At 46.3% G+C, this 61,674-nt stretch overlaps 1 long non-coding RNA gene across 4 annotated transcripts; it reads right to left on the bottom strand.

Annotated features, from left to right (window-relative positions):
- Positions 1 to 43,034: 43,034 nt before the first annotated feature.
- On the bottom strand, positions 43,035 to 49,468 carry LOC121142802. 4 transcript variants are annotated; one of them, XR_005879912.1, is made up of 4 exons: positions 49,252 to 49,468; positions 48,673 to 48,803; positions 47,005 to 47,136; positions 43,035 to 44,879 (listed from the first exon to the last, which is right to left on the bottom strand). It is a non-coding gene; the product is annotated as an uncharacterized LOC121142802 (long non-coding RNA). The 4 variants fall into 4 exon arrangements; XR_005879910.1 differs by lacking the exon at positions 49,252 to 49,468 and having other exon boundaries at positions 43,035 to 43,405; positions 43,529 to 44,879; positions 48,673 to 48,910; XR_005879911.1 differs by lacking the exon at positions 49,252 to 49,468 and having other exon boundaries at positions 43,035 to 43,824; positions 44,745 to 44,879; positions 48,673 to 48,910.
- Between the last annotated feature and the right edge of the window lie 12,206 nt (positions 49,469 to 61,674).

Genomic DNA, 61,674 nt, shown 5'->3' with positions numbered 1-61,674 from the left:
AAATGAATTAAGTAAATATCAGAACAGTAGCAATGAGAAGAAGGGAGGAATCGTAGCTATCTTGGTTGGTCTCCTTTCCTCTACTCTGATCTTAGGTCTTCGTGTATTTTTAATTGATTTATTTGACATTTTAAAAGATTAAAGTACAGTTTCCCTGAGGACTTTCCACGCCTTGGTGCAGACTTGGGGTCCCCCTAGATGTTTCTCACTGTCTCTCTCCTTTCACTTCTGGTCTACCTCCTCTGCCTTGTGTCACCTGCTGACCCTCAGAAACATTTCTACCAGGGACCCCCCTCGTCCACACCAGGCTGGGACACAGGTAGCAATTTTTGCTATCATTCCTGTCCTCCATTCCAGTCCCTCCAGGCTTGTTCTTAGTCCTGCAGAGTCCCTCATTCCCCCTTGCCTCCATTCTCTGTGATTCCTCACCTTGGTGTCAACCTCAGAGACACTCTAGCTCCTTCCCAATGCCCCTCTAAGTCATGTGGGCTGACCCACAGAAACACTGTTGGGACCCCACAACCATTGCACTTGCTTAGGATCCAAAGCAGTCAGCTGGAACCAAGGAACAGAACACCCACCCAACAAAGATAAAGCCAGATATCTGCACCAAGAAATACTTCAAACGTCATAACCCCAGATGGCTATATTCCAATGCAAAAAACCAAACGTGAACACCAAAGACAACATGCCTCCTCCATAAGCCAGTCATCCTATTAAAATGGGCCCTGGAGCTCAGGGCTACCAAGCTGCCTTCATGATAATGAAGATGACAATGATGATAGTGATAATGAAAATGACCATGGTGCTTCAGGAGATTATTTTGTACCATAATATATACTTGTTTGTCATACTGTTGATTCTAAAAGTGTTTGAATAAATACGGGGAAAACGCAAGATGAATGGCAATTGTGGATATGCTCACACACCTTAAAGAGGTTATGAGTAAGTGCATTAAAGACTGTAAAAACACAGTGAATGAAATAATGAAAGTAGTTCGAGACATGAAAGTAGAGTTTAACAAAGAAACAGAATTACTAAAGAAAATACAAACTGAAAAAAAACTGTAAATGAAAAACTTAGGATGTTAAACAAAAACTTCAGAGGCAACAGATTAAAAACATGGGGAAGAGAATCTTAGGTCTTAGAGATAGGTAGAAGAGAAAGAAGGTAATGATGCACATCTTTAATCCCAGCTTAGGGAGGCACAGGCATGCAGATCTCTGTGAGTTCAAGGCTAGCCTGGTCTACAGAGCTAGTTCCAGTACTGCTAGGACTGTTAACAGTTATACAGAGAAAACCTGTCTTGGGAGAGAGAGAGAATGTAGAAGAAATGGATAGCTCAACCAAAAAAAAAATGATAAATCTAAAAGCAAATAAAATAAATAAATAAATCCAGGCACAAAACATCCAAGAAATCTGGGACACCAATAAAGCAATCAGGTATAGTTACTTTAACATCTGACAAAATAGACTTTGAACCAAAATCCAGCAAGAGGATATTTCCGTGCTAAACATTTATACATCAAACACCAGGGCACCCAAGTTAAAAACAACAAAACCTATGACAACAGCTAGAATCAAATACTGACTCTCACACAGTGACAGTGGGTAGTGGTTTCAATAAGAATGGCCCCCAGAGGCTCATATAGTTGAATACTTAGCCAGCAGGGGTGTGTAGAATTCTTGGAGACAAGATTAGAAGGATTAGGGGGTGTGGCCTTGGAGGAGGAAGTGTGTCTCTATGGTCAGGCTTTGAGGTTTCAGGCCCAGCCTCACATTTTTTCCTGCTGCCTACAGATCTGGATGTAAAACTCTCAGCTCCTTCTCCAGCAGTGTCTGCCTGCACGCTGCCATGCTCCCCACCATGACAGTGGACTAAACCCTGAACCACCATAAGCCAGCCCCAAGTAAATGTTTTCTTTTGTAAGAGTTGCTGTGGTCATGGTGTCTCTTCACCGCAATAGAACACTGACAGAGGAGTAGTGAGAGACTTCAAAAATCCCACTCTTGCCATAAAGAGGCCATGCAGACAAAGCTAAACAGAGAATGCCTGAAGCCAAATAACATCACAAATCAAATGGCTCTAGCAGATATCTGCAGAACATTCCACCAAAACAAGAAAGAATAGTTTCTTCTGAGCAACACACAAAGCTTTCTCCAAAACTGACCACATATTAGAATGCCAAGCAAGTCCCAATACACACAAGAAAATTGAGATAACAGCCTATATCCTATCTGACCACCGTGGATATCAACAACAACAGAAACAGCAGAAAATATGCAAACTCATTGAAACTGAACAATCCACTCCCGAATGAAAATTGAGTCAAGACATAAATTAATAAGGAAATTAAAAACTTTTAGAATGAATGAAAATGAAAACACAAGACACCCAAACCTATGGGACACACAATGAAGATCTAAGGGGAAAGTTCATAGTACTGAGTGCCTATATTACAAAGTTGGAAAGATTCTGTATTTGTAAATTAATGATGCACTTGAAAGCTCTATAAAAACAAGAAGAAATAACACCCCAAAAGGGAAGATGGGAGGAAATAATGGAAATCAGCAAAGTAGAAACAAACAAAAAACGTAACAGTCAATGAAACAAAGACTTGGTTCTTTGAGAAAAATCAGTGAGATTGACTTATACAAATTACTCAAAGATACAAAGAAAAGATCCAGATGATGATGATGATGATGATTTAGGTTTGGGGGAGCAGTTTTGAGACATGGTTTCTCTGTGTAGCTTTGTAGGCCAAGCTGGCCTTGAACTCACAGAGATCCGCCTGTTTCTGCCTCCTGAGTACTGGGATTAAAGTCATGTGCCACCACCTCCCAGTTTATTATTTGTTTTGGGATTTTTTTGTTTTGAGACAGGGTTTTTCTGTGTAGCCCTGGCTGTCCTGGAACTTACTCTGTAGACTAGGATGACCTCAAACTCAGAGATCCACCTATTTCTGCCTCCTGAGTGCTGGGATTAAAGGCATGTGCCACCACCACCCAACAAGATTCAATTATTAAAGATGAAAAGGAGGACATTACAATAGACATTGAGAAAATTCAGAGAATTATAAGGACATACTTTAAAAATCTATATTCCGCCCAACTGGAAAGTGGAAAGAAATGGATGAATCTCTTGGTTTATATAACTCACCAAGGTGAAACAATCAATTTAAACAGCTTCATAAACCCCAGTGAAATAGATGAGGGTTAGTGTTAGGGCTACAATTAGGGTTAGTGCCAGGCTTAGGGTTAGGACTACAGGAAGGTTTAACATTCATATTAGATTAGGACACTTCTAGGAGAGGGTTGGGATTAGTGCTTGTCAGTATTAGGGTTAGGGCTTGGGCTAGGGTTACAGCTGGGATTACAGTTTGGGCTGGGGCAAGTCTTAGCTTTAGGACAACAGTTAATTGAAGGACTAGTTAAGGGTTAATGTTACAGTTAGGGTTAGGGTTAAGATTAGAGAAAAGATGATGGTTATGGCTAGGTTTAGGATTAGTTATATGGCTAAGTTTAAGGCTATTTTATTATGCCAAATTTGTGAGACTCCAAAAAAGACCATCAAGGAGCCAACTCACTGATGCAAACGCATAAGGTTTAATGTTACAAGCCTTAGCAGGGACCCTGTCCAGCAAACTGGCACAGCAGCTGCAGGAAATGGGTGCCTGGCCTCATTTGCAAGGGGTTTTTAAAGGAAAAAACCGCAAGCAGGGTGGTATGTGCCTTGGCTGTTCAGGATTGGGTAAGAGTAGGTGACCTTTGAATTCATTGACATGGTGGCTAGGGAAATTTCAAAATTGTTACTAACAGTTGCCCACAAGGACAGGTGTGATGAGAAAATGTTATTTACTAAAATTAGTCATTGCCTGACCACCTGGAGGGGATCACTTTGTCTGGGGTGGGCACAGTTTGGGTGCTCTTTGGAATTGTTTATGGTTCCTTGTCTGGAATTGAATCAGCCTTGTGCCACGCAGGGAATTTCTCAAGGTGACTTTTTCTGAGTTAACTCCATCCTCTCCAGTTTATCTTGCTCTTAAACTTTTTAGGCCTGTGTTGTGTTTGGGTTATGGTGTTAGGACAGGGAAAATATTAGGATTAGGCATAGTGTTAGGATTATTATTAAGTATAGGGTTAGGATTAGGTTAGAACTGGGATTAGGGTTAGGGTAGGGTGAGGGTCAGGTTTTGGGTAGATCTAGATTTTAGGTTATGGGTATGTCTTGGATTATTGCTTAGGTTCTATTTAATTGTAGGGTTAGGCTTAGGGTATGTCTGGAATTATGGTTAGGGGTTGGCTTGGTTAGCTTTCAGGTTAAAGTTTGGATTATAGTTAGGTTTAAGACTAGGTTTGGGTTCCAATAAGTGTTATATATTTGCCCAGAGTTAGGGCTGGTGTGAGGGCTGGTGCTAGGCCTAGTGTTAGAGGAGGGAGGGAGGGTTCTGTGAGGGTTCTGATTAAGATCAGGTCTAGGGTTAGGGTTAGTGCTATTGTTAGCTTTAAGGTTAGTGTTAATGACTTAGGGCTAGGTTTTTGTGCTGGATTGAGTCAGGATTTTCCTGTGACAAGTTATTATGGTAGTGATAGGTTTATAGTTTGACTTAAGGCTATGGCAATGTTTGAGTTAGTGTTGGAATGGGCTAGTGTTAGCAGTGCTCAGATTAGCATTAATTTGGGCTGCAGTTAAATGTGTTAGTGTGGTTAGCGTTAGTGTTAAGTGCAGAGCTAGGATAGGGTTAGAGTGATGACCAGGACTACTTTAGGACTTGGAGTAGGTCTACAGCTAGTTATTTTAGGGCTAAGGTTAGTATTTGGGGTTAACACTGACTTTAGGCATGGGCTGGATCTATTGATATGGTTTTATGTATGGCTAAAGTTTGAATTAGGGTTATGGTTAACTCTGTTTTGAGTAGGGTTGGTGTTGGTGTCAGCATTAGCACTATTGTTCAAATTAGAGTCAGAGTTATAGGTAGGCCTTGGGTTGTTGTTAAGTCTAGATAGGGTCATGGGTAAGATAAGTACTACAGTTAGGGTTAGGGTTAGGGTTAGAGTTTGAGTTAGACCTAGACAGGGTTATGGCTAGGATCCATACTATAGTTAGGGTTGGGGTTAGTACCACAGTTATGTTTAAGTCAACTGCTAGGATTGAGTAGGACTAGGGTTAGTGTTAAGATTAAAACTGATAATATGGCTGGATTGAGGGTGAAGACTTGCAGCTATGACTAGTGTTGGGGACAGATGCAGGGCTAGGGTTTGGTTTGAGTTAAATTTGGCCTATGTTTGGCTTGGGGTTATGGTTAGCACTATAGGTTAAACCTATGATTTATTGCAGGCTTATTATATATTATTATTAATATAGATTGTGGTTCGAGGCAGCACTAGGTTTAGGGTTAGGGATTTGGTTAGGTTTAGAGTTGGTTATAAGATTAAGGTTGGGGTTAGGGTTAGTGCTAAGATGAGTTTTAGGGCTTTGTGAAAGGCTTAATGTTAGGATTCGTGTCAAGGTTATGGTTATGGCTAATATTAGGGTTAGGGCTAGCTTAGGTTAGGTTTAAAGTGAGGGTTATGGCTACTCTTAGGGCTTGGGCTGGGCTTATAATTAGGGTAAGTACAGGATCTTTTTGGTGGAGTTTCTCATCAGGACTCCTGGCTCCCAAAAACTTAATATTAATTATAAATGCTTAGCCTATAGCTTAGCCTTGTTTTTAACCAGCTCTTATAACTTAAACTAGCCCATTTCTATTAATCTGTGTTTTGCCCAGGCTCGTTTACCTCACGTACGCATTTCCCATCTTGCTCGCTCTGTGTCTCATGGCGTCTCCTGGAAGACTCCTCAGACTGCGGCCTTCTTCTTCCCAGCATCCTCCTAGTCTGAGGCTCCCACTCTAGCTCATCCTGCCACTCTAGCTTTAGGCCACTCAGCTCTTATTAATAATGAGAGTGATACATATTTACAGTGTACAAAGCCTGTTCCACAGTAGCAGCTAGTTTTCAGCTGGGTTGTCATAGGTGTTGGTCTCAGGCCATATTTAGGAATAGGTTAGAGTTAAGACTTGTCTAATGTTAGAGTTAGAGGTAGATTTAGTTAGAATCAGTGCTTTGGTTAAGATAATGGCTGGACTCAGGGTTTGTGCAGGTGCCACGCTTAGGGTTTGGGTATGATTAAGGTTAGGATTATTGTAAGAGCTGGGTATGGGGTTAGGTTAGATTTAGGGACAAGACTGGGGTTCTGGTTAGGTTGATGGGAAGCATGAGGCTTAGGCCCAAGGTTATTGTAGTAAGAGATTCCACAGACTTCTTTATTGTGTCTGGCATGGATTCAGAGTGATGGCATCTGGGCTTTGACAGAAGCTCTTGTAAATAGTCAGTGATTGTTATCTGAGGTTTATGCTTTTCCCTGAAGTTTTCACATGGCCTTTGTATAACTTAGTCTCCAGACACACCAGGAAAACCAGAAGTCTCATAAAGCTGAGAACTGCTTAGGTAATGGCTCCTTCAGACACCTCCTAGATCAGATAAGAGGTTTGGGTATGCAGAAACTGACTTGCTAAAAATGCTTCTCATGTAACAAACAATAAAGAGGCTTCTGCAAAGAGGTTCAGAGTTCAGTCCACTAGAGACTGTTGTGCCCTGTTGCTGTCACTATAAGACATCCCACAGTGTCCTTTTCTTCAACTGACTCGTACAATAAAAACACTGACGGGCTATGGTTAGATTATAATTACAATTGCAGCTATGTTTAGAGTTGGGGCTAGTGTCTTGTTGTGGCTATGGTTAAGGGTCTGGACTGGAGGTGAGAATTAGATTTAGGGCTGATGTCAGGGTTAGGGTTAGGGTAGGGTTAGTGTTTGTGTTAGGGATAAGGTTGTAGTAAGGTCTGGAGATTGGGTACAGGTAAATTTAAGATAAGGGATATGGAATTGTTTAGGGCTAAGGCTAGTGACATGATTAGTGTTAAGGTTAGAACTAGTGTGGAGGCTGGGGATTGGGCTAGGGTTACTGCTGGTGCTATGGTTATATTAAGGGCACCCCAGATAGAGGGATGATGTGTCCTTTGGGAGTGCCTGAGCCATCACATCTGCTGTTTCTCTGGAGGTGGGAAATGCCTCTGTCCATTCTGTAAAAGTGCTGAGTTCTTGCTCTCTCGCTCTCTCACTCTCTCGCCCTTTGGCCTCCCTTCGTCTCTCTCTCTCTCCCTGAGCCCCCCCTCCTACTCTCCCCCCCTTAATAAACTCCATGGTTAATTAAAAATAGTGTCAACAAGTTAAAAGATAACAGAGTTTATATCAGTGGATGTAAAATCAACCCGCCATTACTCATCGTTGGTATCCTCAAAGCTGGTGCAGAAGCTGACATATCTGTATGCCCCCCCGTGAAGGTTGGCCTTGGCCCAGGCAGGAGAAGTAAACCCGCAAAATATACTAGTAAATGGGTGGGATCAAAGAAAGACTCTGGATACTGTAAGTTTTCACCTGGCCAGATTGTTTGACACGGTAACAGAGCTCTTCCCCCAGGATCCTGCAGGTGTCTGTAAGACAGCTGGAACAGATTTACATCTTGGTGTCCTAGCAAAGGCTATGGCTTTGTACTAAAGGACATGAGCATCTTTAGAAGACAACCAGAAGAAATTTAAAACTCTGAATCTCCGAAGTTACATCTGAAGCCTGTTTTATCCTGTAGCATGAAGCCTGTCAACGTGGCATACCTGCCTGTACTTTTTTTTTAGCAGGAGGCTTAACTGATGAACTATCAAGAGTTTGCAGCCTTGGTGGGGAGGGAGCTGTTTCAGGGCAGGCAGGTATAACTAGCAAAGAGTGTGAGAAGAATTGCCCTGCAAGAATGCAGGGAAGTGACGGGGTCTTAAACCGGAAGAAGGGAGTCCTGTCCACTCCCATGGCAGAAATTGATGAGGGAACTATGGGGTCCAAGTAAGAGGTTAAAACAGAAGAGGTAGCTCGTATCCGTAGGAAGGCAATGCACTTACCCATACCTGGAGTGTTACCCTAGGCTCAGAGAGGGCCATGGGAATCACCAAGTCTAGGCCACATCAGTCCTCCACCAGGCTGAGGAGATCAAAGGCTGGAGGAGTCTCAGATGCTGGTGTCAGTGAGGCTGAACCTCCGTGGTGTGGCTTAGAGGATGAGCCCACTTGGGGGTATTACGATTCCCAGTGCACAGGCTATTGGCAGATGGGGCATGGCCTCATTGGCGGCCAGGAGTCAGGGGAATACCATGAACAATGGCCTTTCCTCCTGTGGAGTTGACTTAGGCTAAGCTCCAGCAGGATGGAACCTCGTGGACTTCCCTTGTCTCTGCTGTGGAGTTACAGGTGGCCTCAGGCATGGACTTGGAGCACAGACTTCTGTTGCAGCCTAGCTTGTCGGGAAGACTCTGCTGCCTCCACTCGGGCATTGGAACCTTAAAAGTCATCTTCACCAATTCCTGTGTAGAGGTTTTGGGACCCTCCCTGGCCTTTTAAAATTTCTTTCTAATATCTGGTGCTGACTGAGAAATGAAGTGGGTGGCTAGGACTGTGGATCCTGCTGTGGAAGCTAGGTCAAGGCCAGTATACTGAACCATCGTCTCTTGTATCAATGTCAAAGGGTTTATTCTTAGGTTACAAAATCTGGCTGCCAGCAAGATTCCTCCCTGTACATGAATGCAAGGTGCAGCTTTACTATCTCAGTAAACCAGCAAAGCATTCCTGGTGACATGACACATGACAGATGGAGTTATTTCACCTTAAATAACCTGTAGGTGAGGTCTTGAGCATCTTGGGGGAGGAGCTTCGATGGCAGGCTTTCTCAGGGGCAGAGTCTGGAATGCGTGGAGCAGGGCTGGGTGGAGCTTCCCAACAAATAGTGTAAGGCTAAGAGAGCTTAGGGAAAGATTTAGGATTAGGGTTATGGGTTTTCCTAGAAAGTTTAGGTTTCCTAAGTTTAGATTTAAGGTATGGACTAGGGTTATGGTTGTGTCGACTTAGCTTAGGGCTAAATTATGACTAGAATTAGGGTTAAACTTTTACTTACAGTGAGTATTGAAGTTTTATGTACGCTTAAGGCTAGGAAGCACAGTTGGTTAAGTTATGGGCTGAGTCTAGCATAGGATAGGCTTGGATGTGGGTCTAGCTCATGGTAAGGAACATATTTAGGTCTGTAGTAGGGTATGATAATTTTAAAGTTAAGGATTTAAAATTAGTGCTAGGTTTAATGTTAGGGCTAGTGTTAAGTACAGTGTTACAGTTTAAGATTGACAACTATTTAGTGTCAGTGATAGGGCTAGACTGGATTGTTAACTTAAATTAGGTACTGATTTGGGCCTGGGCTAAGTTTAATGGTAAATTTAGGGTTAAGGCTGGAGTTAGTAATAGAGGTGTTTATGGGTTATAGAGTTAAAGTTGGGGCTAGATTTATGTTTAGTACTAGAATTGTGTTTAGGTTTATAGCTAGGATTCTTGATAGAGGGTTAGGGTTAGGGTTAAGGTTAAGGTTAAGGTTAAGGTTAAGGTTAGGGATAGCTTTAGGGTTAAGGTTAAGGTTTGGCTAGGCTAGGTATAGGGTTAAGTCTAGTGTTAAATTTAGGTTTAAGACTGTCAGCCAAGGTTAGGATGATGGTAGAGTTAGGGTTAGCAATCGGGTTGAAGCTAGAATTAGGTTTAGGGTCATTGTTAGTGTTCATGGCAGGATTATTTTTTGGTTTAGATTAATGGTTAAGGTTAGAGGTAGGGCTTGGTTTATGTTGGGGTAAAGATAGAGTTATATATTTTGGCTTGGATTTTAGTTAGGTCTAAGGCTAGAATTATGATTAGTGTTAGGCATAGAGTAGGAATTACCATTGATATTAGATTTAGTGTTAGTGTTGGGGTTCTATTAGGTTTGAGGCTGGTGCTAGGTTTAGGTCTAGAGTTGATGTTAGGGTTAGGTTAGGGTTGGGTCTATTATTAGGATTATGGTTGTGGCTAGGGTTGGGTTAGGGCATGGGTTAGTGGTAGGTTCGGGTTAGATACTTTTGTAGTAGGGTCAGGGTTAGGTATAAGGCTACGTTGTACATCTTGAGTTAGTGGTAAGGTTAGCACTAATGCTGAGGCTAATGCTAGTATAAGGGGCAGTTTAAGAGTTAGGGTTAGTGTTGGATTAGGGTTATGGTTACTGTTGGAGAATATCCTTTTTGTTAGAGTTAGGGTTAATACTTCTGTTAACCTTTGATTTATGACTAAGGTTAGAGTTGGTGTTGGTATATTCTTTGTGGTAGGATTAATATAATGGTTTAATATAATGGTTAGTAGTACTGGGGCTATCCAGAGCAAGTGGGCTACTGGACTCTGGGTTTATTGAGAGAATATGCATTATTGAATAAGTTATTAGAACAATAAAGGATCATTCCTGGCATCAATCTCAGGCCTCCATATGCATGTCTGCACCCATGTGCCCATATCACACAGATATCCAAACACATACTGACATAAAGGATGAGAATATAGTGGTGTCCATTATGGTAGATTCAGGCTGATTACAAGCTTGCATGGTGACTGGAAGTGTAAACAAAAAGTATCTTTAAAAGAATATCCAAGACAGGCACAATGGCACATAGGGAGCCGAGAAATGTCAAGACCTATGGGTTTCATGCCAACCAGGTTACACAGAGCACATCAGAGTAGCCAAGGCTTCACAAAGGGACCATGTGTCACACAAGAGAAAAGATAAAATTAGGACATCAGCAATAAAACAACTGTCCATCCTAGGACCTAAGTGATCCCCCATTTTAAGTCACAGAAGTCAAGGATTGCTACTTATAAATATCTGATGCTGGGATTGAAAAGATGGCTCAGTTGGTAAAATCTTTGTCAAATGGGCATGGGGACCTGAGTCAGATTATAGGTATTAAAAAAAAAGCCGGCATGTAGGTGTTTTTGTTGTTTTGTTTTGTTTTTTATTGTTATTTTGCCATTTTTTTTGGTTTCTTGAGACAGGGTTTCTCTGTATTGCTTTGGAGCCTATCTTGGAACTCGCTCTGTAGACCAGACTGGCCTTGAGTTCACAGAGGTCCACCTGCCTCTGCCTCCCGAGTGCATGCACCACCGACGCTCTGAGCCATTTATAAGTGTCTCTAAAATTTGATTTAGATAGAAATATTAATAAAATATGCTAACTTTGTTAAAGTAGTTAGATGGGCTTTAAGATTTTGTCATTGATGTCCACAAGTGACAGACAGGTGACCACAAGAAAGACTGAGAAGAACTGAGATGCAACTTCATTTCAGTAACAGAGTTCCACTTACACGAGTGCCAATACTCTCCTGATGCCTCTGACAGCTCACTCAACTGACTTTTATTCAGATGTATCTTGGAGTGCTTTTATAAGGGTATCGAAGAAGTAAAGGCAACAATTGGTCAAAATCAATAATGTTGGCCACTTAAATTATATTCACTTAGAATTGTTTTTCAGGCAACTGTGAAAATCAACCAATTCAGACAAAAGCTAAATATCAGTCGTTAACCTTAATGTGAAATGAAAGTTGAATGGTATACACTTGGTGTTGGACTGCCATTCTACCATACAATGAGGAACTAACTGAGTGACCACTTACAGAGACAGGTTACCTGCTTTTCACACTGAGCACACATAGTCTACTGCAACATATAGAATTTGTCAAGTGCAAGGTGAAATTATGTTGCTTGGTTCTAAACCTGCCTTACTTCATTTCAGCCAAATGATAATATTGATAAAAACTAATGTCTGAAACCTCTGGGTGGTGCTAGAGATATGCTAATTAATTTCTAACAATTACTTAACTCTTATAATTCATTGAACATTTGTTCTTTAACAGAATCACCCAAATGTTCCTGTTATCCTGTGGAAGATGTTAGCATTTCTCTGGCAACAGTTTAAGGAGTAAATTCCTTTATCCAAGATCATGGTTTTAATGAACGGATTCTCTTTTGTAAAGTCGTTCTATGGCTTGCATTCTTGGCGTACACATAATATGCTTTGTGTTGGCTTCAGATTATTGTTTGATGTGGCCACCAGCTGCTCCTTATAGAGCGCCAGGGGGCAGAGTGTGCTGGGAAGTACTTCTGCCTGCAGGCTGGGTTGTCCCTGCCCCTAACTGGTGGTTCCTCAGTCTTGACTATTTTGAGTCTGTCAAGTTGGAAGTGATATAATGTATGTATGGAAAGCCCTTGGTCATCTTAGAAAACCTAATCAATGTAAGGTTCCAAAACTGCTATCCGCATAGCTGTATCCTTTTCTTAAAGTCAAGGCAACAGAGAAAACCATTGTCTCATTGTTTGTCTTAAAACCAAACAAACTAGTTTTCTACTTAAAAATAAAATTGCCATTTGAATGGGAACATATCATCTTCATTTTTCCATGTAAGTGGCTTCCAAAAGTCTGTGAATCACAGCTTATCATATTTAACATGTATTAGCTCCGTCTGGGAAACACGAACTTATATCATTTATTATTGAAATGTATGAATGTTCAATTTTACTCTTGTGTGTGCCTCTAACATGCAGGGTGGATCTTCCTACTTCAAATAATCTGATTTAAAAAAAATCCTTTACAGGAATGCTCAGCAGCCTGTGTCTTAGTTGACTCAGACACAGTCCAGTTGGCAACCAAGTATACCATGAAGTCAAGGCAGGGTGGGCTACGTAGAAAGACTCCGCCTCACAAAACAAACATAGTACAAAAGCCAATGGATGACTTCTAGGGGTGGGAAGGCCTGTTTTCCTTAAGGGCATTGCCATTGGTGAGCTCCAGGGGAAGACCACACATTCGTCAATGTATGGGAAGCACTAATGGAACTTGATGGTGGAGAAGTTGGGGGAGAGGGTTAATATGTTCAAAAATCTTTATTCAAAAATTCTCTAAGAACTAATAATAAGAAAAGCTTTTTTTTTCCAAAAAAGTTACAGTAACCAAGGAAATTTGGTACTAGAATAAACAGACGTATAAATTAACGGAGGTAGTCCAGAAAGAAAACATCACATATATGGTCATATAAAGCCCAGTTATCCACCCCATGACCAGCCTATTCTAAAACATAATTCTATTTCAGGAAAAGTATAGTAATTGTTTTCTCATATTGTTGTATTTCTGCCTTCACATAGCCCATGCATCCCACATATAAAAATCACATTATTGCTGAGCTCACAGATGAGCACACTATTTATTTATGTGTCTATTTCTATAGCCACACTGTAAATATTTTCCAGTTGTTGGGAAGATCTGGTATTTCTCAAAAGTATTCAACTCTGTCTGTGTACCAGATAAAAGCAAAAATATGTGTATCTGTGTCAATAAAACTTTATTGCCTAAGTAGGCTGTTAACAAACCTGGCCCTGGTTTGACTCAAACATCTAGTTTGATTCACCATCAGTTTGCCTTTAAGATAAAAATGTAAGATCAGGACAAGATTCTGCAAGATCTGTTTCCTGCAAACCTCTTTCCTTACCACTGAGTCTCTCTCCATATTCTGGTCACAGATTTCTTATCTCCTTTCCAACTGAATAAAAGTTTATTATTGCTATGGCATGTGCCCATTAAAAGGGTGAGATGTTCTTCTAGGTTTCTGCACAGCTTCTTCCCCATAATTCACTCTTTTCAAATATTAACTCTAAAAATACACAGTTTTCCCCAGACTACCTATCCTAGTGCTCTTCAGCCGTAGCGGCCTCTATCTAAGTGATTCTACTTTGCTTTAATTTCTTTATGACGTTTGCACTGAACTAAAATGATGTTTGCTTATTCCTTTGAGTACATTTTTGCTCTTACCCACCTCTCAATTAGGCTGCAAGCCTTGAGAATTTGGGGCCTTTACCTTTCCTATGTCTGGCTATATAGTTCCTGTCTAGCCAGTGCCTTGTATACTGTAGGTGCTTCCTAAATTGTTAACAGAAAAAAATAAATGAAAGATACACCTGGAGAGATGTTAATTTACTTTTACTAGATCCTCAGCATAGAACAATTCATTGCTATTACTATTTAATATACTCACAGATAATTCCCAAAGACCATATCCACTGGCAATCTAATCACAACAAACACTGCATTTCGTATCTAATCATAAGCAAATGCTCATTTGTTTCATGTGTCACAGATTGACAGTGTAATATGAAGCTATTAGTGTTGTCATCCTTTATCATAAGTTTTGATGGTTTCTTAATATTTGGTCACAAAAATGTGTCTTTATGATGTCATAAAGAAGTGAATAATGAAAATTCTCATAAAGCACAAAACACCACATAACCATGAATCTTCTGTCCTAATTAAAGTGTGACACCAACTAGATCACAGGCAGAATCTGCTAGCACAAAATTCAGTGTGGTTGTTTCTCGACTTGTCCTGCATACTGGTTTCCTTGTTACCTACCACAAAACTTAGTAATCTTGCTCAACCAGAACCCATATGGCTTCTAAAGGGCACACATATTTTATTAGTATATTCCAAATGTTCAAAGTGGTGCTATGATGACATTTCTATACATTTATATGATACATTTTGATTATATCCAACCCTGTATTTTTTTAAATCATCATTTTTGTTCACTTTTTTTTCCGAGACAGGCTTTCTCTATATTGTGTTGGAGCCTGTCCTGGAACTCACCCTGTAGACCAGGCTGACCTCAAACTCACAGAAATGCACCTGCCTCTGCCTCTGGAGTGCTGGGATTAAAGGCATATGCCACCAACACCCAACTGTTTGTTCACATTTTTAATTTTAAAAAACCAAGTGCAATATTGTTCATTAACTTCAGCTATTAAAAAAACTTTGGTATTTCAATACTTTATCTCAGCTTTTCATATCACTTTGTGCTGTGTAACAATCTTTGTACATTATAAATATATACCACTTTCTTTGGTTAATAAAGAGCTGACTGGCCTATAGCTGGGCAGGAAGAGACTGGGCATAAGAGCCAGACTAGGAGGATGCTGGGACGAAGAAGGGTGCAGTTTGAGGAGTTGCCAGCCAGGAACAGATTAAGCAGGGCATGTATGAAATGAGGTAACAAACCTTGAGTCCCTTAGATAAGAAATGTGGGTTAACTTAAGTTTTAAGAGCTAGTTAGTAACAAGCCTAAGCTATTGACTGAGGATTTATAATTAATAAGTCATTGTGTGGTTATTTGGGAGCTGGCCAGTGGTCCAGATGAAAACTGCTGCCTAAAACCTTGGATATTGACTCAGTTCTTTCTTGTATTTGATGATCTTCTAAATGTATTATAGATTTGATGAGATTTTTGTCTTTGCTTTTCATCCAAACTAATTGATTTTAAAATGTAAAGAGCATTAAACTGGATTAAGAGAAAATATGTGGCTGTAAGATCTCAATTGGCATATTTTATACTGGTTTTCAACTCAAAGTCATGATCCACCAGAAGACTATGGGAAGGAGGACTACCTAGTGGACTGTGGGAAGGACTGTCTAGAGGATTGTGGGAAGGACTGTCTAGAGGACTGTGGGAAGGATTACCTAGAGGACTGTGGGAAGGACTGTCTAGAGGACTGTGGGAAGGACTGCCTAGAGGACTGTGGGAAGGATTACCTAGAGGATTGTGGGAAGGACTGTCTAGAGGACTGTGGGAAGGACTGCCTAGAGGACTGTGGGAAGGATTACCTAGAGGACTATGGGAAGGATTACCTAGAGGACTATGGGAAGGATTACCTAGAGGACTGTGGGAAAGACTATGTGGAATGTTATGCTAAGGACTATATGGAGAACTATGGGAAGGACTATGTGGAGGACTATGGGAAGCCATAAATGATACAAATCAGAATTCTGTGGCCTAGAGACCTAAGACCAGACTGAGGCATCTCTGCCACAGAGCATACCTGAGTTCTAGCTTTGATTTTCATCAGGACTTGAATATACAAATTCTCTTCCAAGGCACAAATATTACAAATAAACAGATTGCTGTCAGTGTAATCCTCAACCATAATTCGACCACATCACCTTACTAATTGAACCTATTAGTATACTAATGATCTTTATTGCTATAAAAAACATCACGTAACTGACATAAGACTTTGTGAATAATCTTTTCAGTATTACATTTACAACATTTCAAAGCCCATGAAAGAGTCAACGCTTCAGTCTTTTTAGCCACATCCCTATTTAGTGTTTTTATTCTGAGCATAGATCATGCAGGAAATCCCTTACAGCAGAACAGGCTCCATCAGTTCCTATGTCCCGTGCTTACAGCTGTACCCCTGCCTAATTACAGCTGTGTCAGCCCACAAGCCACAGGTTAGAATGCTCCAGTATGAGGCCATGTCAGGGTCTTCGATGTAACCCAAGACAATACTAGCAATTTCCCCCTATTAATAAATGTATAATTTCTGAACTATTTAAATTGCTAACTAGATCCGTGCAAGAGGTGTCTTCCTAATGCAACTGTTTACAATGGTGTTTGCCTTAGAGTTGCTAATTACTGCAGAAGCCAATTAATTGCCTTTTTGTATTCTTTCACAAAATCCCAGTTAATATTTAATTTACAATGAAGACAATTGGCAAACACTGTGTCATTTTGAGCGACAATCCCAGTGTCTAAACAATGAGCGTATCATCCTCATCAGCGTGTGAGAAGTGAGCTGATGAGCTCATGTTCTGCGCATGCTCCAGCATTACTTTTTTTTTTCTCTCAAGGGTAAAAACATCACATCATTGCAGGACATACAGGTGCAGTGTCCTCAGGACTCTGGGAAATGTTTCCTACCATATGCTGTGCAGCCGGGGAAAAAACAACAGGTATGTAAGAGCACACCGTCAAAATCATCTGAGTTTTCCCATGTTGCTGTATGTGTTAGTTGCCTTCCCGTTACTGTAGCAGGGCCTGAGATGAGAAGACCGTTGACCATTCCGCATGCCGCCCGGTGTTCTTGGAAATGGGGATATACCCTGTCACCGCCTTCAAGGCTATGGCTGGCCCCTTTGTCGACTGAGGTCTTTTTTGTTTCTTGGACCCAAGGGTCCTTCGTACTCGGCCCGTTGGCCTTTGTGCCTTCTCTCTTGGACTCACGTCCTTCAGGCTCCGTGTCCTGGTCCCCATTTTATTGACTGATCAGACACTAAACAACTCGAGGCATTCTGTTCCATCCTTGCTTGCTTTTTTCTGCCTCAACAATGGAAAATAAGCCAACAAAAACATAAGTCCATTCACTCCTCTGGGATGCCTTTTAGAAAACATAAAACCTCTACACTTACTGCCATGTATAAAGGCTTCTAGAGTCACTCACTTCTGTAAAAAAAAAAATTTGACTCAAATATCCCCTAAATAACAACTCAAATTGGCCGCCTAATGGTTCTTTATATCCCACAATTTTATGGGACCTTTCTAACTTCTGCTAGCGGCCAGGTAAATGGAAGAAGACACCCTATTTTTAACCTTTATCTTGTCTTCTCTCCAAGCCTTCTCTCTGTCCTTTCTCCCTGTGCTGGCATCTGGCGCAGTTGGTGATCTGACTCTGCACCTCCCGCTTGGTGTGCCTTGGGCTTGCTGCAGCTTGGAGGTACTACCCTGACTTCCCTCTGGGTGAAGGTGCAGTCCAAGAGATCCCAGTGTGTGGTTCCGCCCTGTGGGGTGCCCACAGCCTAGCCCAGCATTTGCCACCAAAGCCTGGGACATATACAGCCTTTAGAAGCGCCCACCAGGCAGGGTTCATTCATTCTCTTTGCCTTTACTTATTTCCTTTTCCTCTTACTTATTTATCTCCAATTTCTTCTTACACCGACTCTGTGTGTGCCTGTTTGCACAGTGGCCTGCTTTGGAGGCCCCCAGGGCACCCAGTTCATGCAGGGATCCTCCCCACCTGCTCCACCTGCTCTCTTCCACCTGCAACAAACCTGCTTTCTCATTCTCTTTCTTTTTTTCCCCTTTGCTTCTAAGACCTGCTTATGTCTGTCTACTCTCTCTCTCTTTAAATGTCCTATCTCTTTGCTACAATGTGCAAGTCAGAGATGGAGAAGTCACCTTTTCTCGCTGAACACACACTGATTCTCCCTGTCTTCTTATTTTACTCAACTCCTGTTTAGTGTGTGTGTGTGTGTGCTATGTGATTTGTATTTAACTCTATATGTGTGAATGTAGGCTAGATTTAACCCTGTCTGTGTCTGTGTATGTACCTTAAATTCAACTGTGCATATATGTTCATGTTAAAAAAAATGAAAACACATTTTAAGCAGTCCTAATGAGCTCTGTTCATTCCTGTTCAAGTAACTAAAAACAAAATTTGCCCACTCAGCTATACACAATAGACAGACAGTCCTCAAATGCTCAGAGATCTGCAGAACATGGTATTTAAAATGCTTACTTAAAAAGTTTTTTTTGCAGGGCTGGAGAGATAGCTCAGAGGTTAAGAGTACTGACTGTACTTCCAGAGGTCCTGAGTTCAATTCCCAGCAACCACATGGTGGCTCACAACCATCTGTAATGAGATCTGGTACCCTCTTCTGGCTTGCAGACATACATGAAGGCAAGATGTTGTATTCATAATAAATAAATCTTTTTTTAAAGGGTATTTTTTTGTAATAGAGAGACATGCCAGTCCTGGAGGCACTCCTATTTCCTCCAAAGAAGATGGATGGGCACAGAGGAACCTCCACCCAGGACTTGCTTTAGAAGTGACAGCGCTAGCCACTGAGAAAACCTTGCCTTTCACTTCAGCTGCTGCAAAGACCTCTTCAGAACGTGGACAAAACAGGACCCTGGGGAGCTGACTGCCTCGAGTTGCCTAGATGAAGGTAGCTGGTCTTCCACAAGCTCTTACTCCACAGGGTCTTCTGAAGCATAGCAGCCCTACAACCTTCCCGCTGAAGATGGGTGTTGCCCTAAAACCTCTGCCCTCAGTGACCACAGAGGACCCCAGGGTAGCTGTCTGGGCAGCCAGCAAGTAAGTCTCTGTCATTTTTTAAACATTAACTCAGGTAAAATTTATCCTTTTCACCAGGCAGTGGTGGCGCACACCTTTAATCCCAGCACTGGGGAGGCAGAGGCAGGCAGATCTCTGTGAGTTCTAGAGACCAGCCTGGTCTACAAGAGCTAGTTCCAGGACAGCCTCCAAAGCTAAACAGAGAAACCCTGTCTTGAAAAACTAAATAGATACAGATACAGATAAAGATACAGATACAGATACAGATGTAGATATAGATATCTTCTCAAGAATTCCAATGCTGTTTGACAACTACTAGGTTTGGCATCTTAAAAGCAGCAACCAGAGCTTCAGCTGCCTTCTCAGTTCTCTGTGTGAAAACTCAGGTCCCAGGCCTCACTCTCCTAGAGCTCACACTAAGTCCAGACACAATCTACCTCATTACCAGACTCAGAAAAGAGATAAACTCACAAAGCAAATTTCAATACAACTTCTTACCATTCCTTTGTTTAAAGGAACTTACTTTGCAGTGACTGCCCTCAGCAATCCACCACCAGCGTATCCTGAGTGTTAGGGTGATGCCATGATGATGGGGGAAGGAACAGGGGCCACTTATGTAAAGATAGAAAAGCTTAAGATCTGAGGATCTAAGAATGGTTGAGGTCTAAGAACGTGACTTAGGTATGTAAGTGCACGCTATGAAGGCCTGAGGGTAAAAAGGCTAAGTGCTGATAAAGACAAAGTGATTGGAGATGTTTAAAAGAACGAAATGTGTTCCAGATCTCTCTCTCTCTCTCTCTCTCTCTCTCTCTCTCTCTCTCTCTCTCTCTCTCTCTCTCTCTCTCTCTCTCTCATTACGTTACTGTTAAGACTCCAAAAGTTCATAGTCTTAACATTGATTGATAAAATCATGACAAGCCACCAACATGGCAGAATACTGCCTCTAGGTGAGAGCACCACCTTTTCTACAACGTGGATTCAGTGCAGATTACAAACAGTGGGAAAGCCAATGTGTCTAAAATGAATCTTTTCACACACTCAAAGAATTCTTGTTAAGTTCCAGGAAGTCGACTTGGATTCACCTCAAACAGGTCAGACGCACTCCAGATAAGCACTGCCGCCTTGCCCCAGCCTCAGCTTCCCCACCTTTCCCTGGTCTTGGCATCCCCCTCCCTCAATTGCCAGGACCTAAGAACAAATTTTCCCTGAAACTAACCTTGTCCTCTTCTCTGCCAGCACCTCGCCAAGTCTGAGAGGCACCGGACAGCTCCATAGAGCCTGGACAGTGGTGAGGCAACCAGCTACCCCAGGACATGGCCAGCACCCCAGCTTTCTCAGGTACCCCAAGATTTTGACACCCACAAATCAGCAGGAAGCAGTTTTAAGAAGCCAGCACCCCCATTCCTGTCACACCTGCTATTCCCTTTAATTTCCCCACCTTTTTATAATAAGCAAAAGGTGGGAATGTTAGGATTCAGGCATTATGCTGGCCTGCTCCCCCCCGTCACCAGACAGAAAGCACACAGGCAATACTCCAGCCAGCCCAGGGACCAATGTAGTCGGTATGCAGGCACAAAAGGCCCCTTTTTATTATTATTATTATTATTATTATTATTATTATTATTATTATTTTGGTTTTTACGAGACAGGGTTTCTCTGTATTGTTTTGGAGGCTATCGGTCCAGCCCAGCCTCGAACTCACAGAGATCCGCCTGCCTCTGCCTCCCGAGTGCTGGGATTAAAGGCGTACACCACCACTGCCCGGCCAAAAGGCCCCTTTAAGAGACAAGCTCCGCCCATTCCTACTTGCTCTCTCTTTGAAGAGACAGGCTGGTCTTTGCCTCTCTCCATTGTCCCTCCCTCTCTCCCTCCCTCCCTCCCTCCCCCTTTCCCTCTTCCATCTCCCCCTTTTCTTTCCCCATTCCCTTCCCTTCCCCCAATAAAGCTTTCCATGTAACCTCTGTTTGCCTGGCGTGTTTGTCCTTCATCCGCTGTGGTTTGGATCCACCCGCCAAGGTTTCATTGCTAATGAAAGAGAATTGACCACCGCCTTCTGGAGTGTGCAAGCTTCTCCCTGCTCACCTCCAGGAGATGTGCTCTGCTGGTCTTCCCACACCTCATTCTTCCTTCTCTGACAAACTCCACAGTCAGGCTTGAGACACATAGGAAGGAATGCATGTTCAGTGAACACTTCAACCCACAAAAAATAAAGGATGCAAACACCTAAGGGCCTTTGAAAAAGGTTTCAGTCCACTGTAAGCACTTTACAAAAAATAATAGAGGAATAGGAAAAAGAAACGCAAGAAAATTTTTTAAAATGTGATATTTAGCAACTCGAGTCTCCAAAAACACAATGTAGTAAAATCTCTTATTTGTACGTTGTCCTTTCCTTGGTTTAAATACCACCACGGAGGTCATTTTCAGTCCACAAAGTTACTGAAGGCAGTCCTGGAGAGAGTCCTTCAGTAGCACCCTCTGTAAGTTTCCACCAGATGCTGAGCAATAATTGGTAAGTGATGTTTCCAGTTCTCATTGTTCTAATTAAGCTGATGTAATTATACTGTTACAGAAGTAGCATGCCTTCTCAATGAGAAATCCCTCCACACAGTTAGAAATGAAGGGAAAGTCTTCACTTAAGCACCTGGCCCACTGGGCGAAGGCCCAAAGAACCGACCCCCAACAGATTTCCTTAGCTAATATGCACATTAGAGTTATGTATTCCACATATGCTGGCCTCCTTAAATCTCTTTTGGGCCTGGCCCCAGGTTACACTTTCAACACTTTAAACAGAGACGGAGGCTTCAACTCTGGCCACTTAGATGGGAGATTTACAGGGCAGAGAGATTGTATATTCCAGAATTATTTTAGGTACACCAGTGTTGTTCTTTCCCAATAGCTGTTACCCAGGTCCACGTTGCCCACCTGGCAGAACTGTGTTTTTCCTAATAGGAGCACAGGGGACTTAGTGGCAGAGTGGCACTTGATGATGGTTGTGACCCTGGGCTACCTTGGTGAGCTGTCCATCAAGCTAGTCAATCCTGGCGAATAAACACTAACATCCTAGGATCCTTAATTTCCTTTTTTCCAACAGGACCACTTACCTTTGGGGTATTTTGGAGGCAGAGCTCCTTTAGCTAAATTCCACTTGTGTGCTTTAAAGTTTCCTAAGCAAATCTATTAGTGATTTTTTACAAATTACTTTGAGTTTCTTCTACATCAAGCTTAGGTGGTAAGAGTTGGCTATATGGGAAATCCAAGGGACCAACGTTGATTGCTACATTGTTCTCCTGAAGGCAGGCTAAGCAAACAGTCTGAGTACACAGGTGGGTGGCAGTCTTAAGTGACTTCAAGGTGTATTATTAACTCTGGCTGTGAGGTTCAGCAAAAGTTCCAGTCTCTCAGAATGTAAGATGTATTTCCAGAATTTTACATCGCCACAGGGAGCAGGGAACAGAGCATCCATGCTGATTTCCAAACTCAACTATTACCCCCTTTCTGAGGAAACTCCACGCCCACATGTAGTTTAGCTTATTTGATTTTACTTCGTGTTTTAATTTGATTAAATTCTATCTGGAAGCCATCAAGCCCAGCTTTACCCTCAGGTCTGCAGACAGATTGTCTCACTGCCTGGCTCAGGGCTTCCTCCTGAGTGCTACCTCGAAAGTGGTGCGCATCTCAAAACTGTTTTAAACGTATTATTCTTGTTGTTGCTATTGCTATTTATGACTAATAATCGAATATTAGCCTCCAGCCTTTCCTTTTATTATAGTGAAGGGGAGGAAAGGGAGATGGGCCTGGCAGGATCTCTTTGGTCCTCTTCCCCATCTGGCCATGTTGAACAAATCTTGTTCTACTTCTCACTGCCCCTTCAGCACCTTCCAAGTTCCTGCCCTGCCCCCCCCTGCACTCCACGTTTCTTTCTTTTTTATAGGTGCTTATTTATTGCTGTATTATGCATTCACTTCTCAGAGAGAGGGGTTGCCTATGTATTTGTGCTAGGCATTTGCCAGCAGTCTGAAACCTAATTTGTAGTTGTTGCCTAAAATGAACACAAGATAGCAAGAACTCCCCTTGACGTCGGAAGGAGGGCGGAGCGCAGCAAGCCTTGTTGCCTTCATTAGTCTCTTTCTTTTTTGTTTTCTTCCTCTGTGGCACCCTGCAGTGGCCACATACACTGTTCTGAATTCAAGAAGTAGCCTTCAGAATTAAAGGAACCTTCTAGTACCAAGAAGTAAAGTCTTAGAAGAGGGTTTGATGGGTGAATAAAGGAAGCCAAAGGACAAAGTTGGAATGCTCTGGTGACTTGTGGATACTTTGAAGCAGGGAGGACATAGCAGTGAGGTACAAGGCCCAAAGCAAGCTTTCCAGCTCTAAAAGAGATGAAAGAAAGGCACGAGTGTGTGTGTGTGTGTGTGTGTGTGTGTAAGGTGTGTGTGTTTGTGTATGTCTGTGCACATGCTTGCATGTGTGTATGTGTGTGTGTATATGTGATGTGTGTATATAAGTGGGATGTATGTGTATGTGGTGTGTTTGTGTGTGTAAGGTGTGTTTGTGCCATGTGTGTGTATGTATGTGTGTGATATGTGTATGTATGAGGTGTGTTAGTGTATGTATGTGTGCTGTGTGTGTGTGAGTGTATGAGTGTGTGTTACAGTGCATAAGCAGTGCACATACGCCTGTGTGTACAGCTTCCCAGCAGCTCCAGCTGGAGAGACAGAGAGAAAGACTTCTGTCCTCTTGATTCCCAGGCCACACTGGGAAGCAGAGGATGGGCAGGTCCATGAGAGCCTTATGCTGTGACTTCAGAGAGGGTCTGCTCCACAGCTCCTTATACCAACTCCAGTTGCAGTACCAGCAGACTTTGCAGGAAGCACTTGCCCTTCACATTTGTTCTTGCTGTGCTGAGGACTTTGGCTTGCACTTCCTGCCATCACCCAGACTGTTCCCCTGCCATGATGCATGATCTCATCCACTACTAAAGGAACCTCAAACATTGCTTTGCACTTTGCAGATAAGGATAAACATCTTCTCTACTGGAGATTGAGAACCCTGAAGGCAGCTGCCAGTTCCTTTGTCCCTTCCTGACCAGCCAGCAAGTGGCTTTCTTTCCTGGCATTTTCTGTACAGTGGGAAAAGGCAGCAAAGGTCCTGACAGCTGCGTCAGACTCACTGTTTACTGTGCATGTGTTTCCATCAGCCGTGTCCATATCGACAACCAACATCATATGCAGGGAAGAAAGCCTGTCACATGAATTCTTTTTTTTTTTTTTTTTTTTTTTTTTGGTTTTTCGAGACAGGATTTCTCTGTATTGTTTTGGAGGCTGTCCTGGAACTAGCTCTGTAGACCAGGCTGGTCTCGAACTCACAGAGATCCACCTGCCTCTGCCTCCCAAGTGCTGGGATTAAAGGCGTGTGCCACCAATGCCTGGCCTCGTCACATGAATTCTTTTTTTTTTTTTTTTTTTTTTTTTTTTTGGTTTTTCGAGACAGGGTTTCTCTGTGGCTTTGGAGGCTGTCCTGGAACTTGCTCTGTAGACCAGGCTGGCCTCGAACTCACAGAGATCCGCCTGCCTCTGCCTCCCGAGTGCTGGGATTAAAGGCGTGCGCCACCAACGCCCGGCGTCACATGAATTCTTAAGGAGACATGAAATCGCACGCTTGCTCTCGGAAATAGGGGGTTGTCTTGTGCCAATCAAGTAGAAGATGCTGTGCTTTCTCTCACACTTGAGTAAGACTGACTCATGGTAATTAGCTCCTTGGCTGCAAAAAGGTGTAAAGGATTAGCTCCTTGGCTGCAAAAAGGTGTAAAGGTTTGTTTTCCTCCCTGTAAGGTGGTGTTGAGCGGAAGGCAGTGAGCAGTGGACTGTGCGCAGGGCCTTTGTGCTCATAGATGCATCCATGAACCGCAGTGGCCAGGGGCCCTTCTGTGGCTATAACCAAACTCATCTAGCATGCCATTTCCTAACTGTCACCTGGGATTCCATCTGCTAACCCACAGGCATCCCCTATTGCCCCTTCCAACCAAGAAATCCTCCTCCCCACCCCCTTGGAACCTGGCATACACCAAAGTTAAGTACTTTGTAGAGTGGCTATTTATGAACCATCTCTGCCTAGAGATGTGGAGCCTGTGCCCACCTCGAAGGGCAGCATTGAGGCAAGAGTCCAGTGCTGGTCTGATACATGGAAGCACTTATGGAGGGGCTGAGTAGGGGAGGACTTGGCAGTGACTCATGCTATAACACTGCGTGGTGGGACCTTGGTGGATTCCATGGTGGATGAGGAACAAACACACCAGGCAGACAGAACTTAAGTGCAAAGTTTTATTGGGGAGAGGGAAGGGAATGGAGAAAGGTAAGGAGAGGAGGGAAAGGGGAAAGAGAGGGAATGGGGGAGAGAGCTCATCCATGTTGATCAAAGTATTCACTAAAGAGAAAGCCACATGAGTGAGTGACTTCTACATGTCATATTTAAAACCTTTGAGTTCCTATGAAAATAGTCCCTGCCTTCCAGCTGTTTCCTCATGAAAGGAGCAATGTCCATCTACTCCCTGCAGCTCTTGTAGACATAGATGCCTGGGCATCAGGCTGGGCTTTAGCTGCCTAGCAAAGAAGTCATCTTATCAGTCCTAAGTCTTCAGGACACCTCTTTCTAGGAACCTCTAGCTGTAGCCTCAGGGCTAGGTTCACCAACCCTGACCTCAGTGGCTAGGTCTAGGCATGGGACACTCCCTGAACCAGACAGGCTTCCAATTTGGCTATGACAAGTGACCTTATTGTTGTGACGCAGAGACTGTTGAGTCATCTGCCCATTCTTTGAACCAGTCATTGGGGCTGGAAGATGGGTGACTCTGGTTGGCTGGGGCTGAGTCACCAGCCATCCCCAGAGCTTGGGAAGCATCAGCATCTTGGAAACAGAAAGTTTGATGGGGATTTGTTCAGAATTGTGGGAAGGATGTTCCCTAGACGAGGTGGAACAGGCCAAAAGAACTTACCTCTGGGCTAAAAACAGGTCCCCCAACCCGGTTTGTGAGCAGTTGTCCCTGCTCCTCTGTAACTGCCAAGGACACTTACTTTCTACCCAGTTGCTCCTAAGATCTATCAGTTTGGGGAGGCAGCTGCAGAATGGAAAGGCAGATGACCAGTGCGGGAGAGCCTCTGGAGTAGCATGCTTCAGTCAAGTTCTCAAGTATCCCCTGGCCAGGGAAAGCTCAGGGAAACTTTGGCATCATTGCAGGAAAAGAATCCTGGTCCCACTCAAATGAGTGCTTTGTTTTTCAGAGGAGGAATCATGGTCACAGAGAGGGTGTGCTTGCTGTTTTTATGTCAACTTGATACAAACTAGAGTCATCTGAGAGAAGGGAACTTCAATTAAGATCAGGCTGTAGGCAGGCCTATCTGGCATTTTCTTAATTAGTGATTAATGTGGGAGGGCACAGCTCATGGTGTGTGGTACTCGGCTGGTGTTTCTGGGTTCTACAAGAAAGCAGGTTGACAAGCCACAGGAAGCAAGCCAGTCAGCAGCTCCCCTACATGGCCTTGGCATCACTTCTTGCCTCCCAATTCCTGCCCAGGTTGAGTTCCTGCCTTGGCTTCCCTCAATGGACTGTGATTCAGGATATGTAAGCTAAATGAACCCTTTCCTCTCTTCAGAGGAAAAGCTAAAGAGCCATTGCACCTGGCATTTACTTGGAGTGATGGCCAATTAGGCCTTGAAGTAATCTCTTGTAAATCATCAGTGGTTGTTATCTGAGATTTATGGGATTATTCTTCCTTGGGAACTTCAGAGCCCTAGCATGACCTCAGCCATAAGACATTCCTGGCAAATCTGGAATTCCAACAATGACTGGGATTTGCTTAGGTAATGGTTCCTTCGGACAACTAGATCAGATAAGGAGTTTTGGTATTCGGAAATTGACTTGCTAAAAAAACCTTATGTGCAGCAATCAATAAAAATGCTTCTGCAAGGCTGTTTGGAGTTTCTTTGTCAGAGGCTGGTCCCTCTGCTGCAGCGGTGAAGCCCTGGTGCATCTTGCAGTGTCTCTCTCTCTCTTCAGTCATCCCACATAACCCAGAACACCAACACCTCCCCCGAGGTGCTTCTGGTCATCTCCCTTTCTCTCCAGACCTCTCTTGACTTGAAGTCTAGTGGCTGTCTGCCTCTGTGTATGATCACCCGGGAAATGCACAGTTTTCATAATCTGAAGCATCTGAAGAGTGGTTTTCCTTCACTTGGGAGAAGGAGAGGGGGAGGAAGAGGAGGAGGAAAAACACAAAATGCAACTATTCATTAGTTTTCAACTAATTATAAGCAGTTTAGAAATTTCCTCAAACCTCCCTAAGCAGAGGGAATGTGTTTGCTCATGTTGGGTCCAGGGTCACACAATGATGGGGGACAGATTATCAAACCAGAAGCAAGCTTTATTCCAGGAAAAGAAAAGAAAAGGAAAAGAAAGGAAAGAAAAGAAAAGAAATCTCTGCAGGGCACAAAAGCTTATCAGCTATAGCGGTGACCACAGCCAGGGTTCCAGCTTCTGAAACTGTGGCAAATTGGGCAGTTTCAAGCTCTGCTTTTTCTAGTAAGGAGTGAGCATTAGTCATGAACAATGGAATTTTTACAATCTCAAGACAAAATTCAGTTACAAATTGGTTTTTTACAATCTTCATTATCAAGGTTTTTCAGTTCAAGTAGTGTTTGTATATAACGCATCACTTCTCTGACACTTTCTGATGGTATTTACCGAAATTCTGCACCCCCCTCATACTGCCAGTTTTGTGTAGCTGGAAACAATGCACAACCAAAAGTCATGTACATCTCATCATTTAAAATTAACTCTGCTCACTTCATTTTGCTGGCTGTGAGTGGCCTCATGTGAAAAGCTGACCCTCAGTTTGCAGAGTCATTTCAGCCTCGCAGACAGAGCTATCAGTCATAAAGCAAAGTTAATAGTTAATCCTTCAGTTGCTGAGAAAGCTGCAGTCAGTCTGCTCTCATTCTCCTAGGCTCACAACTTCATATCTCTACATTCCTACTTTTGGAATCTACAGCTTATGTTCTTATTCTTGGACTCTTCAGTGTGGGCTCCAGGCAACCCTCCATATCTAGCCCAGGTCCTACATCCAGTGCCAATGGATGCATCTACAAAACACTCCCACACCCAAGGCTCAGGAAACATTGCAAAAGATGGGGTGGAAACATTGTAAGAGTCCAAAGACTGGGGAATGTGCTGTGGGATTGCGTCTCCTAGTAATGTCAGCAGCTATACCCATAAAGTCTCACCAACATGGCTGCCTGAACACGAGCTGAACAAGGACCACACCAACAGATATGCCAAAGCGCATGGGGGAAGCCCACAAGACCTCAGCCCCACACAAAGGACCGCAAGCAACCAAGGGATGCTGAGAGCGGAAGAAATGGTCTCCAGGGAAGAGAAAAACAATTGGTAATCCAATACCAAATGGACAGCCCTGAAAACACACACTCAAGTAGCATAATGCAGACCGGGCAGGTTATGTTTAAGAATATACATGATACTAAAGCAACAGCAATTAATGAAAAAAGAAGCCATGATTTGAAAGCGAGCAAGGAGGGGGTCATGGGAGGTTTTTGGAGGGAGGGAGAAGAAGGAAAAAACTGGAAAATGAAAAAGGAAAGAATTGTTATGGTGGCTTTCCCATTAGTTACTTCAGGACAGCAGAACACCTAACAAAAACAGCCTAAGGGGGCAGGGTTTATTTTGGTTCACAGTTTGAGGGCAGAGTCTATCATATTGGGAAAGTCTCCCTCCCTCTGTCCCTCCCTCCTCTTTTTTTCTCCTTCCCTCCCTTCTTTTCTTCCTTCCTTTCCTTTCAAGTTTTGTGTATGGGTGCTTTGCCTCCACGCGTATCTGTGCACCGTGCACTGTTTGCATGGCTGATACCCTTGGAGGTCAGAAGAGGGATTAGGACACCTGGGTTACAGATAGTTATTAGCTGCGGGGTGGGAGCTGAGAATCAAACCCAGGTCCTCTAGAAGAGCAGCCAGTGCTCTTAATCTTGGAGTCCTCTCTCCAGTCCTGCTTTCTTCTTTTTATGTGGATGGAGCACAGGAATGATGGCACCATATTTAGGCTCTTATTCAGGTAACTTAGTCTAGCTGGTCTTCATGATTACAAATTCTGTCAATATTCGCTGCCACAGCTCCCAAGTTCTCACTCAAGCAACTAGGAGAGTGAAGCAAAGGGGAGGTTATGGGGAGGTCATACAGGGGGAAGACTGGGAGTTTCATTTTATAATCTGAGCCTCTTTGTCATTCAGTGGGGCAAATCTAACAGACACATGTGAAGATACTCCAAGAGAGACAGGCATCCATGGAGCTCATGGGGAAGGCTTGGGCTTGGGAAGGGACAACCAAGAGTTTTCATCATACATCTGAGACATAAAGCCTTGGGCTAGAGGAGCCCTCTCACACAGCAGGTAGGTACAGCTATATCAGTGACAAGGACCAAAGACAGGACCAGAACTGCACCCCATCTGGAAAAGATGAGGTGGCCACAGGCATGAGACCTGGAGAGTCAATGACCCAGAGCAGGGTTAGGCTGAGAACAGGGTCTGGTAAAATTTTTAGCCCGATATTCTGTTAGATGTCTCTAGTCCATCTGAGAAGGGGAAAAAATAAAATTCAATGGATGCCCATTCTCATTCTATTTGTGCTTTAGCTAGAATTGACTCACAGGCTAAGACCCAAAGGTCACCTTGGATCACTCCTGGTGGTTTCAGCCTACACGCTAGCATGGATAGAAGTCTTTCTTCCTTCACTGATCCCATCCCATATGTTTTGCTGAGATGGTACAGTAATCTCTGACCTGGGCCTGGGTGGGGTGTTCAAATGAGGAACATACAACATCCAGGCACAGGTTTTGGGTGGGTCTGATCCATCTGACCCCAAGCTGCGAGGGTGTCCCTTGTGTAGTGGCTCTGCACTCTATCTGGGGAGCAGAAAGGAAGCAGGCTGGGGCTCACCCACCTGCAGCATGGTGCAGGTTATCAGCTGGGACTTGGCAGGGAGTGTGGTTCAGAACAGGGCAGCTTACAAAGTGCACACAACATAACATCTAAAGGTGTGGGGAGTTCTGGGTGACCTCACGCCTCTTGGGAGACTACCACTCTTCTTCATCGCTACTGCCTATGAGTTAAGACCTTCACTGGAGAAAAGGCCAACCAAGTTTAGATGGAAAGCCGTAGGGAGTTACCTTTCAGTTGCTCAAACACCTAACCACACGAGACTCCACAGAACTCAGACTCTGGGCCTTGGAGGTCTTCATGAAGTGAAGGGGAAGATGGCAGGTTGGGCAATCTTCATAAAGGCTTGAAGGCTGCTGAGGTCTGCAGAACAGCCTGTGAGACTCGTATTGAACACTTGATATTGGAGGCCAGGGCAAGTCCGAGTTGTGTGAGGCCTAAAGCTTAAAGAATGAGGCAAGTATCCTCTTTAAGAAAATGAATAGCAGCTGGGCATAGAAACGTGATTCTTCCTGCCAGCCTGGTCCTTGTCAGTCCCAAATGAACACACAGGACGCTATATTAATTATGAAGCTGTTGGCTGTTTACTATGGGTTCTCATTGGATAGCTCTGACTTAATTATTAACCCATAACTGCTAATCTGAGTATTTCCACGTGGTCTTCTCTTACTGGAGAAAGTGTCTGGGCCTCATACTTCTCTTGTGTCCTACATGGTGTCTGACTGTGCCTCTATTTCTCAGAAAACTCCACGTCTCCTAGTCCCACCTATCTTGCTTCCCTATTGGCCAACAGTGCTTTATTTATCAACCAATAAGACAAACATATACACAGAAGGACTTCCCCATCAGGGCGCAGTGATGTACACCTTAGCACTCTGGAGGCTGAAGCAGTAGGAACACTGTTATTTTGAAGTCATCTGGCTCATCTGTTATGAGCACTTGCTGCTGTTGTTGAGGACTCAGGTTCAATTCCCAATACCCACATAGTGGCTCACAACCATTCTAACGCCAGCTCCAAGGGATCCAATGCCCCCTTCTGTTCTATGAGAGTCCCAGGCATGTGTAGGCAAAACATTCATACAACTAAAATTAAATAAATAAAATTAAATAAATAAATCTAAAAAAATGTCCTGCCTCAGAGGGTGAAAGAAGGAAGGAAGAGAAGGGAAAGATAAGAGAAGGCAGAAAGAGAGGGAGGGAGGCAGGGAAGGAAGCAGGGAGGGAGAAAGGGAGGGAGAGAGGGAGAAAGATAGTGAAGGAGGGAGGCAAAGAACACCTTCTGGGGGTTGGTGAGATGATGACTCTGCATTTAAGAGCTCAGCCCTATTGGGCTGACCTTGGGGACCCTGAGCAAGAAGAGGGGTGTTCCTACCATCAGCTGCCAGATATCAGTCTTATACCCAGTTTAAACAACGCTTTGCTTGTGAGCTGAACTGATTTATTTCTCACCAGTGACCCATAAATTAAACCTTTCTTTCTCCTTTGATCTGTTCTTGTCTGGGTCTTGTGGGTTCTGTCTCCTTCCTGTACACAGACCAAGAGGAACTATCCCAGATGGACTTAAGGGCAGGCAGCCCCAGTTCTAACACAAGGCCCTGAGATTTAGATTAAAAAGGTGGAAGTATGGTGCCTTTTTTTCCTGTCACCCAGATTTTAAACTAGCCCCAGCAAGGAATGCTCTCCATGGGTTGCCATCCACCAACTTTCTCCTTTGTCTTCTGTCTATTGTTGGAGAGTATGCTAACTTTGAGTCAGGAGTCCAGTCTAGAACAAGTCACCATGTTTCCCTACTACGCCCTGCTCTCCCCACCCAGGTCTCCAGATCCTAGCAAACAGCAGAGTGTTAGCTTGCAATCACTCAAAGGGGAAGTTATTAGAAAGCCAGGTACAGGGACTTCCCATATCACCAGATGAAAGCACAAGAGACAGGAAAGTACCTGGACTGGGCAGAGGAGTACCTAGGCCCAAGAAACAACATCCAAGTGCAGCTCTGTTCTCCCTATCCTTCAGCCCCAAGTATCTGCCTGAAACTCATCCTGACTCTCCATATAGTTCTGGCTAAAAAAACTGGCCTCACTTGTCACCAAGGCAGAGGTAGACCAGATGGCTCCATAAAGACACTTCCTCTGTCTAAACAGGAAATTCTCTTTTTCTTTTTAATGTGGTGTCAGGCATGGAAACTAGGGCCTTGCGGTTGCTAGGCAAGCATTCTCCACCATGAGCAAACACATATGTGCACACACACTTATTCAACAAGCAATGTTGAGTACTTTCCATTTGTTGAGCCCCATCAATTCCTTTTAGAAGTGGAATGGAGAGATTTCAGGTTTGTGTTTAAAGTGACCTTGAATTCATGTGTCAAGTTCACCACTTCCTGAGTATTTGGTCTCTTGTAGAAGACCATTTTAGGAAACAATCATGAAATACCAACCTGTTTTACCCCCAGCTCTCCAAGGCTCACCATCCATGACCAAGGCCCCAGAACCATGAACCCCACTTCACAGCATCCTTTCCCAGAGCATCAGAAGTATAAATAGGTAGAAAAACCTACATAGGAAGCCCAGAACATGGTGACTTCTGCTCAGGACTAACGACTGCCAAGTCAGCCTTTGTCCCTGGCTCCCATAGCTACCTTCAGCCCTGGCTCCTGCTGTGTCCCAGATTACCATGCCTGCCCCACTACTGAAGCCAAGCTTTCCCATAGCTGATGAGATCCCTCATGAAAGGTCAAGGGGCAGTCAGGATACAGTTATAGAAGTGTCCACCCCTTGATGTCCACTCTAAGGAGAAACGAGGGTCCTCAAGAAACAGCTGTCAGGCTGGAGAAATGACTCAGCAGCTAAGAGCACTGACTGCTCTTCCAGAGGTCCTGAGTTCAATTCCTAGCAACCACATGATGGTTCAGAATGATCTATAATAGGATCTGATGCTCTGTTCTCACATAAAATTGTATGTGCAGATAGAGCACTCATATACATAAAACAAACAAATACATCTTTAAAAAAAGTGACAGCTGTCTTCATCCTGGTCCAACAGGACAAGGAAGTCCCCTTGTTTAAAAGGAAGAGAACCCCTGGGGATCTCTTTCTTCCAGAGTCTTGCCTCTGCTGCTCCACTTTTCCTGAAAGCTGACTCTGTCCACATTGGGAAATTACAAGTAGTTTATGTGGAGAAAGTCAGCCACCCACATATGAGAATATATACATCTTTGAGACCTAAGTACTTGCATCTGGAGATAGAGCAGACTCACCCTGGATTGACCTTTTGTCCACTGACAGAACACTGCTAATGAGTGCTCAGCTCCTCAGGGGATGCTTCCATACATTGAAGCAAAACATATGCTGGACATTGGCTTTTGTGTCTACATGAGTGTCTACTTATGTGTGCATGTGTGTTGACATACACACCCTTCACGTGACAGCATCATACAAACAGTGTTTATCAAAACGTCATAATCAACTGCACTTCCTTTTCCAGAATTCACTGGCATCCTGACAGGGCTTGCTCTTCAAGGCCAAAGTCACATTCTTGCATGCTTGAGGGCTTTCATGTCACACTGCTGCTTAAGGATGGGGCTCTCTGGCCAATTTGACAGGGTTTAAATTTCATTTTTAAATCTCAGGTATGTGACCTTGGGCAAGTCACTAACTTCTGAACTATTTCCCCTTCTGTAAAATAGAGACATCGATAGTGAAACATTTCTGGAGAGGGTTAGACAAGATCATGCAGTGGACAGCACCTAGACCTGGCATGTAGGGAGATGTTCATTATAGAACAGCCATGAGGACAGTGGTTGTGGCAGCTACCACTTGGGGTGGAGTTAGGTGGAAGGTCTAGCTGCTCTGAGGATTTTTTTTGGCTGTGGGTCCCGAAGCATCTCTTGGGTTATGGATACCATGAGGGATGAGAGGACTCTGTCCATGAGAATAAGCAAGGGCCCAGTTGTTGGAAGTGCAGAGTCCACCCAGGAAATGATCAGGGTGTTTGTTGATTTCTTTTTTACTCTTTGGGGGGGGTGACACCCAGCTCCCAAATAAGTCACATGGAGGCTTATTCTTTCTTATAAGTGCCCAACTTTAGCTTGGCTTATTTCTAGCCAGCTTTTCTTACTTAAAATTGTCATCTCTTATCCCTTTGGGCTTTTATCTTTATTTCTGTATAACTTTCTTTGTTTCTTACTCCATGGCTTGCTGTGTAGCTGGATGGCTGGCCCATGAGTTCTCCTTTTCTTGCTCCTGGATCTTTTCTTCCCAGACTTTTCCTATTTATTCTTTCTACCTGTCAGCCCTGCCTATCCTTTCTCCTGACTTGATATTGACCATTCAGCTCTTTATTAGACCATTAAGGTGTTTTAGACAGGCAAAACAGCACAGCTTCACAGAGTTAAACAAGTACAACATAAAAGAATGCTACACATCCTTGCATTATTAAACAAATGTTCCATAGCATAAACAAATGCAGCACATCTTAAATTAATATTCCACAACACCAGGGCATTGGGAGAGAAGTCAGAAATGGGAAGCAGGTCTGGAAGAATATTTGAGAGATAGTTCCCAAAAGGCTCATATCTTGGTACTGAAGGTAGCAAGAATTGTGGGATATATGAAAACTTCTTGGGGGGATATGATGTCAAATCCAGGAATAAATGACTATCAGGAATCCATGAAGGGCCTTCCTGAGAGAGAATTCTGAAAACCAGAGAAGTGAGGTAGAGATGGAGAGACACCAGGACTAAGGAGGCTGGGCATGTAAAATGCAGAAAAGCTGGTTTTGAGTGGAGCTGATGAGGCCACATCTGTTTCTTTCCTATGGAACTGCACCAGAGTTCATGAGGCTCAGGTCCACAGCCTACTTAGATGGCCCTTAGTCCTACCATGAGCCAACATGGGGACACTAGGGCTTATTCTCTCAGTTTTCCCATCTGTGACATAGTGGGTTGAAGAGTGAGCCCCAAGGGCTGTCTCTGAACTTCCCTCCCTATCTGTAGGGTGTGTGTTTTCACGTGACTCAGAGGGTGACAGGGAACAATTGATAACCACTGAGGAGATATGGGGCTAGGAGAGTCTGAGGATCCGAAGACACCTGTCTGTGCAATGGATCCACTCTGGCCTCTTTAAACCAGAGAATCTGATGCAGGAACAAAGCATTGGTTATGAGAGCTGGACACACCAAGGCCTTCTCAGCTGTGAAAAAGTAGGTCCTTTCCTCCTTCCTGTCACTCATGGTGCAGAGGGAGACAATGCCCAGGAGAGCAGGTCCCACCACTGAAGCCATCAGTGGCACTGCTCTAAGGATATCCCCTACAAGCTGATGACTATGCATTTGTCCACCACTCTGTCATGATGTCTACGTTGTCTAGACTGGTCTCACTGGGCAGCCTCAGGCCTTCACCAAGCACCCCCTCTTTAGCCTGTAAATCCTCTGTCCCCCGGCCTCCCTCTCCAAGGTCACACTCCTGGGATGGAAGTGATCTAAGGTGACTGTTTCAAGTGTGCTCCTCTAGCCACCCCACACTTTAGGACAGAAGGCTGGCCCCGTGGGGTATCCTGTGCTCTCTCCATCTTCTTGGGAAACAGTATCAGAGGAACTCAATTTCATCACTTCCTGGGTCATCTGCTAGACTGTTGGCCTTGGCTGAAGGGAGAGGCTAAGCTGGGGCTTGGCTTCCAGCTGCCCTTGGATTTGGAGTCATCTCTTTGCAAGGTCACCAAGGGTGGGTATGTCATTGTCAGGAGAGGTGTGGCTGTGGCGATCACCCACACAGGCTTCCTGGACTGAGTGCTGAGTAAGGCTCTAGAAGGTGGCCTTGTCCCAGGACAGCCCCCCAACCCCCAGGCTGCCTTAGTTCCCAAAATTCCCAGCGTTATCCTGTTCTGAAGTAAGCACTGAAGGCCCTGTGACACCACAGGCAGGACTCAGTGCTGTGCTCGGGACACTGAGAAGATCACGACCGTCCACACACACTCTTGCAGCTGCAGGCCACCCCCTCCCCAGCCAAGCACACACTCGCCCAAGATCCACTGCTTTACCAGCACATTCTGGGGTCCCCTGAACTCTTTCATACAAGCAGACTGCATATAACCATCTCCTCTACACATTCCAAGGCCTGTGGTGCCTGCACCATGCATGACTGGCCACCAGCACCATGACTAAGCAAAGCAATGGCTGTGTTCCTAGTTGGCACGTTGAAGCTTAGGCTCACAGAATGGATGTCACAGGAGATAAGGACAAAAGAGAGGAGAGAGGCCTAGACAGAAATGAAGGGACCTTGGCCACTCATTTTCAGGGGCCTGCCCTGCTTCAGCATGGCACAATGACCTGGCGTCTTCTGAGTCTCCTGGAGGGCTCAAGCTTCCCATCCAGGCCTGTGCTAACCAGAAACTCCTTGGCCCCTTCTTGTCATAGCTCTCCCTCCCTGGAGTCACTGGGAAGAGGATCTGTAGAACCAGAGGCTGAATTCAAAGCTGTGGTTGCTAAACCAAGGGATAGTCTTATCTGTCCTTTCTGTGGCTTCTCTGTCTGGGCTCTCTGCCTATGGGCAGTCAACCTGGAGTGTGGGGATGGTCCAATGTGTACACAGATGGGTTACCTCTAGACTCAGGGTAGACCTGTTGTCTCTGATAAGAGAACCGTTAGCTGCTCCCACCTGCCTCCAGCTAGGTCCTGCTTTGTCTCTGACTCCATCTTCCTGAAAGTCCATCCCAGGTGGCCTCAGCACATCCTGGGCTTTTTCTTGTCAGCATCTAGACTGGTCCTCCTTGGCTCTATCTCCCACCTCTGCTAACAGATCTCACAATGTCTTGGTCTTCACACTGGCAGAACCCCCAAGGGCTGAGGTCACACCTGGGGACCTCCTAGGAGATGGGCAAGGGGAGTAGATAGACCACTACTTCCAGTCAGATCTCAACCAAGAATAACCCAACTTGGGTTCAGATCTCTTCTCTATCACTTCTTGGCTGAGTGGTCTTGGAAAAAAAATCACTTAACCTTTCTGAACTTTCATTTTCTGTAAGATGTAGTAACGGAGCCTCTTGTAGATGAAGTAGGATAATGTGTCAGGTGTTCCACTCATTGGTGACCAGTGATGGGTTTCAACACTTGTAAAACACTGCTAAAGATGATTTTGTTGCTTTTCAATGTTGGGTCTATAGGTAAATTTCATTTGGAAGTAAAGAAAAGCCAGGGGTTAAGAAAGTTGGAGGCCATCAGTTCTGATTTTAGCTCATTTTGTAAATGTCACCAAGGGACACTGCATTTTTTTTCTGGCAGGGTAGATCATTTGTGAGTCTTCTGGAGAAAAGCACTTGAGGTCAAGACCAGACTGGCTTTATTCATCTTTTTCTTTATTTACCCTGTGTCTCTCCCACACTTTCCATGCCAGCTGCTGGTTGCGCTGACAAGGAATAAGTTGGGTCTTGTGTGGGTGACAACAGATGGATCCTGGCAGAACTCTGCATCCAGTGTGGACAGGTGGGCAACTTAGGCCTCTCCTCTGTGAAGCCCAAAACCGTCTCCCTCTCTCCCCCAAGCTTGCACACCCAGCATCTCCATGCGGACACAGGATTTCTATCACCTCCACGACTGACACACATGCAGTGAGCAGTCACTGTGACGGGCATAGGCCCTCCCAGCCAGGTGGTCCCCCAGCCAGCCTTTCCTGAGGAAGATTTCCCTGCAGCCAGTGGTTGCTTGTCCTCATGTTTTATTCTCCTGTAGTTACTGGCTCCAGAAAGACTAAATTTCCAGACCCCCCTGCATTTATCCACTTCTTAGGGGCACTGCACCGGGTTCCCAAGGGCTGGGGCCAGGTCTGCCTGGATCATTGCAGACTGCAGCACCACCACACCCTGTATCTAGGCACTATTAATAGAGCCTGGTGACTGCCATCTGCAATCAGCCCCAGGAGACATGGGGAGGTCACTGTCCAAGGGCATCACAGTACCATATGTCCTGCCCCCCATCTTGAGCCTGCTCTAACCTTCACCCTCCGTCTCTCTCATCTCAATACCACTGGCCTGAACTCTATAGAGCCCATTCCTAGATGCTGCTCACAGCGAACAGGGCTTCACGTTGTCTCTTCAGAGCCCCTACAAAGTATTTCTGAAGAGCTCTGTGCCCTTCCTGCTGTTTCAGAAAAGCAATTTTATCATTTTTTAAAAACTCACGTGGGTGTGTGTGTTTGAGTGAGCACATTGCCTGCTGAGGCCAGAATAGGGCAATGCAGCCCTCGGAGCTGGGATTAAGGTGGTTGTGAGCCACCTCGATGTGAGTAGTGGCAGTTAAACTCTGGTCCTCTAGAACAGTCAGTGCTCTAGAACAACAGTCAGTGCTCTCAATCTCTGAGCCATCTTGTCTGCCCCTCTTCCTGCATGTGAGCCAACACTGAGCTATTCCCTGATGTGTTCAAGAGAAGGGGTTGATGGTTTTGATTAAGTCAGTTACACCCCATTTCTGAAGGGATCCAGTGGAATCTAACTGCTATAGCAAATGGATTTCCACCATCATCTGTCCAAAAAGCTGTTTGGAGGAAGCTCTTGAAGGGGATGATGTCAGGAACTCCACACTGGACGTTGCCAGTGTATGCAACCCTGCCCCAGGTACCTACCATAATCCTCTGAGTCCCTTGAGAAATGTGATGTAATTGACCCATATCAAACCATGGTGACATCAGACATCCATGGGCACCATACAGTCAACTGATGACTTTGCATGGAACTCTGGGTAGAGATTATTTTGGGACCCCAGGAGACTTTAGAAATAAGAAAGAATGTTCCTGAGAACCCCCACCCCAAATACCAGCCCTGACTGTGTTTCTGTTTCCCCCTAAGGGTTGAGAACAAAGAACCTCTTAGATTGTCCTGATTGCCTGTTAACTAAAAGAAAGAGTGAGGGAACCCTGGATTACCAGTTGTCTCTCATTGTCCTGGCCACCTTGCCCTGGACTTTCTATGGGTTTGGTTTTGGCCAGCAGCTCCTAGCCACGGCCACTGGTTTCTTGAGATGAGAGTTTTTTGCCCTTATTTGGAATCAAAAGAAGTCCATGTAAATAACAAAGAGTGGAAAAGCTGGTTTGTAATAATGATGGGTATGAAAACACTCATCTCATTTGGTGAGACTGTCCAGGATTTGGATGCATGAACCACTCCCCAAAAGGATAGATGCTGTCTTAGGATTTCTGTTACCATGACAAAATACCATGACCAAAAGGCAAGTTGGGGAAGAAAGGGTTTATTTGCTTACACTTCAGCATTGCTGTTCATCACTGAGGGAAGTCAGGACAGGAACTCAAATAGAGGCAGGAGCTGATGCTGAGGCCATGGAGGAGTGCTGCTTACTGGCTTGCTACCAACGGCTTGCTCTATCCACCTTCTTATAGAACCCAGGACCAGCAGCTCAGGGATGGCACCACCCACCATGGGCTGGGCCCTCCCACATTGATCACTAATTGAGAAAATACCTTACAGCTGGATCTCATGGAGGCATTTCCTCAGCTGAGGCTTCTTCCTCTGATGACTCAAGCTTGTGTCAAGTTGACACTCAAAACCAGCCAGTACAGATGCTATCTGCTAAGCAAACAGAGCTAGCTGGGACTGCACTGGAGCCCGCATCTAGATGCCAGCATTGTCGGCCTTGGGTTGCAGCGCTGTGTACTTTATCTTTGCCAAGTTTCCACTGGAAATCCATCTTCTGCCTGCCCCACTCCCGGGTAATGCAGTCCCGTTAGCAAGAGCCTGTCGCTGAAGAGAGGAGACACTGGGGACACCTGCATCTTCTGCCTGAGCTTCTTCCCAGGCTGTGGCACAGCAGGACTTGGGTGATGTCGCAGCCTCCTCAGACCCCATCCAGAGGGGTCTCTCTTCTGGCCTATCTTTGCCTTAAGCAGTGGTTCTCAACCTTCATAATGCTGTGACCCTTTAATACAGTTCCTTGTGTTGTGGTGACCTCAACCATAAAATTATTTTCATTGCTGCTTCATAACTGTAATTTTGCTACTGTTATGAATCATAATGTAAATATCTGTGCTTTCCTATGGTCCTACATGACCTCTGTGAGAAGACTGTTTGACCCTCAATGGGGTCGGGACCCACAGGTTGAGAACCACCTTACAGCCTTCAACCCTATAGGGCTGGTGTTCTGGCCTTAGTGACTTCTCTTTTTGTTTCCAGGACTTGCTCTGCCCCCAGGGCCTTCTGTGATGGCAGGTCTTCCCAGACCTCCTGGGAGTCTCTGACCGCAGTAGCCTGTCCTCTGCCATCTGTATGAGGATGGGAACCAGAACTGGCCTCCTAGGCAATGGCAAACCTCAGCATTTGTGTTAAACCCCTGTGAGGACAGAAACTAGCTCACAATGGCCTTGGCCCAGAGACAGCAGACCACCTGAGCCCAGAGGTGGAGGCAGACATCCTATGACACTTGTCTCACAGAGGAGCCAGCCTGACCTTGGTAATGACACTCTCAGGTCCCCTGCTTGCTCCTGACCCCACCCCCAGCCTTGACAACCTTGAGAGAGGTGTGTGTGGAGGAGCAGGGAGCTCAGGGTCCTTTGAGGGGTCCGGTGTGTTCTCAGAACAACCCATGCTGAGGTCCAGTGGCTCACTGTGGTACTCACATGCTCCCTTCCCCTTTCCTGTTAAACAGCACAGAGTTGGGCGCACATCCTCGCCACGCAGGCCTGTCTGGCTGGCAGGCAGGTGTGTATGGTCCAGGGCCCTGGAGAAGGCCTGTGTTCCTTCCTGATCCTTCCTAGTGGGTGTGACAGAGGCAGAGTCTTCAGAGCAGTGCGGTCTGGGCCTCGGGGGCCATGTTGGACTCTGAGCCCAGATTCCAGGGCAGGCCTTTGCCCTTCTCACTTCTCCATTTCTTTGAAGAAGAAAAGATGAACCACCTCCAAAGACCGGTCAGTCAAGAAAGGAGTGGCTTCCCAAATTGCTTTACAATTTTTTCTACTTAAGCAAATTATTGCATCATGTCAAAAACTTCATATTTTTCCTGTGAAGCAATCTCAGAATCCTCCAGGACATTTAAAATTCAGTGACCTCTGCCTCCCAAGAAGCCCACTGGGCATTAAATGTTGTAGGGCAGCCAGCAGCGAGCCTCACCCAGGCACCCTTCTGTATCTTTAGTAACGTTCCTCTCCTAAATCTGTGCAATTCCACACGTCTCACCTGCCTTCTCCCAGAGTCTCGAGGTTACCCTGAGAGGACAAACTGAGACCGCATCTTCACTGGACGGAAGCCTTGCCAGCCCTGACCTGGTTGATTCATTCCCTTAGCCTCGCAGAATCGGTTTTAGGTTTATGATGTTCCACTTGTCAGTAGTTGGCTTTAATTCTTGTGCAAATGGAATCCTGTTGAGAAAGTCCTTTCCTACACCTGTATCATGTAGGACGCTGCCTATGTTTTTTTCCAGCAGTTTTGGTGTTTCAGGTTAGGTCTTTGATCATTTTGGAGTTAAGTATTTCTGCAAGGTGATGGGTACAGATATAATTTTATCCTTTTGCATGTGGGCATCCAGTTTTCCCAGCACTATTTGTGGAAGATGACTTCTCTTTTTTTTTCTTTTTTTCTTTTTTTCAGTATTTTTGGAGTCTTTGTTAAATGTTAAGTGGCTGAAGTTACTTGTGCTCATGTTTGGGTCTTGGATTTTTCCCCCCTTGGTCTACATGTCTTTTGTGTGTGTGTGTGTGCCAATACCATACTGTTTTATCCTCATTGCCTCCCAGAGGAAAGACTGGGTGTTCTGAATTTGTGGTTGTGAATGTATTACTATGACTCTGTAATGTATCTTAAGATTTGGAATCGAGGGCTGGAGAGATAGCTCACAGGTTAAGAGTACTGACTGTACTTCCAGAGGTCCTGATTCAATTCCCAGCAACCACATGGTGGCTCACAACCATCTGTAATGAGATCTGATGCCCTCTTCTGGCCTGAGCTACGCAAAACTGATCCAGTCTAAAAGAGAACTGTCATGTGACTGCTGCTGGGAATCAAACCCTGGTCCTCTAAAAGAGCATCCAGTGAGCGCTGAGCCATCTCCAGCCCCCCACCCCCACCCCAAGGGATGGTTCAAAGTCCAGGTAGATTGTGTATTGTCTTTAAGGTAGGTGGACACCCTTCTTCACTAAAATGACTATGTATGCAACACATCCTGTTTGTGGGAGTGTCACAGTAGCAAAAACGTTGTGCGCGTTCAGTCTGGGGAGACACCACCTCGGTAAGAATTCCGAAGCTACAGTCAGAGCCCTTGAGCACAGTGACGTGCACAGGGAAGGCTCTCTGACAAAGTGGTGTTTGCAGCACCTGCTGGGTGGCAGCTGGCGGTTGGAAGGACGGTTGCCCTGGCCCAAGACTCCAGGCCTCCTGTGAGAACCCCATCGGCATCAGGGGTGCTGGGCTGGGGAGCAGCACTGGCCTGCCTGCTTGGGGTGCATCCTGCTGCCCTCACTCTCCTTGTCCCCTCCCTCTGTCCTCAGACCGGGAAGACCTGGACAGCGTCCTGAGCCCAGACTGCTGGAGCCTGGGCTGCCTCCTCTGTGAGGTGATCAAGGAGAAGGCAAGCTGGAAGGAGGCAGGCTGCCGAATGCTGGAGGCTGGGGAGGTGTACTCCCCTAGTTATCTGAGGAAGCCAAGCCCGTCTGCAACACGGTGGGCTCCTGGTGAGCCGCATAGCGCCCAGAGGCTGCTGCCCGGGGGTGGTCCCAACCTGTGCTCAGTTCACCAGACAGGCTGAGTGGACAGGAACAGGACATAGGACGCTGTGGATGGTTCAGCTCTCCACACCACAATGACTGCTGCTCCTCGATGTGGGATGGTCAGAAGGCCCTTGGAGGAAACCTGGCGATGCTGGGCAGGGTTGCCTCATAAACTAGAGGATAAGGGTTGAATGAGCATCCATGCGGGTGTGGGGAAGTCATCAAAGGATACCTGGTTTACAAGCAAGGCCCTGAGCTTGAACTTGGGCCTCCTCTTCCTTAAGGCCAAGGACTGCAGGAGAGTGGGGATGCCCTGGGAGTCTTTGACTATCTTCTCATTGTCCATCCACGACATGGGAAGCTGGTGACGGCTCAGTCCTGTGTGACAGCATCAGTGAACGGGCAGAGCATGTGGGGAGGGATGGGCTGGCTGCAGTGGGCTGGACCAGGTCTGTGCACTGGACAAGCGGGGGGGGAAGAAGGTAGTGACTGTGATGTCCTCTCTGTAGTGATGATGTCCTCTCTGTAGTGATGTCCTCTCTGTAGTTCTGGCCCCTCCAGCCCAGCTGCTGCTCCACTGCTGTTCCTTGGGCCCGTCCTCTGATGTCATGTGGAGTCAGCCACTCCCTGCCCTTGCCTGTCCTCTGATGTCAACCATAAGCACTCAGAGACAGGGAGGGTCTGTGTGTCCAGTTTCAGGCCCGTGCAAGGCCACAGACTGCTTTTCCTTGAAGCCCCTCTACACTTGGGGCAGCAGATGGTCAGTCCTGCCTGCAAGGGACCCCTCCTCTCCCGCCTCTGCATCCCCGTCCGTGCCCAGGCTGGAATTTAGGAAGGCTGGGGCTGAAAGTTTAAAGGGAAACAGCTAAGTTTCTGTACCCAAAGGGCCAGAGAACCCTGGGTCTTAGCCCCCACCCCCAGGGACCTCTTCCCTGCAGCCACCCCTGCCTGGCCATTTCCTCTCACCAGCTTGCTTCCTGGGTCACAGAGCCACAGGAAAGATTTGGGGCTGGATCTGTCATCTGATTGTGTCTGGGAGAAGAGGAAGTGTCGCTCTGCCAATGACAGTGTAAAAGGTATGGACGAAAATGACATGTACACATAACGAAAAAACCCACAACGCCTGTGTCTTCAGACTGCCACTCCAGTACAGTCGAGGTGGGGAACAGGAAGAACAGGCAGCAGAAGTCAGGGGTGTGGAGAGATGGCTGTGACAATACCCGATTATGCCTTGGCCCAGCCATCTATGCAGTGTGACAAGCCTGTAGAACAGAACACCACAGCCATGATCCAGTGTATCACTGATGTCTTAGGTCAGGGTTGCAAGAGACCTCAACAGGGACATGAACACACTGAGAGAATGAGACAAAGATGGCCCTCACACGTCTACACTTCCCTGCACTCTCCAGGCCCTCCAAACCACCGCTTCAATGCCAGGCTTCCGAGTTGGAACACTTGCTGCCAACAGGAACACTATTGTCCCTCTGCTGCCACCGTATGGCCACTAAGGGAAAGGCAGTGGCCTGATGGTCAAACGTCAAATGGTTGATCCCTGGTCTTTCTTTGGTAAGGGGAAGAACCACCAGAAGACTCAAGCCTTCCTCTGTGTTTTGGAACTGTGGTCTGGACCTCCTCAGCCACAGCATCTTAATCGGGTCACTCTGTCCTGACTCTTGTAATGGGTTAGACAGCTACACAAACAGCAAGGAACCTGGTCACCACCCACCTTCGCAGCCTTGTTCCTTGAGGTCTAGATGGTCACACATCTAACTGCTCTGTTCCCTGGATCCAATCCTGAGGCCCAGTCATGTACCGCCCTAAGGTCCCCATTGAGCCCGTCTCTGAACTATCCCCGCCCTGTCTAGAGCCTCCCACCGGTCATTCCCGCTTACTTGCCGTCCTCCCCTCCAGGGAACCACTCTGCCTTCTTCTCCCATCCACCACACCTTCTGCTGGGCTAATGTGCTTGCACACTGGTAACACTGTGGGGGGGATGTCTTGCTCCCCCTGTGCAAAGTATCTTAGAAACAGTCAGATGCTGAGTTAATAGCCAAACTTTTCAAATGAAGAGATTTCACATTGAAAGCCTGGTTTTCTGGCACTCCTTGCGGGAAGCAGAAGTGTCGACTAGCTGCCAGTCCTGCCTGGCAGGAGCTGATGAGCTTCTCAACCTGCCTCTCACCTTGTCATCCTTGAAGATGCTACCAATTTGCCAGCGCTGCGGGCTCCGGGGCTGCAGTGGTAGACTCATCCACTGCACAGCAATGTACCGTTTGTGTTTCTTGGGATGGAGACTGCACAACCCAGTTCCTTACGTCTGAAAAAGATTAGCCCAGGGCTAGGGAGGTGGCTGGGCAGGTAAAGCGTTTCTTACACACACCTGATAACCCATGTTCAGTTCCTGGAGCCCACATGTAAGGTGGAGAGACAAAACCAACCCCCACTAAGCTGTCTTCCAACCTCCAACGTGCTGCGGCGCGTACATCCATGCATAGTGATAAGTAAACAATAAACAAAATAGAAAAGGGAAGCCCACATGTGGGCACTAACCTGAGCCACTGACCTGATGGGGCAGCTAGGGGTGACTGAAGGTGTGGCTTTAGTGTTTCACAAGATACGATTTGTGCTTTCCCCGCTGCCACCTCAATTCTTCTATCTGGGGTGACATCACCCTCAAGGCTGAGTCCTAGGAGGAGACACCGGGGAGGCTTGAGGAGGACCATCTACACGAGCCACAGCCACAGGTGTTCCTTTGCCCTTCTGGTGTAGGCAGATGGAGAGGCCCAACTGCATGGCCTCATGGGACTCTCCTACCACAGCTGCTCACATGGGGCATGAACCCACAACCCTGAGATTAAGAGTGGCAGATGGAGAGGCCCAACCGCATGCCCTCATGGGACTCTCCTATCACCAGAGACTGGAAGCATAGGCTGGGCTGCCAGGAGGAAGGGGCTGCTGGGGTCAGGACACACCCCTTCTTCGGGAACGTGAACTTTAATGCCTGGAGGGCGGGGTGGTGCATGTTGTACCCTCCCTTCATTACAGACATGAGTAGTTGCCATGGCTACAGGAGCTTTAAAGTCATTGCTCCCAGCCACGCCTTCTAACTACCAGTGTTGTGCCTCACCTGGTGCCTAAATCATCTAACCCTACTATTGTGGGTGCCCGAGAGTGCCCACTGTGGGGTGTAAGCTCTGGAGCCTCACATTGTTTGTCCGGAGACTTGAGTACCCTTCCATGTGTGGGACTTGGACGAGTCCCCGCGAACCTTCTGCTTCCTCATCTGCCAATGAAGCGAGCACCTCCCTCCCTGAACCTGCCCGACACATTGAAGGGTGAAGAGACCTAGATGAGAAACGCTACTGTGAACACTGAGGACCACCACATGCAATGCAGTTTAAGCGAGTGTCTGCTGTCTAGTTACATCGAGCTTCTCCTCAAAGATGCCCCCACTGGGTCTGTATAGCCCAGGCTCACAATCAGAGTCCAAAGGAGCCCCACCCGTCAAGGTCTGTTTGTGCCTCTGGACTTTCAGCAGATTGAGATTCCCTGCAGTTTGAGAATCCCAGCAGGGGTTGGGGGTGGAGCCAAGCAATGACTTGGGAAGCTACACAAGCACGGGGATTGCAATGGCCTTGTTGCAGCTCGAGAAAGTTGGCAGATGTGATACAGGTCCCTTCCCTGCCTTCTGCTCAGTCACTGAAGGACGAGAGCCTGTCACGGATCAGGGTGGGGATACTGACACACAGCAATAGTTAAACAACACAAATCAGAGATTTCCAAGACCCATTGGCTGGCCAGCTGTTAGCACAGAAGTAAGGAAGTGAGGAATGGTCCCTGCATCTCTGGCATCCTCCTGTAGGTGAAGGCTCCTTGATCACCAGGGTAGGAGGCAGCAGCAGATGTGGGGAGCCAGGACTTTCTGCTGGTTCTGAACAGTGTCCATGATCACCTACCAGAGAAGCCACCTCATGGGGCTGACCAGGGGATGCTGCTGACACTGGAAGACTCAGTCAGTAAATACTGCAAAGGCCACATGAGAGGAGGCCCAACAGGCGCTGCAGGGAATGCCTGCCAGAGCAGTGGCTCTCAAAGCTGGGTGCCCATTTGGAATCAGCTCGGGAGAAAAGTACAGATCCTAGGCTGGGGCGCTCAGTTGGCAGAGCGCTTCTGTAGCATGCACACAGTCCTGGGCTTGGTCCCCAGCACCATGGGAACTGGGTGAGGTGTCACACACCTGTAATCCCAGCACTTAGGATATGGGAGCAGAAGGATCAGAAATTCAAGGTCATCCTCAGCTATATAGCAAGTTGGAAAGGCCAGCCTGGGCTACATGAAACCCTATCTCAAGGAAACAGGTGAGTGGGCACAGCCAAGAAGATAGCTCAGCCAATTGTAAAGTGCTCGCATTGCTAACGTGAGTACCTGAGTTCAAAACTCACCTCCCACAGGAAACTGGATGTGCTGATGTGTGCTTGTAATCCCTGGACTGAGAAGGCAGACACGGGAGGATCCCTGGGGCTTCCTGACCAATTGGTCTCACCTAATTGGGTGCTCCAAACCCACGAGAGGCCCTGTCTCAAAGGAGGTAGATGTCATTCCTGAGGATGACACTGAAAATTGTCCCTTAGTACCTACACACACAGACACATACAGACACACACAGAGACACACACACATACATACATACATACATACATACATACAGACACACACACACACACACACACACAGTACTAATCTTGTACCTAGGTCCCAGTAGTCTTGGGTGATTTTAAGATGCAGCTGGGGTTGACAGCCACTGTTTTACAGCAAAAGCCACCAGCTGGGAGTTGGTTGTTCAGTTGTTATTTTTAAGTTTGTTGAGAGTTGTGAGATGGGCCCTGCTCTGTCTAGAATAACAGCGAGGACACAACAGTGGTTTCTTGGTCAGTGCCTTGTGTCGTAGTTGAGTTTGGCGCCCAGTATGAGGTTTGCCAAGGACCAGAACCATCCTCGTGGCCTTTGGGCTATCTGTTGCTATGGTAATAGGATGAGATCATGTGTGACACAGGATGTGTTTCTCAACCTCTCCACAGGCTCCAGGCTCTGTGCCAGGCCCCAGGGGACGCATGATGAATAGGATGCTGGGTTATTTCTATAGTGGAAGTCTCAGCCTGAAGAATCCAAGTGCCAGCAAACACTCCCTAAATAAAAGTGTGACTTGGAGTCTCAGGGAAAGAACAGGCGGCTGTGGGGGAGGTGAGGCAGCCAGGCATCTGAGGGATACAGGGCTGGGAGAACCTCCAGGCCATAGGGCCCATACGGAAAGGAGCATCTCTTGCCATCAATGCTCCTAGCCACCCAGGACTGTCCTGTTTAGCAGTGAAAGTCTTATGTCCTGAACAAAAAGAGACAGGTGGTCATCAGTGTGATGATACCCTACCCTACGCTGATAAAGCCAGTGTTTCCTGTGGCTTTCTGTGGCATTTGGGTACTTCTATTAATGTTTGGAGCTATGCACTGATGTCATAGGTTCCAGGTGTCCCAAACAACGGGACCATAGAGAAATGAGAGCCAGGATCCATCCTGAGTGAACACCTCCATGTCTACAGAGAACAAGGGAGCTCCCCAGGCCCTGGCCAGGTGCTAAAGTGACCACCAGATCATGACAACTTCATGGGGCCCCCATAGATTTGTTGGCCTGTGTGACATGATGGAAGTCATCTCCAGGTAAATGGAATGCCTAAGAAAAAACGCAGTCACTAGTGAAGTGTAAGACAAACTCATTGTCACTTCCCCAGGAAAGATGGGCCACAGGCAGGTCCTAATTGAGTATCTCAATGTCTCAGACACAAGCCACCCCTGGAAGACTCAGTGAATTTAATTGTATAGTGCTGGGCAGCTGCTGCCGGGGCCTAAATCCCAGGAGGTGACAGGGAGCAGGCCTGCCATTGACTCCTCACCAGGACAGTGTCAGCAGCTAGTCTCACCATTTCCCTAGGCAGCTAAGGCCCTGAGTATGATTTTTGCCTCAAAATTGGACTCAGCTACTGTATTAGTCAGGGTTCTCAAGAGGAACATAACTTATAGAATTAATATATATAGAATGATTTATTAGAATGGCTTACAGGCCGGTGTCCAGATAGTCCAACGATGCCTGTCTACCAACAAGGTCCAACAATCCAATAGTTGTTCAGTCTGTGAGGCTGGATGTCTCAGCTGGTCTTCAGTATATGCTGGAATCCCAAAGAAGCAGGCTCTGATGCCAGCGAGGGAATGGACTTGTCAGAGACAGTGAGCAGGCAGAGAGCAAGCTTCCTTCTCCCCCGTCCTTATTCCGACTGCCACCAGAAGGTGTCGCCCAGATTAAAGGTGGATCTCCCACCTCAAAAGATCTGGGTTAAAAGTGGGTCTTCCCACTTCAAATGATTTAATTAAGAAAAAGATCCCTCACAGGTGTGCCCAGCTGCTTGGGTTTAGTTAATTCAGAATGTAGTCAAGTTGACACATGAACAGCCACCAGCTACCAGGGTTTCTCATGGGGTGAGCCAGGTGTGTCTGAATCTGCTCCTGTTAAAATGCAGATTCCTGGCCCATGTTCCACACTACTTCTTGGTGATCTTGAGGCTGGACTCAAACCCAAAATCCTCCTGCCTCAGCCTCCTGAGTGCGTACTACATCGCTCCTTGGGTCCTCCTGAAGCTTACCAGTGTGAGAGCTGGACCAGTAGGGATGGTTATCCTGAGCAAGCGTTTCTGAAGAACATGGGGCCTGTCTGTTTGGAGGATCCCAAGCTCGCCAGCCTTGTGTCTCTGACTGCAAACTCTCCCACAAACTTTGCCAGGATCCCAGGGCTCATTGCTAGAAAGGGGCCTGGCCTTTGGGACTAGTCACTGTGAGTCATCTAACCATGGGAACCATGGGAGAGAGGAAGTAGCCTGCTCACCCTAGAAGCCTCCATGGTGCAGGATTAACTTGGAGCCCGGCCCCCAGATGGCTTCCACGCTGAACATGAGGCAAAGGACCATGTCCAAGTTCTCCTAGGGTGTGGGACACCCAGCACGTCAGTCTCCAACCCCACCATGTACAGCCTGGCCTCCTGTCCACAGGTTTCTTCTCCCCACCCACAGCCACTCAACCCTTGAGCATCAGGTAGATGTCGGGAAGTAGTTTCTCTTTCGGCCTCAAAGTCAAGGCGCTGCCCATTTGCAGTGGAGAATCCCCCACGGATCAAAAAGAGAATACAAGTCTGGCTGCCATGCATTCCCGTCATGAGGTCCTGACACAGGCTTGTGCACTGGTGAGTACCTGAGTGTCCATGGGAGGTAGGGGCAGTCAAGGGACCAATTCAATTCTTTGGTTCCTTTTGGCCCACTCATGGCTTCATAATAAGAGAGCAGTGTATGAAAACTGGCCCTCCTCCCCCAGTGAGCCTTCCTCTCCCCTTTGTTTCTATAGGTGTGTTTTTAATGGTGTTTTAGAATAATAATAATAATAATGATAATAGTAATAGAAATAATAATAAACCTTTTTGCCCATTCGCCTGTCCGGGAGAAGGCATCTGTGGATGGATGGCTCTGTCTCGTGCATTTGAGCTCTTTGTAGAAAAGCCTCTCTTGCTTCGAGTAAGCCTTTTGCTCACCCAGTGTCCACTGACTTGTAATGAGAACCTTCTCGGCTTTTGCTGATCTGGAGACAGGCCTCTGTTTGCAATAGACAGGGTGGTCCCTGCACTGTTTTACAATGTCTTTTAGAGAGGGACCTCCTGAGTATCACCCCAGACTATGAAGGGGACCTGATAATTACTTTTCAGGAGGGTGGTTCTGTCCTTTACTAATCCTTCAGGGTTCTAGGACCCCTCACCTGCCTGAGGACAGAGTCTGGCTGCGGCCACAGGGCTGGTGTCCTGAAATGCTCTCTGGGAGGAGTGGGCAGCAAGAAACCCACCAGCCAGACACAGACAAGTCTCAGTGGTGTGCACACTGTCGGGCACTGCCCATGATGTTGGCGTTGTGCTCTGGGGACATGTGCATGATACTTGCTTGCATTAGAGACACAAGTAAAATGGGACCTATCTTGGTGCTGCGGTTAGCTCCTGAGGAAGCTGATGTCAGGAAGTTTCCACTCTTCTCTAAGAAGCCAAGCCCCTCTGCTGAAATCCATCATTTTCTTCTGCGTACTGACCTTCCTGGAAAAGCTAAAATCATTAACTCTGTGTTGGGGCGTATTTCATCACAGTTTGCATTTGTGCTAATTAAATAAAAGTAATCTTGGGTCAAGAGGTTGAGTTAGCAACTAGTTGACAGAAAGTAATAATAAAGCCGCAGAGGGGATCCGGGAGCTAGAGACAGGAAGTAGTAGGAAGGAGTTTGGAGTGGCAGTTTTTTGTGGCTTGGCCAAGTGGAAGCATGGGTCTTCTGTGGGCTCCAGCAAGGAGAGAGGATTAGCCAGCTGCTATCAGCCTCTCTGAGCTTGCACGTTTTCACCCCAGCCTTTGATCTCACATCTCATTCATAATTAGAACGCTGGTGATTTAGTTAGAGCTACCTCCAGCAGCAGGGCCAGGGCCAGTGTCTGCAGAAGCAGAGTTCTCTCCAGGCTGTGGCCTGAGCGACTGCTGAAGCAGGCCGGTAGCTGCATAGCAATTGCTGGCTGAGACAGCAGTAGATTAAGGCACAGCCACTGTGCTGAAGTTAAAACAACAGCTCCACGTCAGAATCATCAGCTCCACTCAGAACCATCGGCCTCTCATTGAGCTGCTGTGCCCAACACAGAGCAGACACCGCAGCCTCCTGCAGCCAGGTGCCCTAAGCCTCGACGAAGGGAATGCTGGTGGCTTCTAGAGGTTCTGAGAGGGAAAGAGAAGAGCACAATCCAAGACACACTGGGCTCTTCTCTTGGGCTGTGGTGCGCTTGTTTTTCTGGCTGTCTCCTCATCTCCTTCCAAGGAGTTTCCCATGATTCCCCGAGATAGGACACTCTAAAGTCTCAGACTCTGCTGTGAAAAGGCAGTGTGAGGTCTTTTTTTTTTTTTTTTTTTTTGTATTTGGCAACCTTATCATGTCTTCCTCACATCACAGTCTGGAATTCTCACCCCTGGGTCACCTTCCTGTCACCAGCTGTTGAAACTCACAGGCGTGCAGGCCAGATCTTGCACAGACACATGAGGTCCTTCCTCTGGCCCAAACTGAAAAGTGACTTAACATGTGACAAACTAGCTCACTGGAGGAAAGAGGGCATTGTCCCAGTCCATCAAGATACCATGTCTACAACAGAGACCAAGCAAGTGTCCTCCATTAGAAGGGCATTGTGGCAGCCGGGCGGTGGTGGTGCAGGTCTTTAATCCCAGCACTTGGGAGGCAGAGACAGAGGCAGGAAGATCTCTGAGTTCCAGGACAGCCTGATCTACAGAGTGAATTCCAGAACAGCCAGGACTACACAGGGAAATCCTGTCTCAGAAAAAAAAAAGTGGGTGGGGGGATGGATTGTGGCTGCTGGCATTGTTATTATAACTCTAGTATCCAATGGTTCCTTTTTTTTTTTCAAGGACGTTTTGCACTGATGAATGAATGTGGTTCCATCTTGGGGCTCATGACCAACGACAACAGTTTCTGCCAATGCTGCTCTGAATCTCTCATGTTCCATTCACTATGGCGCAGTAGGACTGGGTCCAGCCACAACCACTGCTGTTTCATAACACAAGAGAAATTTGTGGATATAACGGTGCGGTTCTCCCCTGCTGTGTGACCATTGTCAAAAAGATGCCCACGCTGGCTGCTGTGGCCTCTCAGTTGACCGTTTCTGAACCCAGTGGTTCCGCCCCACCCAGATCTGAGAATAACCACACCCATCACATGCCCCAGCTCTGGTGGGCAAGGCATAAACTGGCTATCCAGGTCATCAGCTTTTGAGCCCAAACCCAACAGATGACTCCAGTAGAGTCCAAGCCACAGGGATGAAGGTGACAAAGGCCACCATGCCTGGAGGTATCTGTACCTGCCTTCTGATGAGCCCGACACAAGAAGTAGACTCCTTAGAGAGCATTGTTCAACTTTCATGTAAGATTGCCAGCAAAGAGGGTGGTGGCCAGATCCAGAGCCCAAGACCACTTAATTAATTAATTAACTAATTAATTAATTACTGTGGACCTTCACCTGTCAGAACTCCACCAGGTGACTTCTTGAGGGCTCTGTGAGAATATGGGATTCCCAGCATCCAAGCCTGTGGCCTGGAGGACCTTGTCCCCAGCTCCTCTGATCCTTTTTGATAAGGATTAAGGAAAGCATTCACATGCCCCATGTCAATATGCTCCCAGCAAGCACTTGGGGGAAGGGAGAGTGCCCAGTAGGGAATGGGAGTTTGAGGCTCCTGTGAGCCTGGGATCCATATCACATCTCCTGTGGAAGACTTGAGTCATATTACTCTTCCCCTGGCTCCTGGAAGCAGACACTTTCCCTAATTGGAGGAAGAGTTGAGACTGAAGTATGTGGGACTTTCATAGGAATAGGTGCTGCCCTGCAGGGGGTAGAGTGAGGAGTTCCTCTATACCTGAGGGATGGTCTTTTCTGGAATGGGGAGGGATCTCTGAACTTCAGCTCTGAGGAGCCAACCAGCAGGCACATGATGTTGCTGACTGTGTGCTGTGTGAAGACTTCAGAGAGAATGTGGAGGGATGAGGAGAAGAAACGCTCCAGCATGGAGACTGGAACTCCACCAGAGATGGGGGAGTCTTCTCTAGCCTTGTGGAGATTACAGACTGCCAAGGGAATTTCCTCTCACCAATCTAGAAAGCCCACTGCCTCAGTCAGCCTCCCATGCTGACAAAGCTGCTGCCCCTCCTGACAGGGTCTGAGGGAGACGCTCGGGCCCTGTGATCAATCCCACCAAGGCTCCACACAGCCCACATTACCATTACACTTCCCTGAGCAGGCAGACAAGGAGGCTGGATGGGAGGAAGTAGTGATCCACCATCTCTACCACACTTTTCACTACAAGTAGCTGTCAACAAGACGATGAGATGACAGGAATAAACACTACTCCTTGATAACTCTCAATATCAGCGGTCTCCATCCCTCAATAGAATGACAGAGACTAGCAGAACAGATATGAAAATAGGATCCATCTTTCTGCATCCAAAAAACATGCCTTAGCATCAAGGATAGACATCACCTTCAGGAAAGAGTGGGAAGGGTTTTCTGATAAAATGAGCCTCAGAAGCAAACCAGGGTAGCCATTTTAATGTCTAACAAAATAGACTCCAAACCAAAACTAATCAGAAGAGATAGGGAAAGACACTACATACGCACCAAGGGGGATATTGTAAACCTTAACTACTATGCCCCAAACATAAGGGCACCCAAGGTCATAAAAGAAACAGCTAAAATCCCACACTGACTTTCACACAGTAGCAGTGGATGGCTTCAACATACAACTCTTGTGAATAGACAGGTCATCCAGACAAAAACTGAACAGAGACATGCTGGGGCTAAATGACATCATAAACCAAATGGACCTAACAGATATTTATAGAACATTTTCCCCAAACACAAAGACTATACCATCTTTCTCAGCAGCTCATGGAACTTTCTTCAAAATTGAACACATACTTGGACACAAAACAAGTCCCAACAGATACAAGAAAATTTAAATAACGGAATTTACAGAATGAGCCACTCTATATACATATTTAGAAAGGGGATTTATTGGAGTAACTTACAGGTTGCGCTCCCACGAATCCAATAATGACTTGACTATGATTGGAAAGTCCAAGAATCCAGGAGTTGCTCAGCCCACAAGACTGGATGTCTCAGTTAGTCTTCAGTAGAAGCTGGAATCCCAAAGAAGTAGACTGTAATGCCAGTGAAGGAATGGACTTGCTAGCAAGGCGAGAGCAAGCAGGCAAAGAGCAGAAGCTTCCTTCCTCCATGTGAAGGCTCTGTGAGCTAGATTGAGGGAAGAGACTAACAGGAGAAAGCATGTCTGAGAGGACGGGCACCTCACCCTCCATGCAGGAGCACCCAGATGAGAAAGTTAGAATTAGGCCAAATCCCATCAAAGTACCTTAACCAGAGAACACTTACTTTTCAGACTTGACAAGACAAGGAAAGGCACTTTCAGGCGTGGGAAAACAAACAAGTGAGCAGGCTAAGTCAGGACAGTGAGCGTAGGCAATGCTTTTCTATATAGATTCCTCGGGCGGTGTCCTTCAAAATGTAAAGATATCCCTGGTAGAGCAGAGAGGGGACACCTTTACATCCAACAGTGAAATGGAGGTGGCTAGGTATGTAGCAGCACTTACAAACCTAGCCAGGTTTTAGTGGAAAGGCACAGAGTTGTGTTTAGATCTGCTTCCCCATTGCCTTGAGCTCTGACTAACCCTCATGCTGAAGGGACACATTCTGCCACCCTCAGACTGTCCTTACTATCGTGATATGACCCTTTTCTTCCACCAGGGTTTGCCCAGACAGCAAGCTAATCATCATTTCTGCATACAGAGATGGGGACCCAAAGTGACAGGGGAATACTGTGAGCTGACTTAGCCTGCCCAGTGTGAAGAAAAACACACTGAATGGATGAGCTCCAAGAGGAAAAGGGATTTGTGAGTGACTCTCTATGGGAGTTTGTGGGTCTGAGAGACTAATGGTAGCTTGTAGGTGACTGATTAGATGTGTGGATGGATGGATGTGTGGCCATAGTCCTATGAACAAGCCATGTCCTATACATAGATATATGGATAAAAAGTGGGTAGATGGGAGAGATCTATTGTATGCATGATGCATGGATAGATGCATGGGTGAATGGATAGATCAGTGGATAATGCATGCATGCATGGATGGTTGGATCATGCATGCATGGCTAGATGATGGACACATTGGTTGGATGAATGGATGGATGGGTGGGTGGGTGAGTGGGTGGATGGGGGAGCAAATGGACATGCATGTATGCATGGGTGGTTGGGTCATATGTGCATGGATAGATGATGGACACATATATAGATTAATGGCTGGCTGGATGAATGGATGGGGGAACAAATGGATAACGTACGCGTGAGTGGATGGCTAGGCGGGTGATACATGCATGGATAGATGTGTGGATGCAGGGATACATGTGTGAGTGTGTGGATAGATGGATCAATGGATGTTTCAAGCATGGATGGGTGGGTGGATGGGTGGATGGCTCTGGTCCTAAAAACTAGACCTGCCCTATCTGCACTCACAGTGGGGATCTGCTGTTGCAAAGGCAGAGTGGACTTTCCTCAAAGACTGCCCAAACTTTAGTCTGGCGTCTTGTGACCACACTGGTGGCACCAGCCCTGCAGAGCCCCTAATTCTGGTCTGTGTTCATGGTGTGGGATCCTGTACCTCCAAGCATCTCTGTGTAGTTCTCTCCATTGTAATAATCTGAGCACAGAGTGAATATTCTGAGTTGTAGTGGGGTACAGTGGCCTCAGTCACTCTGGCAAGTCTTTTCTGTTCTAAAGGATTCGGCAAAGCATCCATCAGGGGCAAAGCATTCAGCAGGGTTCCACTAATCCTTCCAGAAGTTTCTGTGACTCACAAAGCAAAGGAGCAGCATTAGAACTGGGCTTAAATCCACTCTGGAGGCCAGAGCACTTTGCTGGGAAGTCTGTCTCCACCCCTGAGACGAAAGGAAAGGCCCTTTGTTTTTCATTTTTTATTTTTCTAAGATTACATTTTTTGTTTTTTAGTCATGTCTACATGTGTGTGCATACTTGTAGATGTTTTCATGTTTGAGCAGGTGCCCATGAAATCTAGAAGAGGGTGATTCCCTGGAGCTGGAGTTACAGAGAACTGTAAGCTTCCAACATGGGTGCTGGGAACTTAACTTGGGTCATTCAGCAAGAGCAGTGTATACTCTTAACCACTGAGTCATCTCTCTAACTCCCTGCTTTTTTTTTGTGGGTCAGTCTCATATAGCTCAGCTGGCCCCGAGCTCAATATGTAGCCAAGGATGATCTTGAATTTCTGATTCTTCTGCCTCTATCTCCCAAGTTCTGTAGCATACAGGATTGAGTTCAATGTTACCAGGAAGCTTTTTTCCAAAGCTGTACCATACTTAAATATGCCTAAAACAAACTGCCCAGTATCAGGTTCTAGAAGTTTGAACCAACACCAGATACTGAGTCCTGTTGAACCAGATTTCCTTCTTGCCTAATACGGATCATTACTCTGCTGGCCCCGGTGGTTGCAGAGATCCCCACGAGCTGGGATTTGAACTCTGTACCATCTGTCTATGGAGAATGAGTAGCACTGGTATTGTACTGTTATCTCCTGTAATCGAGCAACGGGAGGCCCACACATTCTCCCCCTCCACTTCTCTGTCCTGTCCTCGTCTGTCTGTGAACATCAGCTTTTCTTTCTCGTCTCCTCGCTCTGGATCTCTCACCTCTAAGCTAGAGACCCTGAGTCATAGCTGCCTCCTGCCTGAACAGCTGCTGACCTTGCATGGCCACCTAGCTCCTTCATCCTCTGCCCCTCCTGTCAATCACAGAGCTATTCATACATCCCACTCCAAATCCCAATGGGAGCAGGGGCTGTAAGCAGGCAGTAGAACTCTTGCCTAGCCTAGCATGTGCAAGGTGGGTTCCATCTGAGAGTGAGAGTTCCCAGGGGAGTGAGGGCTGCCCTACATAGTGGTTCTGCTTGGGTAGAAACAGTCATGTCGGAGGACTGCCAACCCATCCCCTGGATGCTATGTTAGTTTCTCATTGATGTGACAAGATATCTGACATAAGTGTGGGGGGATTTATTTGGAGCTTGTGGCTTCAAAAGAGGTTTCGGTCCACTGGATCCATTGTTTGCAGTCTGAGGTGAGGAGGATGTCACGAAGCGGTGGGAGTCTGTGGCAGAGAAGGCTACTGACATCATGACATCTAGGAAGCAGTGGGAGACAGCAGGGGTCAAGGGACAAGATGCAACATTCAGAGGCATACTCCCACTGACCCACTTCCTCCAACCAGGTCCCATCTCCCAAATTTCCCAGTACCCTTTCAAGCTGAAGACCAAATAAACAGAACACATGAACCTAGGGGGTTCTAGTTTGCATCTCCATGTTGTGGTAAAACACTCTGAACAAAAGCAGCTTAAGGAGTAGGTTGTTTTAGCTTGAACTTTCAGGAGAGTCCATAACGGTGGAAAAGAAATGTCCTGGTGCCAGGAGCAGGAAGTTGTCTGATCCACATTGTAACCCACACACTGGAAGGAGAGGGAGAGAGCAGGAAGTGGAGCAAGGCTAGGAACCCTCAAAGCTTGTCCCCAGAAACACCTCCCCCAGCAAGGCTACACCTCTTCAGGATCCTATATCCTCCCAGAAGCAGCTGGGGACCAAGTCTTACCCTACAAAAGCCTATGAGGGACATTTCTCATTCAAACCTAGATAAGGGTCTGTCATGGGCACAGTCCCTGATGCTCTACACACACACTGATACACCAAATGGTGCCCCTGATGCTGCCTGTACCACACTGTGTCTGTGCTCTCCCAAGGCTGGATCAGCCAGCAGAGCAGCGGGCAGGGTCTCCACACAGGCGTGTGGGGCTTTCTCACACCTCCCCCTTTCCCTTCTACTCTCTCAAAGCCAGAATGACAGGTGTCTGGGGCTGTAGGGACCAGCTGCAGGGACTCCTAAAAGCAAGCTCATTTTCATTATTTTTAAGTGTTTGATTACTGTAGCACATTATAAGTAAAAAAGTACTGTAGTTCTCAAATTACCTCTCCACCTCCCTGTCCAACTCTGTAGCTCCTCCAACACCTCAATTTTAGGCATCTCACCTCCATAACCATAAGAGAATGACTGTGTTGTTTTAAGTCAATAAACTAGTAGTAAATGCTAGTATAGCCGTAGGAAACGAAAAACAATATTCCTTTAAACAAGAAAAGACTATACTTTATAAGCTCAGTGTTTTATTATCTAAGTCATCATGTTTCCCTTATTTATTTCCCTTTGGGATTTGTAGATTGTCAGTACATTTGAAAACCCCTGCCAGTGCCCTGCAAGCCAGAGCAAACACTGGGAGCCTGCTTGGCCCACTGTTGCCAGAGAAAAGAATGATCAGGGGCCTGATGTGGTGTTCAGCGCAGAGTTTTGAGCCAAGACAGCTAGTGCTTCACCAGGCCCTTCAGCCCACTGGCTCCATGAACTGGGGCAAGCGGCTAACGTTCCTGGTGTTTTAGATATTGCCTGACACCTCAGGGTTCATGGGCTGGAGGCTTGGTCCCCAGTTAATGGTACCGAAGTGTGGCGGAACCTCTAAGAGGTGGCAACTAGTGAAAGGACATTAGAGCCCTGGGTACCACGCTTGGAAGGAACTAATTCCACTCCCTGATGTAAGTTATGGGATGGGGTGATGTCTCAGCGGGTAAAAGGCTTGCTACACAATCCTAGTGAACTGAATTCAGACTCCCAGAACACACACACAAGCCAGACACAACGGCACTTACCCTCATTCCAAGTACTACTAGGAGAAGACAGGAGGCAGAGACAGGTGGATCCCTGGAGCTCATGGGTAACTAGCCAGGCATATGCAATGGCAAACAATAAGAGACCCTGTCTCAAACGATGTAGAAGGCAAAGATGAACACCTAAGGTTGTCCTATAACCTCCATATATATTCTGGCATGTGCATATCCCCTCCCCCAATACACACACACACACACACACACACACACACACACACACGATGTGGGGTTAAAATAATAAAATGAATAAAAGAGTGGGTATGTCTTAAGGATAGGACTGGTTACCTCCAGTACAGCTCCTATAAAGGAAGCTGGGCTTTCTCCTTTTGCTATCTTGATTCAGCTCTTGCTACATCCTCAACCATTTTAAATATTGTATAATCAACCATTTTATGAATAGCACGAGGCCCTCACCAGATGTGGCTTGGACTTTCTTACCTCCAAAACCATTCTCCACAATAAACTTTTCTTTATAGTTTCCCCAGCTTTGGGCATTTTGTTATAGCAACACAAAGCAGACCGAGATCATTCCCTAATATTCAATCTCTAACATTTCAACATTTATTCCAGAAACAGTTAAGCCCTGACTGCCTCCCTTACTTACCATCTGTGTAACTTTGGACAAGTTTCTTAATCTCCCTGAGTCCTCATCTGTCCAGCTGCTCTCACAGCAGCTGTTCCTTTTTCTAATGTGAGAAATGTGAAGCCTTGTGCATGTGTGGTGAGCACCCCTAATCAGAGGCAGCACTAGTGCAGATGTGGAGCCCTTCAGCTCACCGAGGGAACCCCAAGGTTCTCCCTGGGGCCACTCACATGGTCCTGATCCCAAAGAAGACCCTTGCTGTTCATCTAGATGCGGAGGAGACTGGGAGAGCCACCAAGGGTCTGGAGGTTGACACCTGTCTTCCCGTGAGAGTGTGCAAGGCCACCAGAAAATGCTACCCTCAATGATTTGCTTCCTCCTGGGATGCACCAGGGAGTGAGTGTGTCTCACAGTGAGTGGTACAGATAACTGAACCAGAGTAACTGGGGAAGACAGGATAGGCAGGGAATCTCTTCCTTGTTCCTGATGTGGACCGTCATTTATCCCAAACTGCCCCCATGGGCATCACCTGCCTCCTTATGGAAGAGCACGGCCCAGAAGGACAGCTCAAGGAACTTACCCTCAACATTTCCTTCCTCAGCTCGCTCTCACTCTCTTCTTCACCGTGGCTGACTGTGTGCCTGTCTCTGTCTCCCTGGGACTCTCAGACTCTGTGTCCTTCCTCCCCGGCTAAACTTCCTTCCCTTCAGCACCCTCCTTCACCTTGGAATTCTTCTCTCTGAAGAGATACCCATCCCCCACCATGTGCCAAGCCCCAGCCCATAGCGATGCCCAGAAAGGCATTCTGGGAACCCAGAGGCCAGTCACAGAAACCGTAGTGAAACTATCTGGGACTCCCATTTGCCACAGTTCTGCTGACTCCATTTGGCCACTGGGTGGATTTTCTTCTAAGACACACTGCTTGTGTTAGCATGTGCTTCTGACAGCAACAGTACCCTCCCCTCCCCTCCAGCGTGCCTCCTTCTGGCCTGTGGGATCTGAGGGAAGAAGTCGGGCTTTCTGGCTGTGTCTCACCTAAGGTGGTTGTGTTTGGTACACATTGCAGAGCTCGAATGTCTAATGGGGAATGAATTATCCAGGGACACAAGGATGGGGTACTGGGGAGACCCTTCTCATCTACAGAAATGTCCAAACTTCTGCTGGGCTGGGAGCAAAGGCAGGATTGCTCCCAAGTGAGCTTGAAGCCAGCCTGGGCCACACTAAAACATAAAAGTCCTCTGGGCAAACCTTTGAACTTCTGCTGCCACACCTGTCCTTCTGGTCTGTGGCACACATCCCTCCCTGGAGGCTTTGACATCCGTTAGGGATCACACGTCTTCTACAGGACACAACACAAATGGTGGAAAGGAAGGCCACTGGACAGTGCGAGCCTGATTTAGACAACTGCCAAGCAGCCACAGGAGAGCATGAGGGCTGCAGACCGGCAGTGGCAGCCAGCTTTGGAGATAAACTCATTGAGCTGGTGATACAGGAAAGGCTTGAACAAAGTGTACACAAGATTGAAGTCTACATAGGCACTGAGGTACAGTGGAGAGGGTTCAGAATGGTGTGTCAGGGCCCCACACTCACTGCAGATCTCTGTTGAGGTGGGGAGATGTGAGCCACATGGTGTCTGCCCCTCAGCTTCTGTCCTAAAAGAATGATGAGCTAGTCCACCCGAAACCTCCAGAACGAGCAACGCTTACGGTAAGCCTTGTACAGTTAGTGGCATCTTGCAATCTTGTTCTTATGCCACAAGAGGAAAGAGCCAGCAGACAGGTTTGATCTTTTAAGGAGCTGTGGTTTCTTCAGGCTGAGCTTGAGCAAAACCAGCACAGTAGAACACCCTTCCCTTCCATTTCATTTCATGAGCTCACCCAAAGAATGACAAACAATAACCAAAGAATGGTTATTTCCCTGCTCTGATTCCACACAGAAGTCTGGGGACGCAGAGTGGGCCTTGACTGAGTTCCCTACAAGACTGTCTCAAAACCGTGTTTAGTGTCCCCGCTCCCTCCTTTATCCTGTCCCATCACTCTAACAAGAATGGGTAATCTGAGCCAATCTCTCT

This window comes from Mesocricetus auratus, unplaced genomic scaffold (genome assembly GCF_017639785.1).
Source record: "Mesocricetus auratus isolate SY011 unplaced genomic scaffold, BCM_Maur_2.0 Super-Scaffold_4256, whole genome shotgun sequence".
Taxonomy (NCBI): domain Eukaryota; kingdom Metazoa; phylum Chordata; class Mammalia; order Rodentia; family Cricetidae; genus Mesocricetus; species Mesocricetus auratus.
Note: the sequence above shows the minus strand (reverse complement) of the source record. Positions and strands in the feature narration are given on the sequence as shown.